A 72,089-nucleotide genomic window follows, 5' to 3' on the forward strand; every position below is an offset into this window, starting at 1 on the left:
CCTCACCGTAGTGCTCTAACCACCAGGCTACGGGAGAGATAGAGCACAGAAAGACACAGGACCCTACGTGTGCATGTCCCATAACTCAGTGGTCAGGGCATGCACCTGAGAGGTGGCAGACCCCAGTTCAAATTCCTTCTCCTTCTTAGACAGAGGGGGAGCTTGGACTCAAGGTCTCCCTTAGCCCAGGTGAGTACCCCACTGTGCTAAAAGTTATGAGGTAAGTCATCCTCCTGCTCCTTTCTTCCCTGCCCCCATCTTCTTGCAAAAACAGCCTAGACATCTAACACCAAGAGAGGGTTTGCAGTTGAGAATCCCCAAGCAGAGGGAAGCACCTCCCTGCCCTCTGGACTTAGGTGCCTATCTCTGAAGGAGGAGTGGGGCTTAGCACACCCCCATCCCCTTGGTATGGCATCCCCCCCTTGGCTAGCTTAGGTAAGGAGCCATGTAGCATGCTGGGTTTTGAGAATCCTCTCTCCTCCCATTCATTGTACAGGGAGCCTAGAAGCCCAATTAATGCTTTAAGAATTGGAGTGATTTTCTAGATGCCTAAAACTTAGGTGTGGTGACACTGAGCGTCACCATGCCTTAGTTTCTTTGTGACTCTAGCCCCCACTTAGCCTAGCTGTATGTGCAAGGGGTGAGCATGCATTTTTCTATATAAACTACTATCCTCACATTTGAAAGCTCACCCCTTTGTGTCCCTCAAATACCTTCTTTAAACATGTTTTTCTAAACTTAACCTATGACAGGTGCAGATAAGAATGATAAGTCCTCACATACAAATACAATCAAATGTAGTAACTTGCCGCTTGCCATTCTTCTGTGCTCGTTTTTAAGCAGGTTTCATTTTACTAGTCCAGACTGCTTCATTTTGCTTGAGGAGATATAGCTAATTATTTAGACCATAATCCATACCTGAAAGTAGGTTAACTGAGTGGTTCATCAATAAGATGGAAGTATTCCTTGATTTCATTTAGGTTTACATGTGACACATTTCATGCATATATTTTTAGGATGCACTGAAAGAATGTCCTTTAGTTTTTATTTTACAGAATAGGAAAACTTTTAGTTATTCTTAAAGTTCTATTTCCTGAGTTTCAATAATGTCATTCACATTTTAGATTAACCATCAGGAATCTATGTATGCCCAGAGCATGATAGCACAAACACTGATACTCCCATTCATAAAATCTGAATAGTCCGTACATTTCAATTGAATGAACACAGAATCATAAAAATGCAAGCCTGGAAGAGACCTTGATAGCTCATCCAGTCCACTCACCTGAACTGAAGCAGAACTAAGTATTATCTAAACCATCCCTGACAGGCGTTTGTCTAACCTGTTCTTAACACACACACCCCATGAGGTAGATTCCACAACCTCCCTAGGAAATTTGTTCCAATGTTTATCTACCCTTATAGTTAGGAAGTTTTTCCAAATGTCTAACCTAAATCTCCCTTGCCGCAACTTAAGCCCATTATTTCTTGTCCTGTCTTCAGTGGATAATGAGAACAATTTATCACTCCACCTTTTATGTACTTGAAGACTGTTATGTCCTTCCTATCAATCTTCTCTTCTCCAGACTAAACAAAACCCCCTTCCCCACCCCCACCCCCAATCTTTCCTTGCAGGTCATGTTTTCTAGACATTTAATCATTTGTGTTGCTCTCCTCTGGACTTTCTCCAATTTGTCCACATCTTTCCCCAAAGCATGGTGCATAGAACTGGCCACAGTCGAAGAATTACTTCTGTCTTGCCTAGTGATGCATACAGAAACCATGAAATAATTTTAATTCAATAAAAGAAACAGCATTATTTTTAGAGATTTTAAGAGAAGTCAGCATGTTTACAGACAGAAAGATCAGTTTACACTGATAATTTAATAATCCCGAAGTCCTTAACTATATAGGACTCCTTTGTGAGACCTTACTGGTGATTTAATAACCTAGTGTATGAATGCCTGTTTTCACATCCAGAAGTATCATGAATATTCATTTACTGCATGGAGAACACACTGGTCTAAATCTCAACTCTGAAAACATCTGTAAGTAGCACAATTTATAGTCTGCTTTTACTATTTTAAAAAAGGGTTCCTCTGCACCACTGCAGCCATGTTGATAATTTTATAGAGCATCTCTCAGGAGAGGACAAGAAATGAGTAATAAAGAGATGTAGATGGCATCCCACAATTGGATGGCTAAGGGACAAACACACATGGCAAAGGGCCCTGGAGCCATCCCAGTCAATGGTAGTTGTGAGCAAGGGAGTTCTTTTTCCCCCCACTTATAAAGCATTATTGCATAATGACTCCTGTTCCCCAACATCCTCCTGTATTGAAGGTGGACTTGGACCGTCACCAGGGATCTGAAGACACTCGCCAGATTTTTGGGTGTTCCAATTCCAGATTGGAATTTCACTGCCAAGGCTCATGTACGCCCTGGAAGAACTCAATTCCCACTTTTAACCAGTTGTACCTGCTCATAGTGATCTCCTTTCTAGTCATAACCAAAAGCCAAGGAGTCATTTCAGATATTTATTTCAAAAAAATGTATTTGCTAAAAAAGAAATACAATAAAACAATCCAATGCTATATTACAGTTTTGATAGATAAAGGGAATAAATAGTTTTCTTAATGAACAGCCAAATGGTGAAATGGAAACACCGTATAGATTTGTATGCAAATACCTCAACTACATTCTTATTGAACAGATTAAATAACATTCATTGGCATCATCAAATGACAAGAGATTCATCTCCCTTCATGGCAATAAATTCTCTCACTCATGGCTACTATGGCGATTTTAAAACTATGGCCCAAATTCAGTATTCAGAGACACCAGGGTTAATCCAGAGTAAATGGTTTATTACTGGTGTAAAGGAGATCCCAATATGACCTTCAAATTCCACAGGTCAAGGCCAAATCCATCGCTGGCATAGCTCCTTTTAAGTTGTGGGATCACTCTCAAAACCCCACTTTGGATTCCAACAGGGAAACAGACTTTTCCTCAGGATCCCCAATTTAAGATCCATTTCCCTTTTTTCCTGTAAACAAATGTTAACAAATAAGCTCCTGGTACTCAGTGAGCAATCTCTTCTAGGCTGCCACAACTAGAAACTCAAACAAGGAACTCCTTCTTGGGGCACTCTTAAAAAAAATGAATATAAGAGTCAATCTATACTTCCAAGCAGCCTTGGCATCATAGCACCAGGTTCTCCCCTCAGAGCTGAACGCTCCATTTTTAACTTGCTTTATGTTCCAGACATCAAGTTCAGTGCAGCTTGGCTCAAGGTCCCAACCATGGCTGCCACCTCACCATGGTCATTTACAGGCAGCCTTTACTTACACCGAGACACACAGAGTGCTTCTGAAATGATTGTACTACAGCAACATTTACATTTTGTAGGATACACTAAGCTCCTTTAAGGAACCCAATCCCACTCTTATGGGATAGGATCAGGTCCTGTGTTCATAAGGTGCTGCCCAGGCCATTAAAGGACCTGCTTTTGCAGTGCAGAAGACACCTACCACGTCTCCATATGGCCCTGAGTACCCGCAGCTCTCATTGACCTTTCTGAGAGCGGAGGGTGCTCAAGGGCTACAGCAAGAATATTGCACTGTCACATTGTCTAGTTCACTTCAGCAGTGATTGTCCTCCATGCATAGGAGTATGCCACCTCTAATTCCTGCAGCACAGGCCTGAAGTGCTGTTCCACAGAGGCAGTTCAGGCTCCATAACATAGTCCTGTTGCTACAGGACAAGATCAGATACTCCCAAGATTTGGCTGTTTGGGATGTCTTTGGTGTTATAAGGTTCTATTCTGACTCTGACTGGCTGTTACTTCTGATGCGTTTCAAATAAGACATAGTGCAAAATGCAAGCTTCAGAAAAAAGAAACGCATGACCTTCACTGAACAGTTCATTAAAAACATAAAGAATCCAGGAAATCAAATCTCAGTAGTGGGGCAGGGAGAATGAGAGACATTTGGCAAATTTTAAAGGATTCCATATGATTGTCTTAGTAAACCACATATGCTCCTTTTTAAGGATATTATTTGCAGATGTGATTCTAAACGAACAACTAATTGCAAACCAGTTGAAACTATAATCACAGTGCAGCAGAACTTGTTGTAAGAGTACAACTTGAACAACATACCCTGCAGTTACAAATTTTTGGTGCTTTTTGCATCCAAGTTTGACTCAATGTTTTTTGTTTGCACAGAACAATGTAAATGCATTCAGATGGGTATTGTTTGCCTCAAAAAGGACCAATTTCTACATCAGATACCCTTATTTGGCCATACTCTGCAGAACCAAAGGCCAATTTTTAAAAACATGACTCAATTTAGCTCCTGTTATGAGATAATTGTATCAAGCATTTAAAACACAATCATCATGTTAAGTTGCGGAGATGATTGAGTCTGAAAATGTGCAGTAACAAATTTGTCATATCCCCCTGTAAACAGAATTTGTATTGCAATAAACCATGCCACATTTTTACACTGTATTGCTTATTTAGGAGGAGGTGTGCCATGTACATTTTTCGGGCTTAGTCTTTCAAAGGACTTCTCCCAGCTCCTCCCTCCCACAGAATTCAGTGGGAGCAACGTTCAGCAACTCTCAGAAAGCATTCAGGGCCAGATATACAGAGGCAGTTAAGCATTTACAGACGCAGATGGGCAGCTAGTGGGATTTTCAGAAGGGCATAAGCAGGTTAAGCTCCATACTCCCATTAACATCAATGAGAATTAGGTGTTTAACCTGCTTAAGCACTTTTGAAAATCCCACTAGGCACCCGTCTCCATCAGGTGTCTAAATACCTTTGAAAAATCTCAGCCTTTGTGCCTCAGAGGATCAGCCCTGTGGGCCAAATTCTGCTCCCACTGACATCAATGGCAAAAAATACAGATTTCACTAATGCAGAATTGGGTCCTTTCTTTGACAAGAGACAGGGTTACATCCTTCTGTTTTTATTTATGTGACTAGTCCCATTGGGCTAAACTCTGCCACAAGGGACAGATTCTTCCCCCATCAATATCAACAGCATAGCTCCCATTGATTTCTACAGGAGCAGGCTCAGTGTCCCTATTATACCTATGTAAAGTCAGCCTAATTCTACTGGCTTGAACTGAAGCTCGCCCTATAACTGACAGCAGAGTTTTGCCCACTGATTTAATGGGACCACTTGAGAGCAGGAGTAGTTCACTTTTTGTTCTGCTACCAGTTTTTTAAAAGCCCTCTCAAGAAGGAACTCAATTTGGTCTAAGGGTAAAAAAAAGAAAATTCACATTTACAGACAAAGCCCTGCACCAATTAAAGAAGCCTTAACTCTGCCCACTGTGCAGAAATTTTGCCTGTAACACGGGACCTATATGATACTGTAGCGCACTGACAGCAACCACAAAGGGAGAGAGCTCAGGCTTTAACTGAGAATGTTCACACTCTTTTTCGGGGCGTGTAAATATTTTGACATAGGTTCCCCATTTACGTATTGTAACTCTGTGCAAGAGTAAAACAAAGAAAAACTCTCCACTTGCCTTTTCAATTATATTCGTGTAATGCTGCACACGCGATGAGACACATTTGGGATGAACATTCCCTTTTCTTTCTGCCTTTGTCTGCAAGTGCAAATATTATTTTCATTGAACTCTCCTTTCTATTTAATTTCCTAAAAGTCGGCATCTGAATTAAAAGGATGGGATTCTGCTACACTTCGTTACATTCACGTGACAGGACATCTGAGAGATGTTTGGAATGAATGCAGGCCGTTACTGAATATTGTCTAAAATCTGAATTAGGCTCGGAACCTCTTTCTGCAATTAGATCAGGTCGCTTGTTGCATTCGTATACACAGCATGGAAAAGAAAGTGCAAGTGTATTCAACATCTGTATAGATTCAATCAAAAAAGAGTGCTTTTGCCTTGCCTTGCATCTCGTACTAGATAGTTACTAAACCTTAAAGAGACAGTGGAAGCCATCATGCTCATATTATGTGGCCACTGACTAATTCTACTAACCTAAAAAGGTACAAAGTTAATCATGCAGTTTATAGCTCAGATCTTGCACGTTTGGTTCAGTGTTACTTAATGCTAAAAAAAGGATGGAATTAGAAAAAAAAATTCAAAAAAGAGGACTATTTTGCCCGGTCTTATAGTTTCAACTACAACTGCATCTACAGGTGCTTTGAATGCTTTGCTTCCAACAGATCATTAGTACTTGTGTGGCAAGTGCATCAAAGTCACCTAGGCACCTGGTGAAAAATGGCATAGGAAAAATAAAGTCAGTGGGTTCCATCCTGGAAATCCTTACTCAAAGCCTTACTTCTGTGAGTAAGGCACTCAGACGCTATGTGTAGAAACAGACCCAGTTCTTGGATGAGTCAATGCTGGCAGTACTGGGCCTCGTGATATCAGCTTTTAAATATGCAGGTAGAAAAGCTTTTGCATACTATAGTATATACACATCTGTGCCCCAGAATACATAGCATTGCTCTGATTCATAAGTGTATTTCAGCTTGGTGGTTGTTGTTTGTTACAGCTGGAGAGGGCTTGCTTTTCAGTCCCTCCGTCGCACCTTTCGACACATCGATGAACAGCAACCTCGGAGTCCACAGAGTCAGTAGTATTCTTTTGTACTCCTTTCGGAAATTCTGATTGAGAAGGCCGTATATCATAGCATTGAGACAGCTGTTAAAATACGCCATGAAATAACTCAGGACAAAGAGCCATTCTGGAATTTTTGGCACTACTTCTGAAGGATTAATGGAGACAGCAAGACCAATGAAGTTTAACGGCCCCCAGCACACTGCAAAGAGGACAAAAACCACAAACATGGTCAAAAAATTCCGAACATCAGCTGCTCTTAGCTTCTGCCTGGAGTCTTGTCTCACCCGGTGCTTGACTTGAATCACCAAAATCCAAATCCGTAGATAACAGAATGACACTATAGACAGGGGGACTATAAAATGAACAACTACCACTGTTATGGTGTATGATGTACTTACAGTCTGGGCAAAGGTGCAGGAATAAATCCGGGGATCATAACGCAGGGATCCAACAAAAAAGTTTGGCACAATTGCCACCACTGTCAGTATCCAAGTCAGGCAAATATAGCAGCAGGTGTTCTTCAGGTTGAAGAGTTTATCGTACCAGAGGCTGTGGCAGATGTAGCAGTATCTGTTAATTGCTATGACCGTGATGTTAAAAATGGACCCAATGACACTTAAGCCCATGAGGAACCCACTGATTTGGCAGTGAACATTTCCCAGTGTCCAGCCATTATGGAAAATGGCACTCAGAATGAGAGGATAAGGGTACACTGCTACTACCAGGTCTGCTACAGACAGACTGACCACAAAGATGTTACCTACAAAAAAGGAAGAGAGATTGCGACAGGTTAGTGTAGGTTTGTATATATCTATAGCAAAACTACAAATTTCAGTTTGTTTTGTGAAGGTCATTTTGATTGTAAAATGGTTCTGGGCCTTCACCTTGGCCCTGTACCCTTCCCATCTTGAGCTGAAAACCTCAGGTGGTGTCCGGAGAAGTTTCTCCAGTCAGCGGAGGGCTAACAAAGGAAAGAGATCAAGGGTCATTAACCTGGATGTTCTTCCATTCAAATAGAAGCCCCTTAAGCACACAAGTTAGCCACTTCACAAAAAAACTACTTTTCCCAGGTGGGCTTTTAACCAAGCAACAGATCACTTGATAAAACTCTTGATGCCAATAGGGGTGATCACCTGACAAAGGGGATTGCAACATTACAAAAAGGAGTCACTCCAGCATAGAGGGTGGGGAGCACACCAGGACCAGAGGCAGACAAGGAGGAATACTGGACCACTTAGAAAAGACATTGGCCAAAGGGCTCGTGGATTAGTGATGAAACAGATGGGGACTTGCGGGCAGGTTGTGTTGTTTTTTCTGGCTCTGTATAGCCCTTGTGCTGTCTAAGAGTAAAGTGTGCGTGTGTTTACCAATTCTTGAGTAGAGTCTGTGTGTCCCTTGCTTTCACTGCCACGGAGTCTGCAAAAGGGACAAACTACACAAGAGGGTCCACGGTTTCAGTGGAACTCCGGGAGAGTTCAATAGCTACTGGGGAGGCTTGGGAGAGCTGGTGTTTGTTTCACTCCCAGAGCTGGTGCTTGTACTGTGGGGTCCCCACTACCAAGAGGGCTATCAGATATGCGGTCTGCACCTGGAGTATGCCTGCTGGCCCAGAGCCAGAAGCTAAAATCTGCACAGCCCTAGCAAACCAAGAGTATATGGGACCCAAGGTTTGGGGCCAGTACACTAGCTTGGAGAAAGTTCACCAGGAAGAATTCTTTAGGATCATAACAGAGACAACGGAGTTAGCATTGCATGCACATAATGGGTGTCTTCAACAGAGCAGCTACGAATAAAAAATAGTAATAATCATAGATCACTAAACTCTTCCCTTTACAGTCAATAGTGAGAGAGATACGCTTCTGATCCTGAGAATTTTCCCATCAGTATTCTCATCAGAACGTTAACATTTTGTTTGCACAGAACCTAGCATAGTGGGGCCTCAGGGCCTCAGAGCTACTGTTCTACAAAGAATAATGAAAACAGACAGGCCAATCTCTCAGCTACTCTGGTGTAAATCCAGAGTAATTCCACCGAAGTTAATGGAGCTACACTGGATTTCCACTGAAAGGAGAACTAATTAGCCTTACAGTACATTGTTATTTGTCATTCATTCTGAATCCTCGGTATGATAATGGGTTCATCAAGAGAGCTCACTTTTCTGAGTTACAGGGAAATCTTCAAGCTCCCTCTATATTCCTCCCCAAAGAAAGGTTTCTAAACCCACACAAGGGCTCTCCAATTCTAACCTCAAAGATGTAACTTACAGCCCTGACAGCAAAGAACTTCGGAACATATTAAATGCTAAGGTTAATGCTGTCCCAATCCCCGTCTCCGGTTTTCTGTGAATCTCTCGCAGCTGTAATGGGAAATGTTGTGAAAACTCACAAGAATCTAATCTTAGAAATCTTAAAAAAAAATTGAATGCATGTTGGTTTGCCTGCATGTTGGTTTTAAGTGACAAGGTGAAACCTACACCTGCTTATGGATTGAATTTTCCTCTTAAGAAGGGATATTGCTTGGTTAAGAATCTTTCCCTTTTTTATGCTTACTCTGGGGTGGAATCCCACAATTGCTTAGATACAGTATTTTCTTATGATCCTGGATTGCCGTTACAATAACCTCTACTATGGGACATCAGCAGTGTTTGAAGCCAGGACCTTCAGAACAGATCTCTACTGCTTGAGACAGCAATCCACCAGCTCATGTGAACTAGAAACTATGGGGAGATGTGACCTACAATCTATAGGCCTGTTACATACGGTAAGGTGCAAGCGAATTGAGATGAACCTTTCGTGCCGTCTTCACATAGTTTGCTTGACAGCTCAGAGTTCTTGAGGTTCAACTGGACTATTTTACTAAAGCTTCTCTCTGCCACGGTCTGGGTTGTACCTTCCTCCTGACTGAAATGTTATCCCTCTTTCTTCTGAAAATACTATGGTTCCAATTAATTCTTTGTCTTGCCGACATTGCTATCTATGGATTCTATGAGAGGTGTAGAACCTATTCTGCAGAGCAGTCACTATAATGCAGCAGAGAGAGGAAGCTACTCTCAGCAACTGATAGCACCTGTCTGTGTGAAAGGTCTGCCTGCTGCCTTGACAATGGAAGCATTCACCACTAAGTAAATATTCTGGTTTCTGGAAAAGGTTTGAAAAGAAAAGGCAGCAGAGGTTGGAGAGGAGGTTGGAAGGCCTAAAGATAGAAACAAGAGCTCCAAAAAAAGGAGCTGCTTTTGGAGACTACCCCCTTTGGGTTTGATATGGGTTTGTCTACACATGGGATTCTTCTGGAATAGTTATTGCACTTTAAATCTGAATTACCTTTCAGGTGTAGACAATTCCTTAGACTCCAACACCAGTCATCTTCTTCCTTTCAAAACAGAAGCACCTCCAGTGCCAGACTGGGTAGAGCGCAAAGCAGTGCTTAGTCAAGAACATGACCAGGTACAGGCTGAGTTCAGCAAGGGGACAAGAGGATGAAATGTCACATTAGGATGAGGAGGAGGAAGAGCTGGGATTCACACTTTATCATGTGCTACAAGTTTAGGGGAAAATTGCGAGGTGTAGAAGCAACAAAGGAAATAAAAATTCTGTGAAGATAGAAAATGAGCAGAGAGTCAAAAATGCCAAACTTTTTGCAAGAAACTTTTCAAAATTATTTTTGACATTTCTCAAGAAATAAAGTTTCCCACTAAAATTGTTATAAAAACCCTCTGAGAAATTCTACCTTTGCTATTTAGTAAAAAAAATTAAATTCCAAGGAAACAAAATATTTGTAATAATTGAAAAGCCATTTTTCATTTTAAAAGTTGTGAGAATAGAAACAGTGAAAACACATTAAACCAAAAATAACTGGAAAATTACCAGAGTTCTTCTGTCTCCTCCATCCCCGCTCCCTTTTAAATTTCTCCTTAAAACCCACTTCTCCTACCAAGTCTCCCTGTATGGATCTCTCCTGGCTGACAAGGACCCCATGTTCTGAACAGATCTGAACAGTCTCCCATGTGGTGTATACGTTGGACTGTAAACTCTTGGGGCAAGCCCTCCTTTTTTGCTAAAGACGTAAAAGTACTGTGTACACTTGGCATGAGGAAGAGGAGGAAAATGAAAACAGAGAATAAGATCCCATCGTCGAGATCCCATTTCAGTCCACGCTGCGGCTCAGGCAGCAGCACATATTGTTCATTTTTCCAAATCTGGTACATTTTGAGATGGGGAAACCTCTGCTACCCAGCTTGTCACTCAAACTAGAGCAGAGTATTGCTACTTTGCATAACTCGCAGGAAACTGAGCTCGTGGCATCTGTGGATATTACATCTCAGACAAGCAAGTTTGCTGTATATTCCATACGGTAGGCTGGTGTTTGGCTTATTTCCCAAAATAGACTGGACTTGGTGTCTTGGACAGACCTGTAGGAAAACGTGGGGCAGAGGGGCTAGGAAACTCTGACTTTCCAAGTGAACATCCCTTTGGTTCAGAGGGGTGAGCTATCTAAGGTTGTAGCCTCCCAACCTGGCAGATTGTTGATTCCAAAGATGACTCCTCAGTGCTGGTTCTCCTGCCTTTGGCAGCAGTGATATGCTCATTCAGCAGCCAGTGTCACAGAGGAGCAACCACAGAGGTGCCCACGGGAAGAGCCATGCAGAGGAGTTGATAATGTAGTTTAATCCTAGCTACCAATCAAAGAGCTACTCATATAGCCAGACTGTGGAGTCAGCTAGGGACAGTGCACTTGGAAAAAGTTACCTCCATGTTTCTACCTCTAAAACACAGGGAAGAACGCCAGCAGAGGGCATGCTTAACTATTATGGCTGCTCTTGCTAAAGGCAGCATCTCAACCCATTGATCAGTTTCATAAATTCAAGTCCCACTGTCAATGTGACTACCAAGAGGTAGTCTCTCAAGAGGTTTCAAGATAATTGAGCAAACTCTATGAAGATCCCTCTGTGTAGTGATGTGACATCTATCACCAGGCTTCCAGAGATCTACATTCAGCTACAATCACTGGCTACGGTGTTACTGCAAACACTATAGGCTAATCCAAAATCATGCTATAGTTAGATGGTTGGCTTGGCTCATTTCTATTTTTAGTCCAAAGTCACCAAGACTGGCCAACAGTTCGTGTCACGATGAAAGGGCAGCTCGATCGCACCCCACACCCCCATCTGAAAACAAGAATCCAGACTCAAGAATGGCTCATGGCGACTCAGAGTCTGGAGCTTGGCTGACAATATGAGTAATTTTTAAAGAAAAGTTATTAAAGCCCATGTGAAGTGCTAACATCTTCGACCCATTATGCACAAGGCCTGCAAAGCCTCAACCTGTCCCTGCATCAAAATGAAAGTTCCTGATAAACATTTTCCAATTCCTACTAATAATCACTTCTTAACTTCAAGATGCTGTGGAGTTCCTTGTGATTTAAAGTGACAATATTATTTCTCTAACCCCAAAACACCGAAATCTGGTTGTTGCCCAGAATCCTTATCTTTAAGCTCTCTAATCACAGCATGTGAGTGCAGTGCCAAGTGCTTCAATGCTATCTACATTCCCTCTCGCTTGGTCAGTTTTTCTAGCATAACTTATGACACCCTTGTCCTTTTAAAACTATGTGCGTATTTTAGTTTCATCTAAGGATATTATTTACTTCTGCTTCTGTTGAGCTTCAGTGCAGTTTTTCTGCTGATTTCACGCTTCATTCAGAGGCTTCTAAAACGAAGTCACCGATCTTGGCCCTCTGGTAGAATTAATTCTGTCATGCACAGAAATGTTCATGCTCTGGCTAACTCTCCATTGCATGGAAGTGGATGGTAGCCCTTCCCAGGACAGCTCTGCTCAGTCTTGCTCTGCACCACAATATTGCCTCTTCTGTGCTTTCCTGCATTGAGGAATTCCTCTTATCAGTTTACCATGAAAATCAAGCTTTCATTTTCAATTGCTTTTCTGGCCTGGATGGCTGTAAATATTGCCTTCCAATTGTGCACTGAGGTAGTGGTGTTTTACTGAGTCTGCAGACAGATGGAAAACACCAGGCACCACCTGGAGCCACCAGAACTGCGGGGGTTCTTCTGCATTGTTCAGGATGGTGTTGGCGGAGAGGATGGCCCCAGCCAGGCCCAATCTTACCTCCGCCCCCCAGTACAGAAGTGCCTGCTTTGCCTGCCTCTGCATCTCTACACGAGGTATTGGAGTTGGTCATCAACTCCCTTCACATAGCACACCAAATCACCACCACCAATTAGTACCTTTTGCTCATTACCCAGACAGTGCATTGTACACAGAAAAATACAATAAAACTTAAGTTTATGAAATGTACAACATAAGAGACATGGCCCCTGCCCTGAAGAACTTAAAACATTTATATATAACGCACAAGAGGTAACTGACAAGAGGAGGGGAAAAGGAGATCATAATAAAATCATGTGATTGCTGTGCATTCCAAAAGCATCAGCTTCACTGCACAATAGGTATTTCACATCCTGTTTCATACCTTTAGCATCACTTAAGTAAACACAGAAGTAACACAGATATTAGAAGCCAGGGAGAGACAAGTCACACTACCAGTGATCCTGCCAAGAATTCGTGGCTGGGCTAGTACAGTCTGATCCAGACAAGGTGTCATGGCAGTTGGGATAACCCTCAGTCTAGATATCTCCTACCTGAGATGGCATGTCAGCAGGCTTAACCGCAAACCCATCAAAAGTCAAGAGACATTGACATCAGTGGGCTTTAAATCAGGCACCAAATCATTTTGCAGCCCCTGGAGAAGTGGTGGTACCAGGTTCTGAATTTTGCTTGTATCTGTTCACAAAATTGGGGTGGTTGAGTAAAAGGGGAATGAAATCAGAGAGAAAATTAGATGAAGATATGAAGTTCCTGGAAAGGGAGAAGGGTGAGTTATTTGATTGTGGTATATATTGGAATGTACAAGAATGTTTGTTATTCAAATAGTGTTTTCTTTGTGCGTCACTATGAGCACCTGGGTGGGGAGGAGAGATGGCTTTATTAGAAATAAGGTTTAAAATAATAAAGATATCCCATTTGTACTGAGCTAAAACCAGCCTCTCTCTTGCTTGCTCTTGCTCTCCAAAATCTCTGCTCTCATGCCTGCTGGAAAGCCCAGTGCCAAGAGGATGGATGTCAGAATCCTGAAAACAAGGTCAGGCATTTTAATATAAGCACCATTCCAGAAAAACTAACCCTGAATTTATTTTTGGTGGGAAGTTGACTAGCTTAAATAGTTCTCACTGACTTTACGGAGGGTGTGAACTGGAAGTCTGTTTCCAGTAGCAAAAAGGTCTTGAAATTTACTAATTATCAAAGGCAGAGTACTAGAAACTCCAGAAGCGTTACACAGACTTTAGAATCAGACTGATATTGTAGGATGGTTTTCTTAATAAATATAAGCAAAGGTTTTAAACCTGGGGTCTACGTTTATGCTTTTTATATAAAAGTGGCTTGATTTTCAGAAGTGGTGAGCAACCACAAATTGAAGTCAGTTAAAAATCAGGACAATTAGGCTTAAAACATGCATTTAAAAATCTAGCTTTAGGCTGCAGGCTTTGAACGTTTGGGTTATATTTTAAGTCATTAATATTTCTTCCATCAAGAGAAATGTATCCTGTACCTCCCAATGCACTGACAGCTTGGGGCTTTTCTACACACAAACTGGTACCAAAAACAACTAAACAGGTTGTTATTTTGGTGTAAGGCTGCATGTGGAACCTTATTTCAAGTTAAGGGTATCTTAGGATTCTTAAAAGCAGCAGAGAATCCTGTGGCACCTTATAGACTAACAGACGTTTTGGAGCGTGAGCTTTCGTGGGTGAATACCCACTTTGTCAGACGCAGGTAGTGGAAATTTCCAGGGGCAGGTATATATATGCTAGCAAGCAAGCTAGAGATAACGGGTATTAGTTCAGTCAGGGACGGGTGAGGCCCTGTTCTAGCAGTTAGAGGTGTGGAAACCAAGGGAGGAGAAACTGGTTCTGTAATTGGCAAGCCATTCAGTCTTTGTTGAGCCAGAGCTGATAGTGTCAAATTTGCAACTGAACTAGCTCAGCAGTTTCTCTTTGAAGTCTGGTCCGATGTTTTTGCTGCAGGATACCACCTTAAGTCTGCTTGTGTGCCGGGCGGTTGAATGCTTCCTACAGGTTTTTGTATATCCATCTGATATCTGACTTTTGTGTTCCATTTATCCTTTTCCGTAGTGGGACTGTCCAGTTTGCCGATGACATACGAAGGGGCTTGCTGGCATATGATGGCGTATTTCTTGGTGACTGCAGTGATGACCATGATGTATGGCTGATCTGGTTAGGTCCCTTGATGGGTGCTGGTGTGATATGTGGCAGATGGCATCGAGGTGTTGCATGTATTGTTGCATGGTGGTTCTGAACGTATTCCACCCGTTATTCTCCGGCAATGCACACGTACTAGTAACTCTGCTTTCAGAACAATCCATGCAACAAACCTCGATGCAACTCTGCCCCATATCTACACCACGACACCATCATAGGACCTAACAGATCAGCCATACCATCCATGGTCATTCACCTGCACGTCCACCAATGGTAATATACGCATCTTGCAGCAATGCCCCTCTGCTATGTACTCGGCCACTGACAGTCACTACGGAAAAGGTAAATGGACACAAATCGATATCAGGAATGCAATATACAAAACCGTAGAGGCACTTCACCTCCTGGCACATTAAGACCTTAATGTGGACCTGGCAGCCAAAAAAATTCAGGACCAGACTTCAAAGAAACTGTGAGCTTCAGTTCATTTGCAATTGACATATCATCTACTCAACAAAAGTGTGAATGGGCTTCAATTACCAAAACCAGTTCCTCCTTTGGTTTTCCACCTCTACTGCTGAACAGCCTCACCCTCCCTGACTGAACTAACCTCGTTATCTCTAGCTTGCTTGCTAGCATATATATACCTGCCCCTGGAAATTTCCACTACCTGCGTCTGACAAAGTGGGTATTCACCCACGAAAGCTCACGCTCCAAAACGTCTGTTAGTCTATAAGGTGCCACAGGATTCTCTGCTGCTTTTACAGATCCAGACTAACACGGCTACCCCTCTGATACTTAGGATTCTTAGGCACTCTATGGGAGTGAGATTTCTGAAGTGCACAAATGTGCTTCACATTAATTGGTCCATGCAAATCCTCTTGGTGCATTTTAACAGTACTATGTTAAAATTCACTATGAAACCTTAAGTGCGCACCAGCAGACCAATTAATGTGCTACACGTTAGCGATCTTGAGAAATCCCACTCCCCCCCAAGAGTGCATTACCTCACCATATAGACAAACTCTTATTTTTATTTAGTCTAAATATGATTCCTAATTGATTTATAGTCAAAGATGCTCTTAATCTGAACTAAGTGTTGACACAGATTTGCAGTAAAATAACAAAAGTGTGAATTAAACTTGGTGTAGTTATTTCAGTGCCTGTTTGATTATACTGAACAAGTAAGTCTGTACACACAGCACCCCCTCACTCCCACTCCCCATACATCCTTGATGATTAAATTCCCTATTTTCCAAAAGCCTTCTCACATCTGGATTTTGTTAAGGACCCAGTCCTGCAACCCTTACTCAACCAAGTAGCCCCGGTGAAGTTAAGCCTTCCACTCTAATTTCTAAAAGAGCACTAATGATGTGAGTGTAATTTTGCAGAAGCAAAAGGTAGAACCTCAGCTGATGGAAATGGCCGTTGCTCCATTTGCGTCAACACCGCTACACCAGTTTACACCAGCTGAGGATCTGGGCCTTAAAATGTTTGTCACAAAGAGCTTTACAACACTTATGCAAGCAGCCCTACCGAGTCCAACAGGATTGCTTGCATGAATAAGAACTTCTCATGCAAGAAGAAGAAGGGGCCTTAGCAGGATGGGGTCTTGTGTGGTCAGGCACTCACTGAATTCAGTGGGCAAGATGCTGATTTCTTCCTTTCCCTATAGTAAATGAGATCATCATCTAGCTCTATGAGGCTGCTCAAGAAAGTACAGGTGTGTAGGATGGGGCTGCCAGTCTGTACCGACTTCCGATTTATAAAGCTCCATTTAATATTAAAGGTAGCCTAGAGCTAACTATCACTCAGTTGTCAGTACAGAATCCTTTTACATTCCCCCCCACCCTCTTAAGCACTTTAGAATCCTGCCTGCAAATAATACATTTATACCTTCCTAGCAGGAACTTCTCGCAAATCACCATTACCCGCTGTTTCCCTCAAATTAGCCTCAGATGTATTTTGATCTTGTCTAAGAGAAAGCACATATATTCGTGTGCACAAGCAAACACAATGGGACTGGAAATGCAAGTTTTAGGGTATGGACGGCATACCAGTAATTCATAGTTATATATTGGTTTTGATTGTCATCTAATATAAACAGAAATTATTGCATTTCTTTATGCTAGAAATTCAAACAGCTATTAAAATTAGGGATAATACGAGGACAGTATAATACAAGCCTCACTTCAGTTCTTTTAAAGTTGCATGTTCTGCACATTGCACTTTGGATCCAGAGGCCCAATATGTGAAAGTCTTCTTCAGTAATCTGTCAGCATTCCTAAGGCTGCACCCGACTTCCAGACAAATGTGCATCATTTTCATCAGAGAATAAATGACCATCAAAATACAAATGAGCACTGTATTTTCACGATTCGCCTTGATGGATTAATAGAAAATACTCGATGTTTGAGTTCTAACTGAGGAGCTCTCTCTTTTCCCTGCAGTTACAGAGGCAGAAGTCATAGGCCACGAGTCCACATTTGGCCCTTTGGCTGCATTTTAGCAATCCCTGATTTAAATGCTGGATGGGAAAAAACCTCACACCTACCCACTTAGGAGGAACTGCCATTCTCTAAACTGGCACTGTTTGACACACCTGAGCAAGTCAGATGAAAGGCAAGTAATATCTTGTTCTTTTTTGTCCATACAAAGCTCTGCTTACACACACACACAGCCTCCACATTCCTTCATCAAGGAAACTGAAATATAAAATTATGTTAGACTGAGTATAAAAAAAAGAAAAGAAAAAAGATACAGATGTTGCAGAGATTCAAAAGGCAGAAGGGACCATTGTGATCAGTCTGACCTGACAGGCCAGAGAACTTTCCCAAAATAATTCCTAGAGCAGATCTTTTAGAAAAACATCCAATCCTGATTTTAAAATGCTACCTGATGGAGAATCCACCAAAACTCTTGGTAAATTGTTCCAATGATTAATAACTCTCACCGTTAAATTTGTGCCTTATTTCAAATCCAAAGCGATCTAGCTACAACTTCCAGCCATTAGATCGTGTTATACCTTTTCCTGCTAGATTGAAGGCCCATTATTAGATATTTGTTCCCTAATCAAGTCATCCTTTAACCTTCTCTTTGTCAAGCTAAATAGACTGAGCTCCTTGGGTCTATAGATACAAGGCATGTTTTCTAATCTAATTTTTTGTGGCTCTTCTTTAAACTCCCTCCAATTTATCAACACCTTTTTTGAATTCCGGGCACCAGAACTGGACACAGTATTCCCGGAGCAGCTGCACTGGTAATAACTACAGTGGTATAATAACCTCTCTAGTCCTTGTCCTGATTCCCATTCATGTGTCCCAGGATCACATTAGCTCTTTTGGCCAAAGCATCACACTGGGAGCTCATGTTTAGCTGATTATCCACCGCAACCCCCAAAACTTTTGCAGAGTCGCTGCTTCCCAAGATAGAGTCTCCATCCTGTAAGTGTGATCGACATTCTTTGTACTTAAATGTATACATTTAGCCATATTAAAATGCATATTATTTGCAGCTTGAAAGAAATGGTGGTGTTATCTACCAAGAATTATATTCTTTCCACACACAAACCTGGAAGCAAACCTTGAAGCGTCCTACCTGATAGCTCTTATCATGGAAGTAGAAAAAGAAAAACACTGATAAACTACTGGCAACTTGTTAGACTGAGATCAAATTCATTTGTTTATTTCATTTTTTATCATAACCAGAACAACTAAAGATATCCCCCAGCAGGCACAAAAGTCTGTGCTAGTAAAAACACACCAAGAGACACAATGACAAAGCTAAAAGGTTTATGGGGGTGATTGATTTGACAAATCTCCTACTAATGTCACATAATCAAAAGCATTTTGAACAATAAGCTTCCACTCTCAGATTTTACAGAAAAATAGAAACATGTTTGGAAGAAATATAAATTAGAGTTAAGGCTAAAAGAAAGAGGCAAATCTAAGGCTCGGCAAACAATTTCACTGGCCATCACTGTGAAGGAGGCTTATAATAACCTAATTCAAGGTTTTTAACCTACCAAAGCTTGTATAAGCTGCAAAAAGGAAACAAATTAAATATTTTCCCCAAGCAAAACTATAAGGTCATAAAAGTTTTGTTCAGCACATGACAACAATCTCTTCATTAGCTTTGATATTCCCCCTCCCTCAATGTTTTTAACTGCCATTTGATGCACGTTCACTTGTATGTCACTGACGTCCATTCTACTGACATAACAGATCAGTTCTCTAAAGTAAAGGAAAAATCATACAAATAGCTTCCAGAAAGCTACATTAGCTCTCCTCTTTCACGTTCTACAGACATCACGAAGCACTAATACTCGGTGGTAGTAACTGTCAGCTATGATGTGTTGGGCTACTAAATACTAGTAAATACTATAGTATTATTTGGGCCTCACCCTGCAAGCCCTTACTGTAATTAGGGTTGCCAGCTGGCCAGTTTTCATCTGGAACACGTGGTCAAAAAAACAGGGATCCTGGTAGCTCTGGTCGGCATCACCGACTGGGCAGCTAAAAAAGTCTGATTGGTGGCGCAGCGGGGGCCCGGGGCTAAGGCAGGCTCCCTGCCTGCCTTGGTTTGCCTGGCTCCTGGAAGCGGCTGCCAGGGCCTGGCGGCTCCTAGGCACATGGGCAGCCACAGCCGGCTCCGCAGGTCCCATTGGCCAGGAACCACAGCCAAAGGGAGCCATGGAGGCAGCATCTGTGGGTGCGAGGCAGCGCACAGAGCCTCCCTGGCCACCCATGCACCTAGGGATTGCACTACAGGCACCTGGTGGCTGCTTCCTGGGAGCCCTAATCCCTTCCCACACCCCAACCTCCTGACCCCACCACAGATCCTGAATCCTAGACAGAGTCCTCACCTCCTCCCCCATACCCCAACCCCTGCCCCAGTATGGAGCCCTCTCCTACACCCTGAACCCCTCATTTGTGGCCTGCACCTCTAGCCCAGAGACATATCCCCTGCACCCCAACCCCCTGCCCCAGCTCAGAGCCCTCTTCTGCACCCCAAACCCCTCATCCATAGCCCCACCCCAAGGCCTGCACCCCAAGATGGAGTCCTCACCTCCCCCCGAACCCTAGCCCCCTTCCCCAGTCTGGATAAAGTGAGTGAGGGTGGGGGACAGCGAGCGATGAAGGGAGGGGGGATGGAGTGAGCGGAGCAGGGCCTCGGAGAAGGGGTGGGGCAAGAGGCAGGGCAGGGGTGTTCAGTTTTGTGCCATTATAAAGTTGGCAACCCTAACTGTAGTATGTAGGGCTTGCATTATTGCCTCAGGCCTGGTCTACACTGAAAACTTCTACTGTCTACAGTTATGTGAAAAACAAACAAACAAACACACTCCCTCAGTGACAGAGCTCTAACCACAAAACCCCCAGAAGAGTGCTTCTATGGGCACAACGTCGTTCAGGGAGGTTGTGTTCCTACACTGGTAGAAAAACTATCAGTATACACTGCATCTACCATAGGAAGCTCCAGGGCCGGCTTTAGGCAGATTTCCCCGAATCGGGCCCTGCGTCTAAGAGGGCCTCGCGCTCCAAAGAAGAGCACCTAACTTTTTAATTTTTACTCACCCGGCAGCAGTCCAGGTCTTTGGCAACGTGTCCTTCAGCGCCGCGGAAGACCCGCAGAGCAAGTGAAGGACCCACCGCCGAAGCGCTGCCGAAGACCTGGACTGCCGCCGGGTATTCGAATTAGGCCTCACACTTCCTAAAGCTGGCCCTGGGGAGCTCTGCCACATAGCTATGTCAACATGGGCTCCACAGTGTAGCTATTGCCTCTGTGGTGCTAACGATTCATTTGAAAAACGATCATATGCTTGAATAAGGGGGTTTTAGGAACAGTCCTTCCATAAAGGGACTAGGCTCAATTCCATTATCACATAAAACATTCTATTTGTAAGGACACTGCTATAATATACGTGTGCAACACCGAGCAAATTAAATAGAAGCAAGTGAAAAGCCTATGTAAGGCAGGTTAATTCCACATTCTACAAAAGCTCGTTCAGTACTCTAGCTGCGCATTTAAGAACTCAATTAAAAAAAACCAATTCTCTGAGGTTATTTTTACATCAGGATTTAGGTTAGGATAAAGTGTAGTTTCACGTAGGCAATGTAAATGACCTGCCAAATGTTCCAGAATTCTGACTGTGCAGCGTAAAATGATATAGAGGTAATGAATGGACAGTAAAGAGGAGATCTCATAACAGTCTATGCATCTGTGGGAGGTAAGGTTAAAGGAAATGGAACTATTTGAATTCAAGGATACAGTGAAGGTCCTTCCAAATATGAAAGCTTAATGCTGATACTCCAGATTAATTCAACTTTTTCCTTTCCTGCAGTGAAGGGCCTTTGAGATATGTTGGAATAATTCAAAAGTCATTGAATGGCTGGGGTCAATAGGTGTTCTTCTATGGGTATGGTTTGAGATACCTACTGCTTCAGAGCTTTTCCCTCACTTTAATGACTATTCCTTAAAGACAGAACTATCAATGCTGCTTCCTGCACCAAATGAATGCAGGTTTGGTCCCTGTCTAACTGAGCATGCCACTTCTGGAATGAAGTCGTACCATCAGAAAGCCTGCCGTGCTAAGTCTGAATTTCTACCTGGGCTTTTGGGATGGCCATACATGATGTCGCTTTTTCATGGTGACTGTTGTCATCATTAACTGTTCTCTCCAATATGTCAGACACGGACTAGTTACCAGACTGTTATTTAATACTAAATGTAATGATAAGGATTCAAGTACTGAGAACAGTCTGGGTTTCTTATTTTCATGTTAAGACCAGAAGGACCATTAGATCATGCAGGTTGACCTCCTACACGTACACAGAATTACTCCTGTGTTGAGCCCAATGACTCGTGCTAAAGTAAAGTGTATCTTGCAGAAAGGCATCCAGTCTGGATCTGAACTCTCAAAAGATGAAAAATCCACCACTTTTGGTCAGAACAGTGTTTCTCAAACTGGGGTTCCCACTGGCCACGGTTCACCGTTGCAGGCCAATGGGGGCTGCTGGAAGTGGCGGATAGTAAGTCTCTCAGCCCACGCCACTTCCAGCAGCTCCCATTGGTCTGGACCAGCAAACCGCGGCAAGTAGGAGTCGCGATTGGCTTGACCTGCGGACAGGGCAAGTAAACAAACCGGCCTGGCCCACCAGGGGCTTTCCCTACACAACTGGAGACACCAATTTGAGAAACACTGGGTTAGAAGTTCACATTTTTATATTCATCCATCACTGATAATTATCCTTTTTGCATTTAAGGTTTAGATTTTTTTTAATTTAAAATTTGCTAGTTTTCCTTTCAGTTGGCCAATTTTGATTTACCCTCCATTCTCAGACAAGACTCTGACCAGTGCATTTTCCTTTCACGTGTTTTAGAATTTCTGGGCTTTAGCGTCTTCCATTCTCTGTACCGGGAAGTTCCTAATATTGCTATTTCTCTGGATTTCTGAGCTTATCCCTTGTTGCTGTGAAGTTTTTCCCTGATGCATTTATTGAAGTTGGATCTGCTAATGACTGAGGAAGAAGAAGAGGAGATTCTAAGCATATTGTCCTGATCTGGCTATAAGCATATTGTCCTGATCTGGCTGTTTTCTATACGTAAAGAAGTGCGAAGAGGCAGCTCTAGCCACATACCCTAGACATCTTGATTTAATTTCAAAATACATCAAGGACAACAGTACAGTTTAAGATAAGCCATTACTACTAAGCCAGTCAATTTAACTCCATTCCCCGTACATTGCCATTTTCCCAATACCTGCGGGAAAAAGATGAGCTTAGCAACATATCCTGAATCTGATGGGCATTTCAGAACAAGGATGGGAAAGAGCAAATTTCTAAGCCAAGAAGCCCTCATGGCAGCCCTCTAATTTATACCTCGGGAGCTCCAGCCTGAGCACCTTTGTTGATCCCAACTGCAGCAGTAGGACTGAATTAGTAGTGTTCGAAAGCTGAAAAGATTCAACAGAGATACCGTGCCTGAGATTGCTAGCTATGTTCTACGGGAATTTATCATGGGAGATCTTCATAGAAGCAGGGAAGTTAACCTAGGTGCCCTGGCCAACTCAGATAGTTACGTGACCCACCTCTACTTCCCTCTGGTTTCAGCTGAATAGAGATCTGAAAACCATTGTAGAGTGTTGCTGAGCACTTTTTAAACAGATGCCACGTTCCACCTTGGACCTTTTAGGGATGGGAGAGTGAAGCAATCGTGCTTATATAGCTATAGACACACACACAAATCCTACTTTCATGCACTCCCATGCAACTCCAGGCACACTGATTACAGTTTGGTTTGTAAAATGCTTTGAAAGCCTTCCCAATGAAAAAGTGTGTATATACATACTTACACTGATATTTGTCTGCATTCATTGTGCCCGCCTGCTGCCACTATTTGCCACCTGTTAGTATTCCGAAGTAATGTCTGAACTCAGATTAAGAGATGTAATAATGCTCTTCTGCTATTGCTGCTGGTTAAAGTGCGTTTCTAGTCTGAAAAGTGACCATGGTGGGGTATCAGCTTCCTACTGAACAGGTCTTTAACCAGTGGGAATTCAGAAACAGAGCTGAATTTGTAGGCAACTTTAGGGACAAAGATAATGCTCAACTGTTTCCGTTAGCTCTGCAGAGCAAACAACTAAAAAAAGGAAGCTCTTCCTTCTTGTGCATCTTTAAGAAACTTTGTATCATAAAATTCCAATGACAAGCCCAATCAACTACAGTCATAGAAATCCTCTGTAGGCAATGACTGTTGCAGCTATAACCAAAGGCTTGATTTAACCTGCAGGGCCTATAATATTAGTGATGATTCTCTCCAGTCCAAGCTGTTCGCAGGGCTGGCAGTCGGAGATGGTGGGGTATCATGGAGTTTACAAACCCCACACAGAACCTAGGTAGAAGAGCGCAAGAGGGAAGGAGAGCACCTTCCCCGCCCACAGGAAGCCAGGCTGATCACATTGCAGCATAGCTGCCAGAACTCCCAGCCACGGACACAAGCCCCTACAGCTGGGACCGATAAGGAAAACAAGCCCAGCTACAAAGGACAGAGAGCAGGAGAGAAGGGGAGGCAGAAGGGTCTGGGACAGCAGAGGCCCTATCCCAGGCTGTTTTCAAGTAACCAAATGAGAGACAAGAAAGACTGTAAGCCCAGAGCTTACGGGTGGAATAATTATTTTACACTACATTGATGGACTGGACTACTCAGTGTTAAACAGAGGAGAGCCAGTTTGGCAAAAGTAGGCCACCCAAAAGGGACTGTGCACGGAACCCTCAACAAGGGGAAACATCTTTTTGCTTGTAAACCGAGCAGGTTTTATATGGAAATCCTAGATACAAAAAACAGAACCTCAGATATCTTTATTACAGAGCTCCTTTGAAGAGCGCAGCCATGCTGTTATTGATTCTGCAGACCCTTATTGGTCCAAGAGAGACCACTGCAGAAAATAAATTTTTTGAGCAGAGCAACTAGTAATTTTGATTTTGAGGCACTGTTCTGACTCTGATCTTAGAGACAGCTGACTGGTAGGAGGAGCATTCAAAGTCCATAGTTGGTGATCCATCATGGTTCCCAGACTGAATGATAGACAATGGAAGGTTCAGCTGGATGTGAGAACAGGCAACTCTCTCAGGAAGTTAGTATACATTTATCAGAATACTTTATGAAGCATGCACTTCAAGCACTCATTCGAGCCTGCTTCTTTGCCATCATGTAATGTATTAGTTGCTTTTGTCTTCCCATTGATACTATACTAATCAGATTCAACTTTCCTATTAACATACTTCACAAGACACGAGTTTATTACTCTCACTCTTGAAGATACAAAGTAGTATCAGATAAGAGCAAACCTCGGGGAGGGTTGTGCTTTGGTCATAAGATATAGAGGTCCCAGTTTAGGACAATACTGAAGAACACATATTTAAGGGCTGTTCTGAATTGGGGCTTCAGTTATTAATGTGGCCTCAGGAAAGACCTTTGCATTTGTCTCCTTATAATGTCTGCATAAAATATGCCATGGTTGTATCTGTCACTATGTCCAACAAGCACAAAGGGTTTTGTACCAGAACAAGACAGCCACCACATTTAAGCAGAATTTCTCTTTTAGATTAAAAGAAGTTAACATGTGAAATAAATTATCATCAAGAACTACAATGGGGGGAGAGGGAGAGGAACAACAATTTCAGTGGAATTAGTTGAAAGAGAAAAAAAGAGAGTTTTGTAAGATACTACTCCTGAGTCCAAGTGTAGATGGTCCTGGACATCCCTGTCTGGCCTCTCTCCATTCTAAGAAGTTCCCATGTTCCTATTATTCATGGCCCTTATAAATAGAGCACACTGGACTTCTAGAACTCTGCTCACTGGTACTGGGAACTTCAGGAATTTCAGTTCTTCTAAAGCTAGTCTTAGAAATTGTTGGCTGAGGCGTGGGCATACATGTGCATTTTAGAGAGGATAACGAAACAGTAGCAGTGGTACAGACTGCTAACTATCTAGTAGGAAAAGGTTTTAGATAGAAGTCTTCCTTTATACATTTTGAATATTGCAAATAAAGTCTATTCCTTGAGAGTTAGATTCTAATCTCAAGTATACTACTGTAAATCAATAATAAACTCACTTCAGGATTTACTCTTCATTGACACTAGAAAAATCAAGGTCTGCCCCATAAAACTGCCAGGAAAATAGTGTTCAAGGGCTTGACCCTGCAAACCCCCCATTCATGAGAGTATTCCTTACTCATGCTTTTAAGCACAATTTACATGAGTGACAGTGTCATGATCAGGCCCTGCAGAGAAGAATGTTGGCACAATATACATTGGAAATGAAGAAAGCCATCATGAAGTATGCTACCACACCTATTCACACTGTAACTCCTCTGGAATTGGACTCAATTCACATTCCACAAGCACATGAACATTTACCATTGCATTATATCTGAGTCACACTGCATTTGTCTTGAATGTTAATCTAATTCAGAAATGTTAACATAAAAAAATCCTTCTTCATTTTAGCCACTTTAACACAACAGCATAATATGAGCTCAAACACTGCATTGGATAAGTGCTGTATAAAATAACTGGAAAGGAGGGGCCAGCAAGGGATCCTTGTCCTTCCTAGTCATATACCTCACCCCATCCCTCAGATTTTCTTCAGGGCCACTACTCTGGAGATGTGCACTCAGGCTTCACGTTTGGCAGAGGAAGTGTGTACCACAGTCTCACGAGGTCTCTGCTCATTCAGATCCTACTCCTGCGCCACCATGTCAAGGGTGTTATTCAGAGGTCACCCAAACAGTCTGGGTTTTGACTGATCTATTTGGTGGCCATGTGAAGGCAACATTCTTCAGGGCTTGGGGGCAGTTAGCCAGGCTGAGGCCAATACATACCACATCCCAGTAGGCAGATGCCTGAAGGAGGACTGCATAATAATTCCTTGGTGGAAATATCAGAAGTCCTTGTGCCCCACCATTCTGGCTCCATTTTGGCATCTCACTTCTCTATAGACTGTAAAATACTCTAAAGTCTGGAAGCTCATGCTTCTCTCCAGGCAAGGCAGAAACTGAGATACAGCTTCATGACCCTTAGCACTTCAAAAATGTTGAAATACACCTCTACCCCGATATAACGCGACCCGATATAAGGCAGGTCCACATACAAGGTGGTAAAGCTTAGAGCAGCGTGTTAAGGGTGCCAGGCCAGGCTGGGGTGCCAAGGGGCAGAGGGTCTTGGGGGCAGTCAGGGGTTCACCCCCCCAGGGTCTGGGGGGCAGGAGCCGCGAGAGGGCACTTTTGGGGGCCCCACAGTCCCAGAGTGGGCTGGGGGATTAACATAACGTGGTCTCACCTACAATGCGGTGAGATTTTTTGTCTCCCAAGGACTGTGTTATATCGGGGTAGAGATATAGTTTTGAAGTTACTGGTTTTTGGACCTCAATTAAGGTCTCTCTCCCCCATAAATGTGCACACAGCTCCCCATTGACGTAACCGGGGAATAGGTTTATAACAAACAGATCAGTGTGTGTCACAATATTTATTTACTATGTTCTCTGTATCTATATTCCACATAATGGACATCATGTCTGGCCAAAAGTGTACAACCTTGTGTGAGAAACAATTCTGGCCCCAGTCACTAAGCAATGGAAGAGAAGGGTATGGAAGGCAGCATTAAAGAGAGAGAAAAGAAACCAAGTATTCATAAGGAAGTGGGGGTGGAGAAAGGACACTAAGGCCCCATTTGACCACAAAGCCATCCTGAGCATGGAAAGGAGGGTCTGATTCTATGCAGAGCTCAGAAGAGTGGGTCTAAAATCACCCCAGCAACACTGGAGAACCTGAGGTGCTCAAGAGAATAATATTGCAACATAGAAAAAAGACCCAGGGAGAGAGAAGAGAAAATAACAATTGAAAAGAAGAAGAGAGGAACAGTTAGACCATAGCCTATACAGGAACAATTATGTTATTATTTCACATACATTATGGATAAAGCAGAGGTGGGTTTGCTCAAAACAGGCTTTTCTAAATTTTCTAATTTAAAAGGTGTACTGGGCCAAATTCATCCTGATGTAACTCCCCTGATTCCCAAACCTGATTTTCCACTACCTGGCAACTAAGTCTGGTTAACATTTCCCTTCCCCTCCCAGCCCAAAAAGGAAAGATGGCCTCTTCCCTTCTACCCCACCCCCACTCCCAATGAAAAAGTCTAAAATTTTCCACAAAAACCTTTTAGAAGTTTTATTTTTTGACAAAACTGGAAAATAACCCCCAAAACCCCTACATTTTTCATCATTTTTCCTTTACTCCTGCTCCACATACATATGCTCTCTCCTCCTTCCCTTCCCTCTTCAGAGGCAAAGTGGAACAAAATTCCAAAAGTTTGTGAAAAATTTTGCATTGTTTATTTATGAAATCTGGGGGGGAGGGGAGAGGACTTCAATATTTTTCATTAAAGCATGTTTTCCATTTTGGGGCCAGCACAACTTTTAACCTTGCTTAGTCACCGACAGCTGGGAAAACTGGATACAAAACTACCATTCTAACAAACTTTTCCACCAATGCAGAGTGATCATCAGGTGCCAGGCAACAGAGAATCAGGTCCATTAAGTTGAGAGCCACAAATCATGAATTCAGTTGTTACACTAGCTATTAATTTTGTCCATTTGTATTGACACTACCACATAAAACAAAAAATAACATACAGCTGGCGGAAATCAAGCATACAACATCTTGAAATTATTATGTGCACTTAAAGACGTTAAATTATTTCACCATTAGTCGGCCAGAACAGAAACTTAAGAATTAAGATGTTGTATAGACGATGGTTGAATTTATCATGTCAAATCCTTTCAGGAAAAAGGGTGACACAAATTAATAGGGGATATATTTAAATCCATGGAACAAAATTTTCTAAGTCTTTCACAACACTGAGCAATATTTTATTAAAATTAATTAATAAGTGCATCCTGGGTACTTAATATGCTTTATGTAGGATTTCAATGCCTTATGCATCCATTGCAAGATCTTCTGTATGCATCAACAGGCTGCTAAGGAAATGTAAATCAGAAGGAAAATGAAATGCCAAATATATTATGTATGTTAAGAGTCATCCTCCTCGGGCTTTAATTTGAGAGACATTCAAACTAAGATTGAAAATAGCACTGTAGAGAAAAATTTAGGCTTTGAAATAGCTGAAAACTAGAAATGGACCAGTACCACAACCTTGCATCCCAACCCCCACCCCCAAAGTTTGAAGGTGCTTCAAATCCAGATCGATATTCTACCATTGGAGTCCTTCTCTACTTGAGTATGCAAATCTTGATCAGAAAAGTTAAAACCAGGAGTACGGACAAGATATGCAATACTTAGTTTATAGGTTCATATGGCTTATGATTCTTGTAAAACTGATTCTGATCTGTTTTACTGACTTATACCCAGGCTGGGATTCTCAATGGTGAGTTAGGCAATCAATTCACACCGGGTACCCAATTAAAACTAAGAGGAAATTTTTTAGACAAAAACTTTTTTTTTTTTTTTGGTGAAAAATGCTAAATTGGCAAGAAAATGTTTTGCAAATTAGTGTTGATTTCACTGTATTGTTCATTTCAAACAAAACAATTCCCCCCCAAAATTAAGTTTCATTTCAACCTTTTCTAAACATATTTTGATTTTTCAGTTTGAAAAAAAAAACTTGTTTCAAAATTTCCTTTAGGTTTATTTAAAAATGGCCCAAATCAAAAACTACAAATGTGTAGATTTTGTCAAAAGGAAGTGTTTTCTTCACCCCCAAAACAAGGTTTTTTTCCCAAAATTGCCAGCTAACTGAAAAAAATCCATTTGCACAGCTCTGCATCTCACTCCCTTTCTTTGAAAACTGCAGACTTAGTCTATTTAGATCAGCTCCTTAGAACAAGAACCGTCTCTTAAGAGTATGCACACCATCTGGCACAAAAGGCTCAATTTCAGGGGTTCCCAAACTTTTTGCAGGCAAGACCCCATTTTAATGAATTATTTCCTCTCGGGACCCCAGACAGCATGGAGGATGGCTTTTCTAGGAGCAGAATGGTGTCCTCTGCATAGCATGACCTTGGATATACAGTACATGTGATGTCATGCTGTACGGCAGATTCCTTTTGTAGAGTAAAATGGCATCCTCTTTGCATCATGACCTTGCACGCACCATACATGTGAGGTCACACTGTGTGACGCCAAATGGCACCCTCTGCACACTAGAGATGACCATAACCCCATCTGCTGATGGTGCAACCCCATTTGGGGTGGCAATTCAGAGCTTGAGAACCATTGCTCTATCGCAGTGTTTTTCAACCTTTTCTCATTTGCTGATCCCTAGAAAATTTCAAAATCAGGTGCAGACCTCTTTGGAAATCTTAGACATAGTCCAGGTCCGCGGACCACAGATTGAAAACAAATGCTCTATTGTCATAGTAATAGAAAAAAAAACCCCACACATTCCATCTTAAACAAAACCAAAAACGGACAAAATCTGGAAAGAAAGCCCATTGATGCAGACCAAAGAAATGCAAATAACTTTGGTTTGGCAGCCTATATTTGGAAAGCTTACCGAACTCTCACTTCTGGGGTTTTTAAGGTTGGGACAGGAGTATTTTTTTTTTTTAAAGTTTTATAATTACCACCAGGCGATGGCACTTTCAAGTGTTTTCTCAAACTTTTTCCACTATTTCCCTTTGTACTGTCATTAAACTTCCATCATCCAGGGAAAAAAAATCAGAGATTTTCTCCTCTTTTACACTTAAGCTACTTAACTTCTATACTTAAATACTTCAAAGTGTAATGTGCAGCTTTAGCGATGTGCCTCATCACAGACCAAGTCTTCGAATACTAACCATTTGTTGATTTTAAGACCCAAATCCAGTTGGTGCTGGGTATGGAAGACTTTGCTTCCTCCTTCAGTGCATCTCAGATAGCACCATTTAGAGCTGGACCAGGAATAAAAGGGAATATTTCTAGATCATGAATTCTTGTTACTTACAGCCCTAAAAAACCTAACAACCCTTCTGTCCCACACCCCCAAAAAAAGTTTTACAAAGCCATATTAATCCTAAACACGTTGATAGACCAGCTGAGTGAACTAGAAGTGAAGGTATGAATCCTCGTGTTATTTGTGTGTGAATTCTCCCCAGCCAGACAGAATGATGGGAGGGATATAAAATGAAATGAGTACTGCATTTTTATATTGTAGTGATTTTAGTGCTGTAAACTTTAGTGGATGTGCCTTCGTTTCCACTTCTCTCCAACAATAAGAGACAAGTAATGCTTTGTAAGGTTTTGATAAAAACCTCATTCTGCATGAATGCTGAACGGCTACCTTCTTTTCCATCCTGCGTGCCTCTCCTCTACTCCCCATTTATGGAAAAGATAAAACAGTCACACAAATAGTATTTAGAAAGCCTTAAAAAGTTTATGAAAAAACTCTGGAATTTGTGTGAAGTTTTCAAATACCTCTGGGCTGTCCATCTCCAATCCGGTGATTATTGGGGAGGAAGGGAGAGAATCGGTCTGGAATTTCTGATGCTGCTCCCTCTGTTTTTTGGGGTCCAAATCATAATTTGCATCTGTAGTTATCTGCACCCACAAAAAGAGGTTTCATTTAGGCCATGCTGAAAATTTAGCCCTTTCTGAACTAAATTTAGTTTCTTTAGTTCGGCAATTTCCTGTTTTTAAAAGAGAGATTACTCAAGAGGCCTCATAAAAATATTTAGTTCCTTATTTCAGCCTCTCCTCAATTTATTCCTCCCTCCAACCCCCGGGTTCCCCCTTCAATTCCTTCTCTCATTAAAATTCACTGCAAGAGTGGTTGTTGGTTTATCAAAACTCCACATTTTAGTTTGTCAATAAGTATTTCTGTTTCAGGGGACTAAAGTAACATGAGTTTAATAATCTATCTTCCGTCAAGATGTTGTGGTGCCCAAGAAAACTGCAAAAACAAACACAAAATGCTATATAGCAACTTCACCCTGAATCCTTAAGGATACTTTACAAATCACATACCATTGAAAAGAGGTGACAAAAGATGGGTTTGTTACTATAGGTTTAGAAAGAAATTGGATTTCCAGCCTCAGCAAAGATCAAATCTGCATGCTATCAGTGCAGATAAAAAAAGCTCACACTTTGTAAAAGGCTCCATGAGCAACCCACAAAGTGAGCAGCTAGGATCAGAGTGACAAGACATCTAAGACACAGGCTCAGCCTGCATTAAAGAGCTTTGCAGAAATAATGTCAGAAAAATCAACTTAGTGCAGTATCAGAAGCCAGTGAGAATGCTGATAAAAGCAGAACAGAGTCCAGTAAACACGCTTGGTGGGACCCTAAAGAAGGGCAATTAAACTAAGGGGTGTCGCCCTGAGCGGCAAGGCAGGCACTGCTTTCCTGCAGAACACAGACATGTCAACAATTGCGACTGTTCATTCTGCCCAAAAAAACAGCCCTGGTGAGCTGGAGTACAGCAGGAAGGAACAGCATCTGAGTCAGATAGCGTCACCTACACAAAACCACATGATGTTCTCCAATGACAACAGAGCGTAACCGACCTAAGAACCTGGAAAAAAGTCATTGACAGGTGACAAAGGTCAACTGGCTGCAGAACAGCTCTCACCCTGCCTCTGAGAGCTCCCCAGAGATAAGACAATGTGAAACTCAGCAGGCATGGCTACACGATGGGCACTACAGCAGCACAGGTGCCGCACTGCCAGGTGCCCCGATGCTCTGGTAGCACCCATAGCACTGACGCTTCCTACATCGACGGAAGGGTTTTTTCCCTCCCATCAGTTAGGCAATCCCCCTCCCTGAGAGGTGGTAGCTAGGTCGGTGAAAGAATCCTTCCGTCGACTTAGCTACATCTGCACCAGGAATTAGGCTGGCTTAACTACAGCCCTCGGGAGTGTGAATTTTTCACCACCGTGAGGAATGTCACTCAGTCAATTTAAATTTTAAGCATAGACCAGGGTGCAATCAGTGTGGCACCCAGGAGAAGCATGTTTGGTTGAGTGCATTATTTACTCCACCTTTGACTCTAGCTGATGTCAAAGCCGGGGTTCTGAGTTTAACAAGAACAGGGCACGTAACTTAATTGCTAATTAAGACTGCACCACAGAAGCACCTGAAGTAGGGTTGTTGTCCGAACCAAGAAATTCCAAGTCCTTCCTGAATCCAGCAACAAAATATTCTTCCCAATAAGAGCAATTACTTCTTCAGTGCTAGTGATAAAGTGGAAACTCATGCCAAGTGCTGCCTTTTGATACTTAAGGTCCTTATTATGTATTTGGTAACAAACTGTGATGAGGCAGATTTATACTAATGACAAAGATCAGCTGTGAAAAAAAATGTTGCACTTCATTAAAGCTCCATATGACTGTGACAAATTAAACAGGCCACTAAGACAGCAACTCTAGCCAAAAAACCAAGATGTGAAACCAGAGGGAACCCATTAAAATGATGGGCCCGTTTTTCCTCCTTTCATATTTAGTTTCAAAATATCATGCAATTAAATTGTGAAAAGAATCCAATTTCTTGTAAAAACAGACAAAGCTTTTAGTGCTGCAGTAATAAGAGCAACTCAAGAACCTTGTAAAGATTTAGATATAAAAAGGTAACCAGAAATACCCCGGAGTGTTTCCTAAAACTCTACAGATGTTCATCTGGTATTAACTAGAGCACTCCATTATCAAAGTTGTAAATCTTATCAGATTGGGTTTCCCCTTCATTTGGGGGGGAGAGGTAACGATGTGTTTAGAATTTGCACAGTAAGTATTGTCACTCTTGACTCCTCTATAGAGAAGACGAATATGACTGTTATATATTAATGGAGGGTGAATCACATTTTATCAACATTGGAATTCCTGAAAGAACAAAGAACCATGTTCTTCCATGCTGGTGAAAAATGGCCATTTCCATGGGGGGGGGGGGTTAAGTGTAGTGCAAAGTAAGAGTATAAGTTACTGGCTATTGTGTCTTCCAGAAGTGCGCAGGATCACACAGTATGTCATTTTGAATTCTGTATCCCTTTGGAACTAACGCACCACAAGTAACCTTCACACTCAGCTGATCGGAGGTGGGTTCCACCCCTTCTCTGAGCACAGAGTATAAAGACGCACACTCAACCTATCTGTTGTGTGTGGGAGGAAGTACAGATGGTCATTAGCGTAAGAGACCAGAGAGAACAGGAGTTCTGGTTTCCAGTGAGGACTTTCACACTGGCTTGCTGCATGGCCTGGACCAAGTCACTTCCTCTCTGTACCATTTCCTCTCTGGACAGTGTAGATAACACTTCCCTGCAGTTACTGACTTTTGAAATCACTGGTATTAGATGAAAGGTGGCACAGAAATACAATACAGCAGGAAATAGTCATTGCAGTCCCAAACCTGTCAATACTTATGCATGTGCTCATCTTTAGGCACACAAGTTGTTCCACTGAACTGACCCCTTGACACTGGAGAGTCAGTGCCAATGTGGAAGAGTTACTATCAACCTTAGGACACCATATAATTTGAGTAAGGGAAGCAATTTAACATAAATTTGCTTAACCATACTGTCCTGTGCTGGGATCCTTTCTAATCCCCTGAATTAAGCAGGGTTTCGATGGAAGCCCTCCAAGGAGAGCAGAGATGTTGGTGTTGCAGGACCTAGTGCTGGAGAGTCAGTAGGCAGCGCTCTTCCCTTTTAGGATTGAGCCAATATCCCATCCAGGTGTCAGAGGCTATTTGTGCTGTGTTTTAAATGAGATGTAAAACGGAGCTCCTGACCACTTGGGGTCATTAGATACCCTAAGGGCTGGTCTACACTATGGGGGAAAATCGATCTCAGATACGCAACTTCAGCTACATGAATAACGTAGCTGAATTAGAAGTATCTAAGATCAAATTACTCACCGTTCTCATGGCGCGGGATCGATGTCCGCAACTCCGTTCGGGTTGGTGGAGTTCCAGAATCGATATAAGCGCATTCGGGAATCGATATATTGCGTCTAGATGAGACGCGATATATCGATCCCCAAGCAATCGATTGCTACCTGCCGATACGGCGGGGAGTGAAGACGTAGCCTTAGAGTGCTGCGGAGTGTGTCTACACTGCCACCAGGAGGTGTGCTGCAGCATATCTAGGTATACCTCAGGTAGCTTTGGTCTAACTCACTCACATGCCAATAGCAGTCAAATTGCAGTAGCACAGGCTAGGCACCCAAGTAATTTTCTCAGGGTCCCAAACAGTCTTGTACAGCCCATGCTGCCGCAACTTGACTGCTCTTGGTACTCCTGCTAGCTAGCTCAGGTATGTCTACACATGCTGCAGTTACACACCCTGACTGCAGTACAGACACACCTCAAGAGTAGAGTTCTTAACCTTGGCACCATGGCTAAGTCCGAACTTCCATAATTACAGTCAGTATGCTTCTGTAGTTTTAATTGGATACAGAATTCTTCACTTCCTGTCCTTAACTCTTGTTTAGCTGTATGCTGTTGAGTAGTGCCACATTTCACCCCAGAGATGTCTGCATTTCTGCACTAGAAGAAAGGGATTCCTGTCTTCAGTTTGCAAAGTGCTTAGAGATCTTGCCATAAGAAACCATGCTATATGCATTTAAAAGTCAATTATCAGTCAAGCTACACAAGTGCATACTATTGCCCTCGGCGAAGCGGTAGCAGATATCCAAGGCTTTGTAGGTCAGCTTCTCAGAGGAGGAGGAATCAGTGATGTGGAGTTGGGGTATAGTCTAAGTGTTACTTGTTTAATTTATGCCAATCGTGGAACAGAGACAATCACAAGCAGCATGCCGGGGATCCCCTCTTTACGAATCTAAAATAAATGCCTGGTTCCCAGGGAGCAACTCTGCCTCAAGACTTTGCTATGTCTTGGATTCCTGTTAAATTCTCCTGTTGCTCACACAACTCTAAGTGGATCTCACATAAGACCACGCACACACAGCTTGTCTTACAATCATAGAACTGGAAGGGACCTCAAGAGGTCATTATGTCCAGTCCCCTGCACTCATGGCAGGACTGAGTACTTTCCAGACCATCCCTGACGGGTGTTTGTCTAATCTGCTCTTAAAAATCTCCAACAATGAAGATTCCACAAACTCCCTAAGCAATTTATTCCAGTACTTAATCACCATGACAGTTAGGAAGTTTTTCCTAATATCCAACCTAAACCACCTTTCTTGCAATTTAAGCCCATTGCTTCTTGTCCTATCCTCAGAGGTTAATGAGGAGAAATTTACCTCCTTTCTTGTACCAACCTTTTATGTACTTGAAAACTGTTACGTCCCCCCTCTCTCAGTCTTCTCTTCTCTAGACTAAACAAATCCAATTTTTTCAATCTTCCCTCATAGCTCATGTTTTCCAGAACTTTAATAATTTCTGTTGCTCTTTTCTGGACTTTCTCCAGTTCATCCACATCTTTCCTGAAACGTGGTGCCCAGAACTGGACACTATAATCCAATTGAGGCCTAATCAGTGTGGAGTAGAGCAGAAGAATATACTCCTGCTAATACATCCCAGAATGATGTTTGCTTTTTTTGTAACAATGCCACACTGTTGACTCACATTTAGCTTGTGATCCACTATGACTCCCAGATCCCTTTCTGCAGTACTCCTTCCTACGCAGTCATTTTCCATTTTGTATGTGTGCAACTGATTGTTCCTTCTGAAGTGGAGTACTTTGCATTTGTCCTTATTGAATTTCATCCTATTTACTTCAAATTGATCTAGACAAACTGGAGAACTGGTCTGAATTTTAATCTTATCTTCAAAAGCACTTGGAACCGTTCCCATCTTGGAATCATCTGCAAACTTTATAAGTGTGCTCTTTATGCCATTATCTGCAGTTTCTGGGAATAACCCTTTATGCTCTATGGCTGGAGCAACACCAAGGACCTTGAAGTGTTCTCTGACACAAATATACTGATTCTGCTTGTTCCACTTATTGGGCCTTTTATCAGTACTTTCCAGGCAATTCCCAGATTGTTTGGTCAACACAAGAGATAAGGTTTGCATGTTGTTACAGTAAATCTTACTTGTTTCACAGCCTCGCAGCCTGAAAGGCAACAACGTGGTGTGTATTGGCTGCTTCTGGATATTGGCATCACTTCAAACCACGCTGGTCTCCAAGAGGCCAATTCCAACAGTGTAGCTTCATGAACCAGACCTCACTTTTGTTCGATGCTGCAGCTTTGAAGAGGGATGGCAGTGCCTCCAGTTTCAGCATTGGAGTGTCGCTGGGCTAAATTTTCAGTGACTCTGCACCACTAAAACTGGCCGCTTGAGATTCCAAGACTGAGCCCTGGGGCTCAGATGAGATGGCACTTGCCAAAAAACGATGCACTGAGGACATGGCCTAGAAAACTTGCCCGCCAAAGCGTTTCCAAAGCAGCACACCTGGATGCAAGCGGGAATTACTGCACCACAAACTTGCAGCAGAAACTGTGCCCAGCAGTGTCTTTACCAGGAGACCAGCCCACACTAGCTACTCTGCACTGACTCAGACCAGCCACATCACACACAGCACACCCATAGACAGACAGGAATTTGTGTTTGCTTGGAATTGTGGTTACCTCATGTGCCCAGTTTACACTGGAGAATGCTGAAGCTCTCAGAGAAGATGGAGTAAGGGGAGGAGGCGCAGACCCACATGGCTTGGGGACCCCAAAGCCCAACCAGATGCCCGCATTTGGCTTCCTGGACAGGATTGATTCCTACTCCAGTTGCCAGAGGAGCAAGTCTGGTAATGTTAAAGATGAAATACGGATGTACCCTGAACCCCCACAAGGAGCTGTGAGGTCTCTGGAGAGGTATATCCCCGGGGGGATGCAGACTTTAGGTTATAGCTATTCCCAGCAGATATCGATCTAGGTGAATTTTGAGGTAAAAGGGCATTTCAGAATGAATCCCAGCCCAACAAATCACTGGTACTCATCTGCTGTGTGTCTCCTGTTATAACGTTATTGAGATGGCATTAGAGAACAGGAAAACCAGTGGTAATATATGGCATTGCTGAGAGGTTCCTGTTGGCATCAAAATCAGAGGTATTTTTCTTCACTAGCTCAGCCCCATGGTGGGGAAGCTAATCCCTTGCCCTGGCGTAGATCCTGGAAACACTTATCTATCCAACATAGTGCCTATTCCCCTCAGCAGTCCTGTTGAAGACAATGGGAGTACTGAGGGTAGCAAGTACTATCCTTGGGAGTGTTTGCAGGATCCAGCCCTAACTAAGTACCATTAACATAAAATGAGACTGAAAAAAGCAAGAAAGCGAACTGCAAGCCAGCCTGCCATGCAAACTGTAGAATCAGAATTCCTCCTGAATGAGAATTCAAGCTGATGCCAAGAAACAGGGTTCTCTCAATTACAAACACAGTAACAGCAGCATTTGGTTACAGGCATGAGATGTGGTAATTGACAATTATGACTGTATTCCCAGAAACACAGTCCCATGTGTTTTCACAGAGGAGACTGTTGCCAAAACAATAATTAAAACATGGATTTTAAGAGCGTTTGAGGACAATATATCTAGTTTTAAAAGGAACAACCATTATACAGTTTTCATTTTGAGCAAAGGTGCCATAGAAAGCTGGCTGGATTACGTAAATCACTACCTTTGGGGGGAAAAGAGGCCAACAGCACTTGCTGGCATTCAAGATGAACAAGGCTTTGGCTGATTTGAATGACTGTGCTCGACTTAGTTTTATGAGTTGGCAGTGCCCTGACAAACCCATTCTAACTCCCTCTCTCTAACAGAAATGAAATTCACCGATTCCAGAAGATGAACAGTGGCATGCCGTGACATTTTTAGTCAGGCATGCAATTCTACGCATTCAAAATGGTGCCCTACTTGAGGCATGACTATGCACACACAGTGCCTGTGAAGTCATAATGTATGAAGGGTGCCATTTTGTTCTACAAAATAACATCTTACATGAGGATGTGTGGATCGGATGGAATTGTCCTGTGGGCACAGCCAATCCTGGGGCACACAATGCATGTCTTGTCTATGCAGACCGCACAACACTAACACTGAAGGCAAACTGCTCTCTGGAGTTGCATTTTTATTAGCTCATCTAGCAAACAAGCAAGACATGAAAAACCAGTGATTTTAAAACTTAAATTGGGATGAATGGCAGAGTCTAGCATCTTGAGTCTTACCACCATCTTTCCATAGCCTCTTTTTAAAAGAGGTTGTTTGGTGCATTCCAGAGGCCAGTGTCAAATACGTACCAAGAAACCAGTTGACGTGGACAAGGTCATTTGACCTGCCACAGCAACATATGCAATTCTTCTAGTCGTGGTCTAACATGTGGCCCAAGAGCCTACCAGAATAAGAAGCCATGTTCCCCTGCAGAGCGGGGTCCTCAGTCAGCAGCTGCCACTCTCCAGCCACCCAGCTCTGAAGGCAGCAGCACAGAAGTAAGGGTGGCATGGTATGGTATTGCTGCCCTTACTTCTGCACTGCTGCTGGAAGGACGCCGCCTTCAGAGCTGGGCACCTGGCCACCAGCTGCTGCTCTCCAGCCACCCAGCTCTGAAGGCAGCACAGAAGTAAGGGTGGCAATACCGCGACCCCCCTAAATTAACCTTGTGCCCCCCTGCAACTCCTTTTTGGGTCAGGACCCCCAATTTGAGAAACAGTGGTCTCCCCCATGAAATCTGTATAGTATAGGGCAAAAGCACCCAAAAGACCAGATTTCACTGAGGGGATTTTCCAGTCCGTGATGCTTTTTTCACGGCCGTAAATTTGGTAGGGCCCTATTCATAATACTGCCCTTTAAGAGAGAGCCTATCAATTGTAATCTTTCAAAAAAATCTCTCTAAAACTTCAGATGGCCAAAGATACCAACACCCTTTCCCTGATTGTGAGGAAAACGGCCCCAGATTAAAACTACCCACCTCCAGCTCCACCCATGCAAGCCAGAGATGGTGCTAGTGAGCAGAAGGAAGCGTTCTGAAGGTAGAGCTCACGCTATGGCCTTAGTCTCCATTAGTCAAGATGGTGGGTAATTTTATTATTAGACTCAGCAGATATGCCTTTCCTCCCCTCCCCCCCCCACCCTTCCCCCAACCTGCACCCTCGGCTGAAAGGAGACTCTTACCACCTCTCATGTGTGGACCCAAGTGTAGCAGCTCCCTACTTTTCTCCCCTCCAGATTAGATTTTTGCAGCCCACTCAGCCTCGGACTGACCATCAAGCCCATCCAGAGACTTCAGTATGTCCAGTATTTACAGTGACCTGAGGCCAGGTAAGACTCACTGGCAACAGCACGTCACACCAGTGCTGTGTGCACTGGCTGCTGATCCAGCTCTGAACCCATTTGATGGACCCAGGCCTTATCTTTAAAGCCCTCAGAGGGTTAGGGCCTAGTTATCTCAGGCACAGTCACTGTACCCATGGTAGCTGGGCTGCATGGGAATGCTCTAGTGGTGGGACACGGGTTTGAATGGGCAGGGAGACAGGGTACTCACTGGAAGGCCCTTGGATGTACAATTCACTACCATGCGAGGCCCAGCCTTGCCACCTTCAAGACCATGCAAGACTCGTGACCCCATCAGACCGAGGCCCGATCCTGCTGTCACTGAAATGTGTGTCAAGAGTCCTACTGACTTCAATGGGAGCAGGACTGGGCCCTCTGTAGTTCAGATTACTGATCTGAGCCAGACTTAATGGATATTAGCTACTCAGGTGCGAACTGCTCCCTCATAGGAGGCCCAAAGCTGTTCCCATTTTAGTCAATGTGCTCTCTTCAAGGTGCAGTACATTCAGTTCCACAATGGGCAGCTTTGGGAGTCGGCACACATTGTAGTGTGCTGCCATGAACCCAAAGAGCAGGAATTTTGGAATAGGCCTTCCAGAATTAACACAGAGGCTGCAGGCTCTTGAAAACATCAGGTTTTGAGCCTTTGGGTACATGATGCACAACATTTACCCCACAATAACTAGTTGTAGAAGACCCCGCCAAGCTGCATCCCTTCACATCACCTTTCCTAGCCCTCGATGCCAGCAGCAATGCCACTGCAAACCGCAGAATCCTCACCCCTTATACCTGGTTCAGCTGGCTTGCAGAATGAACCATCTACCTCTTCAACCAGGATCAGCATGCTAGGCCCAGAGCTGACTCGGTGCCAGGTCAATTTCAGTTTTCCCACAGCAGAAATGACAAGCCTGGAACCATTTTAGTACTGGATGTGATCACATCAGTTAATTCAAATTCCCTTTAGAATGGGCTCCCGCTGCAGCATGTCGGTGAGGAAGTCAGCTCAACTCCTGACTGACTGGAGCCTACTCAGATGGTTTAAATAATGCTTATCATCAGGGAGCCTTGTCTTGGGTGAACAATCTTCCTATAAAGAATATCCAACTTTGACTGTCTATTCTCACTTGTGTTGTGGCATAATAAAATCCACGGAGCCTGTAATTTATCACGCTCAGGCACTACTGCCAGCAGCTCTATAAATGGCATTACTCACTATAATTATAGGACTGTCTCTTCAGCTAAAAGGTTATTAAATTATCATTGTTATTGTCAGGATGAACAGGACCCCGCTTCAGTTGAAGAGCATAGTATTCCCAATCTCACAGTTTAAGCGTCGTGTTGAGGTTTCCTTATGAACTCAGTAGTTTTAAATTGCAGCAGCCTCAGAAATTGGTACGTTTTCATTTCTAGAGATTTATCCTAATTCAGTTGCATTATTTCTTCCAATAGGTAAGTGATAAAGAGGAATCACATTGGAATGGTGAAAGATCTTGCTATGAATGCTTTGAAGGCATCTCCTCTTCATTCTGAACTGAAGCCTCCATTTTAAATGGAAAAATTATTTGGAAAACACTGGTTCTGTTGCCATTATTTCAGGTCCAATGAAACATAGCTGTGATTCAGTATCAATGGAAGATATTTTTTGTTTTATTTAAATTTTTTTCACTGGATGTGGCTCTTTTGCTTACATCAACATTGTAACAGCTCCAGTATCCACGTAAACAATGCTAGAATATCAAGTCAAAGCTTTGTTTTTGAACAAAGTTATTCTTACATAGTTATGATTTATATTGGTCATGAAAACATCCAACCCATTTGTCAACCCCTGGTCCAGAACTAAGACCTCAACAGCTCTCTGGGGGATACAAAGTAGTGTGACACAACACAAACCACACTCCAGCATCACCCAGACGACATTTAACCTAAAACAAAATATCAAAACAAATCTACTGAACACCAGTTGGCCACAGGCCATGAGCCTTGTAGATTCTGCAGTTCACTGGACATGCCATTGCTCACATACTCACTAGTATGTATATTATGCTATTGACACTTGATAACCCCCATTTGGATAACTACGCATGCCCATACCTCAGAGAGGTACGCTATCACCTTGGTCTTGATGGGGGTGATACATCCTGCTTAGGGAAAACAAACATCTTCTATAACAGAGTTTTACTGTGACACAGAAGAGCAGGAAATACGGAACTAGCATCCATGCTTATCGTGTAAACCATCATCCCCTCAAAAAGAGAGAAGCTAGACCAATTCTCTCCATTCTGGGGGATGCTGCAAAACATTCATAATGTAAGAGACCCTTCAAGAGTACATTTTACTGTAGGTCCACATCCCACAATCTAAAAACTCTTCACTGATATCCTCCCTCCCTCTCTTCTTCTTTCCTTCTTGTCCCTTGGTCTCTTCTTCTCCCTTTACCTCTTATGCTTCCACCTTCTGCTCAGTTTTTTGTCTCATGCAAATCAATAAGATCTCATTCAGCCAATCATTGCCTGATGCTCCAGTGAGCGGATGCTCACATTATTCTACAGTTTACCTAACTACTGCACATTTTGGTCCCCAATGAAACTCATTTGTTCCTTTCTGGCTCCCATCCATTGTTGCGTGCACACATACTGAGTGAATCCTCCTTCAGTGGACATTGTCCAAGTGTATCTGTAAGATTATACATTGTTATAGACTTTCCAAGTACCACTATGTATAACAAAACATTGAAATCTGAGAGCAGCCAAGTTTCATTGCCATAAATATTTACCAAACGACTCCATATAGTTGGGACACCTATTCTGTCCTTAGCTTACCTTATTATTAATTAATTTATTATTATTATTATAAGTGTTGTAGCATACATTATAGTCACTCTCCTTTTTCTAGAGTCAACACCAGGAGGAAAAGGTTGGGTGGCAGTTTTAGACCCAAATTTCTTTGGTAAATGCTCTGAGTTTTGCAGATTCTAAACTCCCTCTCCCCATTTTTATTTTGCAAGGTCATTTTATTTCTGTAGCTGACCATAGGACAAGCTGTTGGCAAACAAATTCACATGAGGCCTGATCTGTACCACTGAGGTCAATATGAGTTTTGTCATTGACTCAGCAGGTAGACGATCAGGCTCATTACTTTGATGTCTGAAAACCAGCTTCAAAGTATATATTTAATGCACTTCAGTAGTAGAATGTTCTTATGCAAAAAAAGTTTTATAATGAAAAGGAATAAAGAGCCCTAAATGTTAGACGATACTAAGAAACTGGAATCAGGTTACTTGTAGGGTTGCCAAGCATCCAGTTTTCGACCAAAATGCTGAAGTCCACTAAAAGTCCAGCTGCTGGCACAGTAGAGCTAAGGCAGGCTCCCTGCCTGCCCCGCCTCCGCATGGCTCCCAGAAGTGACCAACATGTTCAGGTCCTAAGTGCATGGGTGGCACCCTACCCCTGCTCCACGCGCCGGCTCTGCAGCACCCATTAGCCAGGAACTGCAGCCAATGGGAGCTGCAGGGGCAATGCCTGTGGGCATGCACAGAGACCCCTGGCCCCTCCGCCTAGGAGCCAGACATGCTGACTGCTTCTGGGAGTTGCCTGGAGCCAGGGCAGGCAGGGAGCCTGCCTTCGCCCTGCGGAACTGGGAGCTGCCTGAAGTAAGCGCTGCCTGAAGTAAGCACTGCCCAGAGTCCACACCCTGCACGTCTCCTGCACCCCAACCCCCAGCCCCAGCCCAGAGTCCCCTCCCACACCCTGAACCCCTCATATGTGACCCCACTCAGGACCCGGACCCCGAACTGGAGCCCTACCCCCTCCCACACCCCAACCACCTGCCCCATCCTGGTGAAAGTGAGGGTACGGGAAAGCGATCGATGGAGGAAGGCAAGATGGAGTGAGTGGGGGACAGGGCCTTGGAGAAGGGGAGGGCAAGAGGCAGGACAAGGATGTTCAGTTTTGTGCAATTAGAAAGCTGGCAACCCTAGTCACTTGTGATGTAACTTTCAGAAGTTTCCACTAGCTCTTAGATAAGTATTCACTTGTATAACTTCCGCAATTTGTGAATTCAAACTGACATTTCTTTGAAAGATGCTACAGTAGGTCACAGCAAAGATCCAGAACCCTAAAGCAAAATTCCTGCAACCTGTAATGTCTTGGACTAACTGTAGCAGTTGTACTAACTGCTGTAGTTGTGGGATTTTTTTGTTGGCAACCGATGGTACATTTCAGGTTCCAGCAGGCATGGCAAAGGTCTTTGGAAAAGCAGGTAAACAGCATCAGCATTTGCTACATTTAGAAATAGTTTAAGAGGCTTGTTATATGCAATACTTTAAAGAGACTAGAAAGTGAATATAAATTGGGTCAGCCTGGGAGTAGCCATACCAGATGAGACCACTGCTCATCTAGATCCTTATCTCATCTCTAACTGTAGTCAGTACCACTTGCTTCGAAGGAAGACACAAGAGAACCAATAAAGTGCAACAGTGGAATAATCTGCCATACTGGACCATTTCTTCCAAACATTAGTGGTTGGTTTATGCCCTGAACAAAGGTATATATATAAAATACTATACTTATAGTGTACCGATACTATACTATACTTACAGTATATCCCTTATATTAAAATAAACACATTTAAAATAGCATCCAAAGGTGCATGAAAGCATATTGCTGATAAACCAGACATATGTAACATGAATAAAGTACAGATAATATGTAGATTAGTTACTCTAGTAAGTGAAGTCATTTCTGAGCACCATTATATAGTGAACATCTATAACCAGATAATCTTATTAGAGGACTGACACAGGAAGCGCACCCTTAACAGATGCTTTGTATCTAACTGGAAAGACAGCTATGTCAAGAAAACAAATTATGGGAGCGCACAGTGGGCAAAATTTGATAAAGAGGAGATACTGCAGCTATTCTGAGCCTATGTTCTAAGAACCTAGTTTCCAGAGACAACAAGAAAAGAGTCATTAACTCATAAACCCTAAAGTGCTGGTGAAAAATGCAACATTGGAGTACACAGGAATTATAAGCAGGGGCCTATCCCTCTCCAGAGGGAAGTGTGCAACAGTAATGCACTATTAACTCAAAGTTCCCCACGACAGAGTCCAGAATTATGCTTCACAGACAAGCTCCGCATGGGCTACAAGGCTCACTGGCCAAGAGCAGTAAAAGAGGGTGGGAGAAGCCAACTCATATTTGGAGGACAACCGTGTTAACCAGCCCAGATGCAGCTTTAGTCCTAATTCCATGAAATAATCATTTCTAGGCCATTCAAAATGTCTCTACTAGAAAGACTTTCTGTATCTTTTACAGACAGACATGCTACTTGTTCAGTGTTGCCTACTTAATCCCAGTCCTGTAGTCATCTCACATGTAGGACTTCCAGCAATTTGACACACAACCACCTATGGGTTGGAGAAACCAAGATGCCAAGTAGCTGGAGACCTAGCTTCCTTCCAACCAGCCCTACATAATACAGAATAGATTTTGATGGAACAGTTTTCTGCAGAAAAAGGTAGCTTAGTTGAACTAGCAACATTTCACAGGAACATGTTGATTTCAACAACATTTTTGAAGGGTCTAAATGAATGGTTTTGACAAGGTAAAAATTTTGGATTTTTTTTTCAACTTTGTATTATACTATTAATTTTCACATTTAATAATTAACCTACAGTCATTCAACATTAACAAAACGATTTGACAGAACCTTTTGATCATTACAAATCACACACTTTTTTAAATTTTCATTTTGTGAGAAATGTCAGCATTTTGTTCAGATTCAGAATAAAAACTAATTCTGAAACATTAGAATTTCCTATGGAATGGTTCCCACCCACCTTTACTCCTGACACCTAGGGCAAACTGTTTAATGTTTCTTTGCCTAAGGCTATGTCTAGGCTGTGATAAAAAGCTCCAAGCACTGAGTGTCAGAGCCCAGGGCAGCTGTGGGATGGTCTAAAATATAGATGTTTGGGCTTGGGCTGGAGCCGGACTCCGAGACCTCCCCCTGCCCTTTGCAGGATGTCAGAGCCCAGGGTCCAGCCCAAGCCCAAGCATCTACACTGCAATCTTATAGCCTCTGAGTCTGCGTCAGCTGATGCGGGCCAGCCATGGCCATCCCACGAGTCCTTTACTGCAGTGTAGATAGTTTCCCCCTTTTACAGATGGAGAAGTACTAGAGTGATCTGACCTGTGTGACCTGTTTGGTCACTATGAAGAGATGAGGGGCCAAATGCCGCTTTCATTAGCAGGGGTCTGAATCCTGAGTGACTATGGATTTACACCTTTGTAAATGGAAGCAGCATTTGCCTCCTGGTGAATAACAGAGTAATTACTATTATTAGTTCTGAAACAGACTGAATTATACGGCCTTAACAAAAAGAACACGATCGTGGCTGCAGGCTGATTTGAACTGATGGATTTCTTCATGGCTTGACACTTCCTTGCTTGTTTGGTATGCCCGTCTCATTCATTGTATTGTATTGCTAGCTGATAGCTAAAACACTCAGTTTCTTTGCAGACTGAAGCTTTTTGAAACATTTTTATGCAGAATGTACACATGAATTATGCTAACTATCAATCAGTGCTTATTGATTTCTTTCTAAACTCTTAAGATAGATATTTGTGTATTATGGTGTTTGAACAGTGTCTTTTTTTTACACAAGGGGCTGATTAGACTCAGTAAGCGTGCCAAGCATTAGTAGCATGACTTTAGATGAACTTGTCAATAAAGTATCCAGCCACATTATTTTAAACTGTGGTATATTTATTGGCCCAAATCCTACTGTCCTCTCAGTTTTTACTCAGCCAAAAACTCCCATTAGGCCCAATTCAGATCTCACTTGTATCACTGTAAAACTTCACTAAAGCTAATGCAATTATTCCAGTGTAAGACCCTTGCAAGGGGGATCGGATCAGAATCAGAACCAGGGCCATTGCCCCTTCCCCTTCTCCACCCCAATAGTGGCACCTGAAAAAGGACCTCCACATTGCCCCACTGTCTTTTGCCTATTTCATGACAACACTGTCTTTGTTTTCTTGGCCTACGAAAAGCGAAATTCTCTCACTTTATTAGGTTTACTGAGGACTGAGTCTTAAAGAACCATGCAAGGTGGGGGGAGGAGGGGTCTTGAAAAATTTCCTGGGTACATCTCTGTCTAGAAGTGACTGCACCCAGTTTAATTACTGGCAATTCCAATAGTTTTCACCATGGGACTCCCCATTGAAGCCAATGAAAGTTTTGCTTACAGATGGGCAGAAGGATTGGGATGTGAGAAATGCACTACAATATTTATGTTCTGTATGTAGCTATGAAACAGACTGCTTTTGATTTACTGGAGCTGCACATTTCTAAGACTTGCCGCAACACAGACACGCAGAGAACGCAGTTCTCAGCATTTGCTGCAGTCCTGTATACGTAGGCTTGGCCGAATTAAGTTGATGAGATCAACATATATTTTTAAGCATTTTTTTCAATTTTTATATCACTTTAAATGTTCACACAGTTGCCAGAAAAAAGGACAATTATTTCATGACAGTAGATGTTGAGATTCAAAAAAATTTAAGCTGTATAACTAGTGCTCTACCAATTTCACTGCTGCGAAAAACATGTCACAGATCATGAAATAAGCCCTTCCCCGTGAAATCTGACCTCTCCAAAATCAGCTGGGATAGGCCCCTTCCCCTGCACAGCTGTTATGGGGAGATATCAGACTGTCCTCCACAGGCAGCGCAGAAGGGAGGGTGGTACTCTGGGCTGCTCCCCCTCCACACCCCACAGCTCTTGCCGGGGCTCAGGGTGCCCAAGCTTGGGGCTGCCACTCCCTGCAGCTCCTGCCCAAAGCTCGGGGTGCCCTAGTGACAGAGCTTCCACCTGCTGCTGCCACTGCACCCCCATGTGCAGCTTCTGCTTGGGCTCTGGGAGCCGAGGCTAGGGCTGCTATCCCACCCCCCATGGCTCCTGCCAGGGCTGGAGGCACCCAGGCTCCAGGGCTTTCCACATCCCCCACAGCTTCTGCCTGAGCCCCACCCCCACCCCCCAGGGCTCCAGCCGAGGCTCAGGGCTGCTGCCCCCAACGGCTCCTGGCCAGGCTCTGGGCTGCCTGGGCTCGGGGCTTCAGCACCCAAATTGGAGCACCCATTTTTCAAATTGTCCAGGGCCCCGGGGCATGGGCCCTATGGGCCCATGAGTTAATCCACCACTGGCCCTGACTAGCAGCTAAGAGCCCCCAGCTGGGGCGCTCCCAGCAGCACTGGGGAGATTGGTTCTATTTCCACTTCTGGGAGCCTTCTCCAGCTGCAGGAAGCTCCGCAGCTGCTGCTGCCTGGGCTCTGAAGGCAGCATATGAGTGAATACGGAAATCCTGCAACCCCCCTACAACAGCTTTGGGACACACACACACACCCCGATCCCCTTCTGGAATAGGACCCTCATGGTTACAACACCATGAAATTTCAAATGTAAACATCTGAAATTGTGAAACTGACCTATTTTGAGATCCTGTGGCCATGAAATTGATCAAAGTGAACCATGAATTTGGTAGGGCCCTTTTTATAACCATTAAAAACACAAATTCTCAACATCACATATCTGAAATATACAACGTAAATATCCTTAAATCAAACTCTAAGACATTCTCAAGCAGCATTTTTCTTACTTCTCTTATCTGTACATTTCAGTTATCAGCTGATGGAAATATTTTTTCAATGGGTTTGTGTGCTTATGGTGAAATCGACTTTTCCTATATTTACTAATAGAAATGTAATCCTTCTGAGCCTATTTACTATGCTCTTTCTGGGAGATTTATGTTTTTACAATGATGTTGGTTTTCTTAATGTATTTTACAGTGACAGTCTGTATTTGGCTTTTTGTATAGAGACATTTCTAAAAGAAAGGTCATATTGATAACGTTTACATTACTTCCCTCACCGCATCCCTGTTACCACACGCCACTGAAACCAAATGATTAACATGCATCTAAGTGAGAGCAGATGTTCTCTCAAATAGGGTCCTATTCTGCACACAAGTCTGCACGGCAACAGAGTTGCTTCTGAGCCAACGGCATGCAAAATACTGATCTCTTAGCTTTTTACTTTGTACAGGAGGAAGCAACAGCACAAGACAATAGAGAATCAGGCCACTAGAGTTCAAATAGAGATTTATGGTTTTTCATTATTTTTCCTGCCCAAGGAAACTTTCTAAATTATAACCTGGTTCAATAAATTACATAACTACATAAGAAATCATGGTGTGGATATACTCCTACAGAGAGCAACAAAGGGTAACCCCCTAATTGTCAACATTACATGACTGATTAGCATCTAGGTATTAAACAGTGTGCAAGAGACACTGAAATCAGGTATCCTAGCAGACAGACACCATCCTTATGATCCAGGTCACTGGCACATTTCCACTCCCTCAGAATAGCTGCATTCTGAGTGATACCTTTAACTTTTATGGAAACAGTCGGTACAACTCACTGGGCATCCAGACACTGTCCACCTGATTTTTAGTGAAGTTGCAGCTTTTGGAAGGATTTTAAAGATTCTGACTCACTTTTTTTTTTTCAATCTATCATGTTTATTACGATAGCGCTTGGAGGCCAGCCAAGAATGGTGCCACCTCGCGCTAGGTGCTGTACAAACATATGAGACAGTCCCTGCCTTGAAGAATTTAGAATCTAAATAGACAAGACAGAGACAGGACAGGGATACGTTCTGCTTGTATCCCACTGTACATCCCTATTCTGTTCACCGATGCTTTCCAGCTCAAGTTTTGTAGAACACAATGCTAAGCCCTTAGCTGGACACCATGGGCATGTGTACACTTCTCACTAAGCCCAGACCCTGCTTCCATCCATACACAAATAAGTCTGACTTGGATCAGCAAACCCTCGGGACCTGGATCCTAGGACTCTGCTGGGGTAAGGGAGGATCAGAGCCCAAGTCCTGTGGCAACTCATGTCCAAGCCCTGTTATTTTGCAGTGTAGGGGCAGGTCAAGCCACTGTCCTAAATCAGAAGTTCTGCATAGTGCAGTATGGACTCGTTAGCACAGGCGTGAGACCCAGGTCCAGCAACTGTAACCCTAGGTTTACAATGCAGTGTAGACATTCAAGCACACACTTGGAAATACCAAGCCCATGAGCCCAGGTCCCACAGATCCGAGCTTAGAGAATAGCATAGGCATGCTCCCAGGTTAGATTTGGTTTTCATGTCTCTTCTCAAAGCTAAGTGAAGTGCAGTTCCAGAGAACATTATGAAACATTGAGGTCAATTTTTAGCATTTGCTTGAAGGATTTAAAGAAAAAAAAAAAAGTAGTTTCAATTTTTTTTGAAACCCTTTAAAGGAATTCTTGAGTGCAGCCACTGCTAACATACCTGACGGATGAAGAAGATCATGTAAATTAACCAGTAACAGATACGAACGTAACAGAGAAAGCCATTACATATCCACCAGTTATTGCAATTATGATGTGGGTTACTTAAATGGATACCTAAAGTTTACAGAAAAGAAATAGAAAGGAGAAGATCAGAAGAGGAACAAACGAAAAAAAAAGAAAAGTGGATTTTACATGCTGTTTAACCCTGACCATTGGCTTCACATTGCTCTGCAGACTGGAGTCACCTTGGTCCACACGCCCCAGAGCGTGTCAGAAGAACCGGCGGTGGATTGGAAGGGTGACAATGGAGGCCATTGACAAGAGAATAATTATGTGCAAGAGCTCCTCGCTTAGGAGATGCCAGTCTTACAGCCAAGAGCAGGACATCTGCATGAGATGTATTAAAAAACAGCCAAGCTTTTTAGGTAGAGATTTAATTAACCAATCTTTCCCTTAAATTATGACTGGAAGATTTATCAGTGAACAGATGTGAAAGCCAAAATCCACTCCCCACATGCTTAGAGAACACTGAAAATAGTGTACAGTCTTGTTAAAGAGATGGATCCTTATTCCATTACCCAGCCTTTCTGAAGAGCCACAGGTCACCCCAAAACACCCACAAGTCCCCCACGCAATCCAGTCCACCAGGTACCTGTAAAGGATGAGCTGGGTTGTTAGATTGCCATTTTCTGGGATATTTTATAATGGCCACTTAACGTTGGGGAGGGAATCAGATTTAGCTTCAGCTGGTGCAAGTCCAATGATTTAAGTTGCACCACCTCACACCAGCACTGAATATGCGTTAGAGCCACTAGTGAAACTGGTCACCAGCACAGTTTCATTGTACTTTATCCGGGTGCAATCCTGACCCTGTTGAAATCGACAGAGGGATCCTAAAGGCATAATAAAATTTCACTCTCTGCTCATACTCTTCACACTTTAAATCAAGTAGCTGGCATCAGTGCATTGCAACGTTTGGTTAGTACATGTGGTCATATACTCACTTCTGGCAATACAGGTTGTAAGATGACCTCCTTGAAGAAGATGCCCAATGAATATGTTGGATTAATCAGCAAAGCCCATATAGAAATAACTACATGCCAAGAGCTGTCTACCTTTTAAAAATATTACTCTTCTCAAAGTGACATTAATAATCAGTTTTCCTACATAATTACTCCAACAGAACCTGGATTTTCACTCGTAATGCCAAAAGTTATTTTAAAATTCATTTTAGCTGGGTACATTTTTGTTTTCTATTTCTATAACTTTTTGATATTTAACATAGATACATTTTAATGAAGGGCTCAGCTGCTTTAAAGTAGATCATTTACTATTCAAGGACAGAACAGATGATAGAAGAGCTTTTGAAACCAACAACTTTTATGTCTTTGTTAAGGACATTTTACAACACCTTTAAGTTCTTTGCCAGGGATGCTTCACAGGTACTTTGAGCTTCAGGTTGTTTCTTACTTCTCAAGCCACCACCAACAGAGCCTTGTAGATATATTATCAAATCAATGACGTAGTTAAAGCATCACAGGCATTAGGAAGACACAGAATAAATGCAGAGTCTAAAAGACTTGACCTAAAGAATTGAAATAGGCTCTTCCTCGGAGGGTGCCCATTACTGAAATCAGAGAGTTAACATTTAGGCTGCCCTACCATATTTAAGTGACCCTTCGGTATTTCAGAAGTGGGAAGTTACTGGAATGATGCCTGATGAATTGTAAAATACTTGGCGTTACAGACAACGTAGGGAGACTTAAGAAAGCCTGTGCTGAACTAAGAGGAGTTCTGCAATTCAGCCAGACCTCCAAAGCTTGGGGAATCATTTAATAAACAATTCTAACAGAGAGGACAACTGTAAAGAAACCGGAATCGGTTAGAAGAGCTGAGAGGCGGTGGGTTGCTCCATGCCGCCACCCAAGCTTTCTGAAGGCTATCATCTGCTTCCTGCTCAGTCTGGAACTGTTCCCTTGAGGCTGGGGACACCAGTTCTTCCTTAGACTGTGGACTTGGGCTTGGTCCCTCTGGAAGTGATGTAGGCGTGATGGGTTGTTTTCCATTGCCGGGTAAACCGCTCATCCCTGTGACCTGGGGGTATTTCAGTCTGGCTGAGCCTCTTCGGTATTGGTTGTTCGTTGCTTCTGCCAGTTCAGGCTCGCTGGCCCCTCTGGCGTGAGGGTTGAAGATTGTGTGCACGTCGGCTGGGTGCTTGGTGGCTGGTGTGCTGTTCAGTTCGTCTGGGACTGAGGTGCTGTGGCTGGTTCAGTCTTTGGCATGGGATCCGGCGTCCATCCTTCAGTCTGGTCTTGGGTAAACACAGACGGGTTCCCTTGGACGGCTTAGGAACGGGAATGGGTCTGGAAGCTTGCCTGGCTGTGCTGCGTGTAACCATTCCCACTTCTTGGCCCGCTGACACCTGGTTTGCCAAATCTTCCCCCAGTAGCATGGGGGATGGAATAATGTCATGGACTGCAAAAGTCCACCTTCCTGCCAGCCTTTATGTGCTGGACAAGCACTTCAGCTGTAGGCAAGTCCACAGCTTGTGACATGAAGGGTGAATGGTCACTTTGGCTTTGGGTTAATGAAGTTGGGGATCCACGAAGGATTGGTGGATAGCTGACACTTGTGCCCCTGTGTCTCTCCATGCGGTAACCTTCTTTCGGCGCCCACTCCTCAAATGTTCTTCGCCCAAGGATTTGAGAGCATCTGGGCCTGGGTTTTGGTGTGATGGTGGTGTATGACTGTGCACCCAGTGGTGGTTCTTTGGGCAGTGGCTTTTATATGTCGCCAGTTTATTACACTTATAGCATTTCCAGCTGACGGGGTCAGTGGTGAGGTGAGGTTACTGGAGACTGGTAGGTGAAGAATAGGGGTGTTGGTGGCTGTCCTTGGGTTGTAGGTGGTAGCTACCTTTGACATGCAGATTAACATGTCAAACCAGTTTATTACCTGGTGTGTGTTTGCTGGGGTACTTAATTCCCAATTGGAATCTCATATGCTACAATAGACCTTCCCGCCTTAATGTCACTTAATGGCTCCTTGCTTAACAATGCAAGCTTACCAAGCAGCAGAAAAAAAAAAATTATCTCTCTGCTACTTTTAAAACCAAACCCTTTCTCTCTGCTAAAAAGCCGCTTAGCAGAGAAAAAGAAAAATAAATTATTCCTACTGGCTTCTGGACTTTCATTTCCCAGCATCGCTGGCACTCATATTCATAAGCCGTTTCCCCAAATCTGGACCTTTAGAGTCCAAAAATGTGGGTGCCTAGCATGAACCTCCAAAGCTTAATTACGACGTTGGATCTTATCTCGCTGCACCAGACAGGAATTTTACAGCGCCTGGCCTTCTGCTCTGGTCCCCCCAAACTTCTCTGGAGAGAACCTCCAAGACCCAGAACTCTGGGGTCCTTACGCAAGGGAAATACTCCCACTTCCCTTACCCTCCCTCTACCCACCCAGACTTTTACCTCTCTGGGCTACCTGAGACGTATTGATGCCAATTTCTTTACATCACAAACCAAGAGAGCATATCCGCCTCTATCACAAAGAGACAGACCCCAAATACAAGGAACAGAAATTATTTCTATCTCTCTTTCCCCCTCCCACGCACATTTCGCCTGGTGCTGCAGAGCTTATCCTTGTAGATCCTACACAAAGAGAAATTCCCCCCTTTGTTCTTAGCCTACCCAGAGAGAAAACTCAAAAAAGTCTTAAACAAGAAAACTTTATATAAAAAAAAAGAAAGAAAAAAGACATCAAATTTCTCTGTATCAAGATGACAATTATACAAGGATAATTGCTTAACGAAAAAATGGTTTGTGCATAAGTGAAAAAATACGAGTCTAATTCAAAAAGATATCCTAAATTTGAAACTTCAGCAAGCTATTACAATTTTTCTGTAGATAAGACAAACACAAAAATATAAACATAAAAAAAAGCCTATATTGTTTTCTACCTGTCGCCGTACTTAAAATTTGGAAAGCAGAAGATTAGACGATGCCAGAACTTCTCATAGCTGAGAGACAGACAAAAGACACAGACCCAAGACAAAGAAGACCCACAAATTCCCTTCCTTAAGCTTTTAAAACATCCGGTTTCCTGATTGGTCCTCTTATTAGGTGTTCGGTTCCCTTTGTTAACCCTTTACAGGTAAAAGAAACATTAACCCTTAGCTATCTATTTATGACATCTGCTTCTCACCATCCCCTGGCAGAGACAAATCAGTGGGGTTGCTGGGGACCATACTGAAGAGGTGAAAACCTCCGTCCTCTGGTTATTCTCTTACCCCAGCCAAAAGTCACTTGCACCACCAGAGGGGAGAACATTACCCAGAATTTGGCCTTTGGTCTTCAGGAATCACTGTAGCAAAACAAGTTGTTCTACCGGAGCATAAGTAACATGGTGCTGTAGAATCTGTACTTCTTCTTTCTGTTTGATGGGTATTCCTCCCTTCCAACTACCCATATCAGAACCATAATGAAGATTATAAATTAACCATTACAGAACACAGCCACCCTGTAAGAGCTGTATCAGAAAAATTAGTCACCTTCACAACAAGCCTTCTACAAATCATAAAGGTGAGGTATTGAATTTCTAATATAGGTGTGTTCTGGTTGGAAGATGTATTCCTGGCCTGTATTTCAGGATTATCCAGGCTCCCACATCATTGGCGCTGAAGATACAGACATCACATAACTAGACAGAGCAACTTGGCTCTCCTTCCAAGATACCCAGCACAGAATTTCAGAACAGTCATTTTGTTGATTTATTATCACAAGTATGACTACCTAGACAACTAAAGACATCAGCAATTTAAGAATCACTTTTGTCCAACGAAGTTTCACCTACTATTGTTACTTGCAAGACCATAATTTAGAGAGAAAAATATACATGTTTGTTTGGTGCATAGTTTGTGTTACACTTTTTTCTCCCGAAGAGCAAGTTTCTAAATTCTTTCCATGCAGCAACAGAGCAATGAAGAACATTATGGCACACAGATGTACACATTCAAAAGCACAAAATTGTTTGGGGCTTCAAGGGCTAGGTTTCGGGCCTGAAACTACTATAAACGTGTATAATTTACCTAGATTTCAACTTCCTGGCATCGACTTGCACTGAATTTTCACTCCGATCATTAACCTGTTGTTCTTCTTTTGCCATCTTAAATACCTCTCAGTAGACAGCTAGATGGCTGTGAAGTGGGTCATATACCACCTCGAGGAAGGACAAAAAGCTTTGAATCAGACGTGTTTTGTGCTGCCTCTTTTCAAGACAAGCATGAGGCACCTATGATTCCATTAGAGCAGAGGCTCTCAAGTACTTTGAGCTCATGGGGATATCTATGAGAGACAGTCATGCTGGCTCATTCCATTACATTTTCTTCCCTATTCCTTTCAGTTTTCATCATTCTCCAAGGGCCCATGTACAGCTTCTCTCATGTGAGACATACAAACCCATACGTACGCTAGACACCTAGCATTCACATGTTACACGGCCTTTTATTTCATATGGGTATCTGCCAATCAGTGTGGCAGCTCGGTACTTCCATTGCACATTAAAATACGAAACTACGAGATAATCCAGTTCTGAGCAGAATAAGGGAGCTGCGCACCGTGCCTGAGTAGTCACTAGACCCTGCATATGTCAGGCTGCTATAGAAAATAATTTCCAAAGATGGGGATCATAGAATCATAGGATTGGAAGAGACCTGAGGAGGTCATCTAGTCCAAATCACCTGCTCAAAGCAGGACCAACACCAACTAAATCATCCCAGGCAGGGCTTTGTCAAGAGGGGCCTTAACAACCTCTAAGGATGGAGATTCCACTACCTCTCTAGGTAACCCATTCCAGTGCTTCATCACCCTCCGAGTGAGCTAGTGTTTCCTAATATCCAACCTAGACCTCCCCCACTGCAACTTGAGAACATTGCTTCTTTCTCTGTCATCTGCCACCATTAAAAACAGCCCAGCTCCATCCTCTTTGGAACCCCTCTTCAGGTAGTTGAAGGCTGCTATTAAATCCCTCCTTGCTCTTCTCTCCTGCAGACTAAATAACCCCAGTTCCCTCAGCCTCTCTCGTAAGTCATGCTCCCTCGTAAAGGATGCTCATCCAAGACCCTGGTATAAGTTCTGGAATGTTAAAATTGGGAGGTTCTTGAATCCTGAAATTTAAGTGTCATGACAGAATATCAGGCAAGTGACAGTGTCACAGAACATTCAGGGATTAAAGATCACCTCTGGCTGGAACTACACCCAGAAGTGAACAGTTGTGTATCCACCACACTGGCCCAGGAGGTGCACAGGTCCACTCTGAACTGGTTGAAGCTTTCAGGTGGACTTCAGGCTAACCCTAAGCAGAATACATGAAGTCTGGAGATGGCAAGGGTGAGGATGATAGCTTCCAGGATCACATTAGATAGGAGCACCCTGACCAGCAGTAGATGGTGAAGGTGTCCTGGGCCACAGAAACTTATTTGAGAAGCCAGGAGCAGCAATGGATGCAATAGAACATTCAAGGTTGCAAATCATTTTGATGAAAGGTAGGTTGAGTCAATTTATGTATACTAACTTCACCCGCTCCTTTAGTGAATCCCACTGCCTTAACCAGGTGGTGTCACAGCCCCTTTATTTTCATCCAGATCTTTACCTAAACCAGGTACAGGGGCAACAAAGAGACCCAAGTACCTGGATTAAAGATACAGCACTAGGTATGCAGAGCATATTGACAACACTGCAACCCAACACATTCCTCAGTTTCCCTTGGGGCATCACAGCTCCAATGAATGAGATGAATGACAAAGCAGGACACCTGAAGGATGCCACATACAAGAACCTGCAGGGAAGATGAGCAGTGACCTAGCACTGCCTTGCAGCCCTAATAGACGGGAAGGCACAAATCAGCCAACGAACCAACTCGCTACCTCACTGGCATCCATGCTGTGCACGGAGAGGGAGTCAAACACTGAGGCTGAGCTCTGCATTGCACAGCCGAGGAGAGAATCTTGCTTTGCGCATTTGGTCTCAGGCAGAGAACACAGCAAGATTTAAGGAGGAGCTTGGCTGTGGAGGGAAATTGCCCAGGAGAACTAGAATGTAGGCTGGTATAGCTATTACTCCACGTGAAAGCTATTTGAGATAAAAGTGACCATTTCAATGGGGTTACTCTGGAGTAAAGTTACTTGTATTCTTAACTGAAGTGCCCAAATGGGGAGTTAGAGCTATGCCGGCACAGCTATGGTAGTATAAATTATACTGCTGTCGTTCTGCTGCTCACTTTCCCCACGTAGATAAGCCTTGATTTAGAAGTTGCTGCAGACGTGCCTCTATTTACTGATCTAACAGAACAAGCCATTCCTACAATCCTTCCCTTACACAAGTTGCACCTACTGTAAACCACAGAGGCAGAGGAGATTGGTGCATGAGTAAGTACTATTAAGATGAGGGAGGTTTCACGAGATCAGACAGTAAACATGTTAAATGACACAGCATGCTGGTTGGAAGAGCTAAGAACCAAAGGGAGACCATCCACCCTTGTGATAGAAACATCATTCAGAGCTCAGTGCTGGCTTTTGGACCGTTTTCAGGTGTCGATTCCAGAACGTACTGATTAGGGCACTATGACCTACAGGAAACCTTCTTTTCCTATGCTGTAAATGGGAGCAGATTAACTTTCTTGCTGCAGGGTTGTATTCAGACTGCCAGAACAAGAGCAGCTCTGCCACTGAATTACTTGACATTTAGCATCCTGCCAATTCAGATCACACCCAATTACTTTAAAAGGAGTCAGCACATGATTAAAACCTTCCTTTGGGAAGCAAAGAGGCCAGGAGTTGGAACAAGCTGATCAGAAACCCATAAAACAAAAAAGACAGCTCAGGGCTTCCAAATATAGAACTGCAAGATACTGCCAACTGTCTCCCCACACTGGCACCTTTTCTTGGATCTGCTGAATCAACTGCTGTCCAGCTACATTTAGCAGCTCTGGAAATGGCACTTTTCCACTATCCTATCCTGCCTCGTTTCACTAGCCTGGTATCCTGTCTTCCGACAGTGGCCAGTGCCAGGTGCCCCAGAGGGAATGAACAGAACAGGCAATCATCAAGTGATCCAACCCCTGTTGCTCATTCCTAGCTTCTGGCAAATTATGACATTCGAATCATCACAATCCAGGTACCATCAAAGTACAGCAATATTTGGAAATATTTGCTGGATGGTCTCTGAAATGGGATGGAACTCTTCACCGCAGAGTTAACTCGAGTGTTTCCCCTAACCACTCTTCCCTTGCAATCCATACAGAAAACCATCTCACCCAATTTTTGTGGCGCATGCAAGCCGGCTACCTGGGTGAGTGAGTTAGAGCCCAGGTTATACTTCAGTGGCAAAGTGGGCTGGTTACTATCTTTAGTGAAGATACAGACTAAGTCACCTGAGTGCTGCAAATCACTTCATCTCTGTGCCTCAGTTTCCTCATATGTAAAATTGAGACAATGATACTGACCTCCTTTGTAAAGTGCTTGGAGAACTACTGATGGAAAGTGCTATTTAAAGAACTAGATATTATTATTATTATTATGAATGTTATCAAAATAGCCTAGGGAGAGGTGTCAAACCATCACCGAAGTCAGCTCTATTTGCTGCCCAGTTTTGTTGGTTCCTGGGACTCCAAACTCTTCATAAAAAGAAAAATCTGCAATTGCCCTTGGTTATGTTAACAGATTGAGCCTTCAAAGGGAGGAAACACTCCCAGTTTCAAGAGACAGGTAAGGCTGAAGAGACAGAAATGGCTACACACAAACAATTCATAAGATCAATGGTCTACCCTAGGAATTCCATGTGCTTTGGGAGAAATGTGTCTCTTGGTATATCAAGGAACGCAGATATGTACAAGGGACAAGAGACTGCTAGGGAGGTGGGGATCTGTACAAGGGAGGGTGGAGAGGACCGGTACTTTGTAAAGGGCTTGTTCGTTGCTTGCCTATTCCGGTTGGTTTTACGTATCAGTTTCAAACTTTTTAGAGACTATGTCCTCCAGGATCGCCTCTGCTTCACTCCCTTTACTTACAACCCCCACACTACTCTCAAAGGCCTTGTCCAGCCTAGGATTCAGGCTGATCTAGGTAGCCCCATATAACATCATCTGTGTTCCCTCTAAACTGTGTGGTCGGGCGGCCGCCCAGGAGTGATTCAAGTGCCGCACACTGGATTAGCGGAGTCACACACATCTGGCAGCATGTGTTCAGGTGCCCCTCCCCGCTGCTGTTTTGCAGCCATGTTGCTCCTCCAACTGTTTCCGGAAGCCTCGTGCTGGCTATGCAGAGCAAAGGGTGGGAGGAAGTGCTGATGTCATGGTGTCCCCTTTCCCCCACCCCTGTATCTGGACCCTATTTTCACAGAGCAGGGGAGAGGGGACAGGGCTCAGGACTCAGACCAAGAGAGAACCACTGAGGTCTGAACCAGCCTCCAGGAGGTGAGTGAGTGCTTTAAGGTGACAGCACATGGTTTCTCAGAAACTTCCCCAGCAGCCAGCACCCACACATAGTCTCTGTGCATCACACACACACAGTCTTTCACATTCACCTCTCAACACATACTTGTGCAATTTTTGTTACTTCTTGGTACCTCCTGTAATGCATATTTATTCTCTGTAATTTCATTCTTTCAAAGTGTGTTATTTTAGTTTGTTGACTGGTCTGTGCATTTCATCATTTTTATTTCTCACTTACACTTAAATTTAATTCTTTGAGTAGCGAGTTCTAAAATGCCCAACCTGTCCTGGCTGGAGTAATTATCCTTATGGGAACTTTTAAAAACTATATATTCTATCTAGATTTTTTGTTTCTACTGGTGGCACACAGCCACACATTACCTTGGTGCACGTAACAAAATTTATTCTGTACATGGATGGAAAAAATTGGAGGGAACACTGAACATCACATCTCTAATTAAGGCCCATATATCCTCCACTAGGAAAAATAAGATATTTTACAACATGTGAACTCCCAGTGTAGACAAGGCAAACTGTAGTTTGACCACTATATAGCTGGCCAAGATGCATCTAGGCTCTTAACCCGGTTTAGAAAAATTGCTTTGTTTTGACTAGACTGTGAATGTGTTACCACATAAATCCTAGTTTAGACAAGACCAGAGGGCATTGTTCCCAGCAACCCTCCATCTGAGGTCACAACTCTCTCAGCAGCCCATCTGAGCTGCTTCAGACACTGCCTTCAGGATCTCAGTGAAGAAAAGCGGATGGTGTTCTACCCCCTCCTGCACCAGGGGTTACGTGCATACTCTTTTCTCTTGGGGACTTCCCCTGCCAGCCAATGGAGTGAGAGAGGAGCTAAGAAATCAGGCTCAGATCCCTTCATGGCAGAGGGATGCGCAGACATTAAGGGACAGTGTATCAGTTCTCCCCCAAACTCAGCAGGCCATGCCTCACTTTCCTTAATCCCCCCACCTCACCAGAGTGGGCGTCCATCCACTCGTGACAGTATTTCCTTCCCTTTTCCAACAGATACATTCATTGTTCAGACACAATATGCAGCTTAGCCAGATCCTGGACAGCCAGAATGCCCTGGCAGGTCTTTCATCTAGTTGGTGCAGCAAGCCCCACTTCTGTCAAGTCCTTTTCCCAACCCAACATCTACTGCAGGAGCCTCCCTACAGCTCTGACTTTTAAGTGAGCTGTTTGTTGGCCTTGTACGTCAAAAGCCATGAGACATCCCAGTAGTCACGGGTGGGACTAAAACCAATTTCTTTCAAGGATATCCCAGCCTATGAAGCACATGTTCCTGTAATCACTGTAACAGGCACATGGGCAAGTGACCACTTACCAATGGCCAGTAACAAGACATCTATGTGTAACAGCAGCAAAGTGCACAAGTCACAGTAACTGCATCCCCAATTTGCAAGCATTCAAGTTGGCTAACATGGGATTTTAGAAATCTGGTTCCGTACCTCCACGCATGGATCAAGTTGTGAGAAACGTCACTGCCTCCTGCTTTAAAGCAGGCGACAAAAGCTCAAGACAACCATCATTACTTTATTTTCAGACAGAGATCACTGTTACTACCATCTCTCCAAAATGAAGAGAGTCCTTCCGCCTCGGCTCACTTGTCTATGCATTCTCCTTTACAGCTATTCAATTCCCTTATAATCTACTTCCACCCTCACAATGTAAACTTCATTAATCGAAACTGAGAAGGGCACAGCTTGGAATTAGTCATTTTAACAGTACTCAAAAAAGGATTCCGGTTTCATTCATTTCAATAACCATCAGCTACAGCTATTTTATTGTTTTATATATTATATATTAAAAAAAAAATTCCCCTCTCACCCCTATGGGTGGTATGTGTCTTCCTCAACCTCAGGTCCTCTACCAAAGGCCTGGGAGTTTGAGGGCTCTGCGCAGTATCTTAGCTGTTCCTAGCACTGCACTCTTCTGGACAGAGAGCTCTGATGTTGTTCCTGGGATCTGTTGGAGCCACTCACCCAACTTAGGAGTCACAGCCCCAAGTGCTCCTACTGCCACTGGGACCACTTTAGCCTTCACTTTCCACATCCTCTCTAGTTCCTCTTTCAGGCCCTGGTACTTCTCCAGCTTCTCATATTCCTTCTTCCTGATGTTGCTGTCACTTGGCACTGCTATATCTATCACCACCGCTGTCTTCTGGTCCTTGTCTATTACCACGATGTCTGGTTGATTGGCCAGTACCTGCCTGTCCGTCTGGATCTGGAAGTCCCACAGAATCTTAGCCCTGCTATTCTCCACAACCTTCTGTGGAATCTCCCATCTGGTCTTGGGAGGGTCTAGCCCATACGCTGTGCAGATGTTCCTGTACACAATGCCAGCCACTTGGTTGTGCCGTTCAGTGTATGCTGTTCCTGCCTGCATCTTACATCCTGCCACTATGTGTTGGACTGTCTCTGAGGCCTCTCTGCACAGTCTGCACCTTGGGTCCTCTCTAGTGTGGTAGACCCCTGCTTCAATGGATCTGGTGCTCAGTGCCTGTTCCTGTGCTGCTATGATCAGTGCCTCAGTGCTGTCTTTTAGTCCAGCCCTTTCCAGCCACTGGTAGGATTTCCCAATGTCAGCCACCTCAGCTATCTGTCGATGGTACATCCCATGCAGGGTCTTGTCTTGCCATGGCACTTCTTCTGCTTGGTCTTCCTCCCATGTCTGCTGCTGCCTCAGGCATTCTCTCAGCAGCTCATCTTTGGGGGCCATCTTACTGATGTACTCCTGGATGTTCCGGGTTTCATCCAGGACAGTGGCTTTGACGCTCACCAAGCCCCGCCCGCCTTCTTTCCGGCTGGTATACAGTCTCTGGGTGTTGGACTTGGGGTGGAAACCTCCGTGCATTGTGAGGAGCTTCCGGGTTTTCACATCGGCAGCCTCCATGTCCTCCTTTGGCCAGCTCACTATACCGGCAGGGTATCTGATGACCGGCAGGGCGTATCTGTTGATGGCGTGGATCTTGTTCTTCCCACTGAGCTGGCTCTTCAGGACCTGTCTTATCCTTTGGTGATACTTGGATGTTGCTGTCTTCCTTGCCTCCTCATCGTGGTTTCCATGTGACTGTGGGACGCCAAGGTACTTGTAGCTGGTCTGTATGTCTGCTATGTGGCCCGCTGGTAGTTCCACCCCATCAGTCTTGACTACCTTCCCTCTCTTCACTACCATCCGGCCACACTTCTCCAGTCCGAATGACATCCCGATATCCTCACTGTAGATCCGCGTCAGGTGGATTAGCGAGTCGATGTCTCGTTCATTCTTAGCATACAGCTTGATGTCATCCATGTAGAGGAGGTGGCTGATGGTAGTTCCACTCCTGAACCTGTACCCGTATCCAGTCCTTGTGATTATCTGGCTGAGGGGGTTTAAGCCTATGCAGAACAGCAGCGGGGACAGTGCATCACCTTGGTATATGCCGCACTTGATGGCCACTTGTGCAAGCTGCCTTGAGTTGACTTCTAGTGTTGTCTTCCATAGTCCCATTGAGTTCTTGAGGAAGGTCCTTAGTGTCCTGTTGACTTTGTATAGCGCCAGACATTCACAGATCCACGTGTGCGGCATTGAGTCATAGGCTTTCCTATAGTCAATCCAGGCTGTGCTCAGATTGGTCTGTCTAGACCTTGAGTCTTGGGTGACTGCTCTATCTATGAGCAACTGGTGTTTTGAGCCTCTGGTGTTGTTCCCAATGCCCTTCTGAGCTGTGCTCATGTACTGGCCCATGTGGTCCTGTAGCTTGGCAGCTATGATGCCTGATAGGACTTTCCATGTTGTGGGGAGGCAGGTTATTGGCCGGTAGTTGGCCGGTTCTGTCCCCTTGCAGGGGTCTTTCATGATCAGCACTGTCCTTCCTTGTGTTAGCCAGTTTGGGTGGGAGCCTGCTGCTAGCAGCTGGTTCATCTGTGCTGCTAGGCGTTCATGCACTGCTGTTAGTTTCTTTAGCCAGTAGGTGTGGATCATGTCTGGTCCAGGTGCTGTCCAGCTCTTCATGTTCTTGACCCGCTGCTGGATGTCTTCTACTGTGATGGTGACTGGTTTCTGTTCTGGGAGATTGCTGTGCTCTGTTCTCAGGTCCTGCAGCCACTTTGCACTGGTGTTATGAGTCTTCTCTTTCTCCCATATGTTCTTCCAGTACTGTTCAGTTTCTGCTGCTGGTGGCTCTGCTGTTATTGTGTTGTTGCACTGCAGTTGGGAGTACACCTTGGATGGTTCCTTGGAGAACAGGGCATTTACTTTTTTGGCCTCTGCTTCTCTAGTGTATCTCCTTAGCCTGGTAGCCGGTGCTGTGAGCCTTTGTTTAGCACTATATATATATATATATAAAAGAGCTTGGATAGTAATGTCTTTAGCCCAGATGATTCAACCTTGATTAGCCAAGACACTTAATTATTGAGAAGATATAAACGTGTCTACCTAGGGATATATTTGCTAGACTTGCAGCTGGTCTATTCTCACATTAGAAGTTAGAGGGGAAGGTTTTTCATCATTCAATCTCTCTCTTGCTAGGCCAGATCATAATCCCTGGTTACAAGATGTAGCTATAGTCACATATATGAATGGAGTACACTTTATATTAGTTTATATGCTCATTGTACAACAGAGCACTGAACCATGAATGAATGAACCAAGAACTGTTAGCTTCCCCCCCCATCTACCCTCTTGAGTTTTCCTGATGATGTTCACCCCGAGATCACCCTGCTCATTTATTTAAGATGTATTCATTCTCAAAGGCTTGTGTTCATTTGTGTTTAGCTCAACAATAATGGATTCTGTTAGCATGAGAATCATCTGCCCTCTAGCAAAAGGCAGAGCAGGAGATGTGGAAGGGGAGGGAATATAACGAGGGAGACAGAGCCCAGACTTTCCAGCCACGCCTGCCTAGGCTAAACACTACTGAATGCATTTTGTTTTCATGTTTCCCTTAAGCCACTGTAGCAGACACCAGGAACTGGGCTCTGAAAAAGGAAACTGACTTAATTTGAAGTAAAACAATTAAATTTAGATATTAGCCATTTACACATTCAATTGGAAAACTGAAGATTGGCTGATGGGTCTCAAAGTCCTGCCGACCCTCAACTTGTAACGCAGGCAGTGGAAGTAGAGGGCTCTGTGCAGCTTGGAGGCTGAGCCCTGACCACTGCATGTTGGCTTCAGGGTACGTGCTTGGAAATACCAGCAGATAAATAGCTGGTATTTTCATGAAACATTGGTGGGTTCTGAAAAAAATTGTATTTACATTATTTCAACAACATTATTCAAATCCAAGAGTGAATATTTTGAACGTTGTCTAATCTATTTTCCTTTAGACCAGCCAAGATCAACACCAGACTTTACTTGGAAAGTATTTCACCAGTCAGGGTGAAGTGCCACTGCTCCACAATCCCAGCCTATTTCAACCCATGGGACCAGGAACGGCGCGAGGTTTTTTGGTGCCCTGGGCTCGCCAGTCCCGTGGCTCTGGTGGACCTCCCGCAGGCGTGCCTGTGGACAGTCAGCTGGTCCCACAGCTCCGGTGGACCTGCCGCAGCCACCGGAGCAGTCTGACGCCCTCCCAAATCCTGGTGCCCTAGGCGACCGCCTAGGTCGCCTAAATGGAAGTGCCGGCCCTGCATGGGACCCTGAGAGGGAGCCTTCCTGCTCTCTGCATTCTGCAGTGCCCCTTCCCCCTCACAAAGCCCTGCCATCTGGAGCCCCCCCACCCCTACCTCTTCCATCATTTTTCCTCCAGAGACTCACTGGCCACTCTGGCAGTTCCTCCTTACCAGTGCATAGTGGGCAGAGAGTCTCATACTCCGTGGCCTTGTCCTTCTGCCATTGCCTGGCCTTGCTTATGGAACCACCCCCATCTTAAGGCCAGTAACCCTCCATCCCAGGCCTCTGGTGCTAACTGATGCTACCAGCTTCACTGCTGCTTCTCGGCCTGAGAGAGATCAGAAGTGAAAGGTTGAGGGCCAGGTTGGGAGGGTAAATTCCTGGCAGAAAAGAAGTGAGGCCAGAACTGGTTCCGCGACTTGGGGGAAAGCTCAGATCCTCAAGGTGGGGACTGAAAGCTTTCAATAGCTCCCTAGCAGAGCTGCTGGAAGAATATGATGGAATGGTTTTCCCATCAGAAAATGCTACTTAGTCAAACCTGAAGTGTTTTGCTGGAACATGTCAATTTTGATGAAATGTAATGGAAAAGTTCCAAAACAATTTGAGATGGAGAATTTCATTTTCCTTACTCATTTTGTTCTGACATATTCCGTCTAGATATTTAATATTTTAGAGCATCATGAAAACAAAATGGTTCAATAAGGCCATTTCAACATTTTCCAAAATAGAAACATTGGGTTTTCCAATTCGGACCCCGCATCCTGAGTGTAAAGGTTACGTTCTACAGAACTAGGAAGAGATGTTTAAAGGATAGGAATTACCATACTAGCTCACACCTGAAGCCTAACAGTGTCCAGAAGATGCTTCTGAAAAACGTGCAAGAATGGCACAGTAAGTAGACGTGTGATGATCTGATTTCCCCCCTACACCTTCCCACAACTCTATTATCTCCAATAGTTAGAGATGGGCTTAAACCCCGAAACAGAAGCTTTAGAGTAATGCAATTTTCCTTTCTCTTCCCCTTTCTGCACAGTTCCCTATGCTTTTCCCCAGAGTGCATCTCCCTCAGGCAGCAACAAAAACTCTTCAAAATGCCATTTGTGCAATAGACTCAAGCAACATGCCCAAGCAGGGTGAATAATGTCAACATCCAGGTGACCCTGCAACAGATGCCCCTTATATTCAGAAGTAGAGTTGCTTTCATTCCTGGAAGTTGTTCTGTAACCTCTCTTGGATCTACACTTAAGTAATATTTCCCACAGCAGATGTTACTCCCACCATTTTTCCCGCCACTCTGTGAAATACATTGAAAAAAAACCTCAAGTAACAAAGAACTGAAAGTCAATATAGCAGGAGAAATAGCTTCACTTTATGGTTTGTTTCCTCCTAATTACCTTACCCAAGGATTACTCGGCTTGGATCCGCTAGAGTTAATTGGACTGAATGCACTACAAACCAAATACTAGATAACTCTGAGGTCAGAATTACTTAATCTGACTAATTCAGAGAAGCACATCTGCATGACAGATCTGAACGTATGTCATTCAGTTAAGCCTCTGAAACTGAGCAGGCACTAGCCAATGCATCCTTGTTATACACGCTTCTGGCCTTTTTCAGAGCCATTTAACACAGCTTGTTGGAAACTAGATTTGTCTGATTATGTTGTATCCAAGAGCAGGTATTGGCCCTGTTTTAGTAAACAAATCAAGAACTCAAATAAAGAATTAAAGTGACAACTGTCTCAGTCTTCCTTCCTATGGCCCTTTTTGTGTCTGTGCACTGTCTCGGGCAAGGGGCAAATCGGCAAGGAACTCAGTACATCCTCTCAATGACTTCATTGGGAGCGGAGGGCAGCCAGCCACCACCTATTGTGAGGTATCTTTGTAGGATCAGGGACATAGACTGCAAGGTCTTGGGAGCAGAGGCTGTTCCTTCTTAGGTATCCATCAAGTACCCTGTCCATTGTGTAAATACATACCTGTACTCCAATTGTTAATGCATTTAATGTAACTCTAGCTCAGATTTTAAACTTACCCCATTAAGATTAAATTTGTCATTCTTTGCATGACAATATCTTCAGAAATAAAATCCTCAACGAAGCATTCAGGGACAAATACAGAGGCAGTGAGCAAGGTGATATAAATTAGACTCCAAGAGTCTCCTACACAGTCTCCTGTTAAGATTGGACAGCACCTAACACAAAGGTCTGGAACTCAGAGTTGCCAACTTTCAGCATTGGATTGTGCGTCTTGCAATATTTGGCATTTTTCTTAAAGCTCCAGCTGGTGGAATCATGCGATTCACAAGACTCCCAGCTCCCATAATAAGAGTTCCTAGTCATTATGGTTACAAAGAAAAAATTGAAAACCTGAACCCTACAGGCTCAGAAACCAAAAGGCAACCTAAAAAAACCTCAATATTTCATGATTTTTAGACAGTCTCTTGATATTTGAGCATTTGGGGTCAGCGATACTACTTATCAAGTGATTCAATGAGCTGGAAAAGAAGGAGCCCCATTCTACTTTGATATATCCCTTCTTCCAGGTCCCACTCTGTGTGGTAGTTATACCCTCTGAGGCTCCTTTATAATTGATAGCAGGGCTGTAAGCAGGTCTCAAGGAGAATAAGTTAAACTAAACTAACCCAAGTTCAGGATCTATTTGAACTGTATCCTCCCCGTACCATTATATGGCTGCAAAACATGGACACTACACCTCTCAGAGTGGGCAAAGCTGGAGGCTTTCCACCCAAAATGCCAACATCATATATTGGGCAGAGAGTAGAATGACTTCATCTATAATGCAGATGTTTATGGTCACTCCAGTCTACAGACCGCTGGGGCCATTGTCCACAGACAGCGCCTTATGCTTTTCGGACATGTCGTGAGAATGCCACAAGAAGTTCTGGCGAACGCTGTTCTCCGGGTGGCTTGTAACATCTGGGATAAAATTCCACCAAGGGGTGGAGGTGGCCCAGAGGCAGACCCCCTATTACGTGGGTTTCTCAAGTCTGTTCCGATGTTGGACTCTCAGGCCGTCAAGCCCTTGCAGCCACACAGGAATGAATCAAATGGTGAATGACTGCTACAGCTGACTGTTCGGCTAAGCTTTGAAGAAGAGAAACTAATCCTTACACATCACCCCTAAGCCCAAGCTCTCCTTTCACATATGGAACTTCATAATAAAACCCCAGCAGGCTAAGAGGAGAGATCATTTGCCAAAAAGGCTCTGCCTTCCTTAGGGGGACAATAAATGAAGTTGACACAGCAGAGGCGTGGATCTGGGATTCAGCACAAAGTTCATTCATGCGACAAACAGGATTTCAATTTGAAATGTTCAGTCCAAGCCCCTCAGAAGACAGCGCCTCAGTCATTCAAAACCAGACCACCAGCTTTAAGGAGCTTTACTCCTGTATTTGTACAAGACGAATTTACATTCAGCCCATTGGACTCATTTTGCACCCTCCACAGTGAAACATGTGCATCACTAACAGGCCAGTTAATGGAATGGAACAGTTCACGGCTTTGCCCAGGCAGCCACCAAGTACTCATTCCCTCTCCAACAAGCCTAAAGCGTGGCCCAGCCCTCATTAGTAGCCCTTCATTGCCACAGCCCTGGGAAGGGACTAGCCATCACTGCTAGAATACAGAGAGACCAACGTTGTTAAGAGAGGGTTTGCAGAGTAAGGGCTCTTGAGTGGGAAGGCCATCAGAATCCCTGGGGAGGAATCCAGAGAACAAAACTTTCCCAAGAGGTGTGAGTGGCCGGGTCATGCAAACAACAGCAGCTCCTGGATTATGTTAGGGTGAAAAGAGCATGAAGTAATGACAAGTGGGAAGGAAAGGTCCATCAGTGGCCGTTAGCCAACATGCTCAGGGATGCAACCCTATGCTCCGGGCATCCCTAAGCCTCTGAGTGCTGGAAACTGGGACTGGACGACAGGGGATGGATCACTCAGTTATTGCCTTGTTCTGTTCATTCCCTCTGACACACGTGGCAGTGGCCATTGTCGGAGGACAGGACACTGGGCTAGATGGACCACTGGTCTGACTCAGCATGGGCAGTCTTGGGGAGAACAGTTCAGACAACAGGCACTTTTATAAATCAGGGATCCACTAACACAGCACCCCATTTTATTGGCCCAACCCCACAATTAGGAGAGAACACATTTCGAAAGACCCAAAACAAAAATGCCTTCAATTAGGTGTCACTGCAAGTCTGCATGCTCAGGGGCCCTGTTTCAACACATGGAACGTTCCCAGGAAGAACTCTGGGATTTAATATATTAAAGGAAACTCTCTAGACACTGGAAGTAAATATCCAGACTGAGCAGCACCTGATGTCTGTTCAGAGGCCAACACTGAGACTATCAAAACCCTTTTGTGGCTCGGAGGATTGGAGCAGTAATGCTCTACATAGGTTAGGTGGAAAGATGGGAAGCCCTGTTGCATTGTTGCAGGAAGGAAGGAAGAGGGAAACAAGATACTCTGGAAATTTATGAAGTGTGACAAAGGTGAACAAGTCACGTGGAGGAAGAGGAGGAGTCAAATCCAGAGTGAGAGAGAGGCAAGCTCCTTTATTCCACAAGGATCTGAACCCAGCACAACACTGGAAATCATTTCAGTTTGGGAACAGACAGAGGACTAGGCTGGTTTGCTATCCCTAGGGCATGATGTTTCACTCCTAAGCACAGTTCAGTAGCTGGCAAAGGGCAGCATCGTGGAGACTGGCAACCCTCTCAGACACACGTTTTGTGTTGCTTTACTTGTTTAAAGAAACTTCCATTGTGATTTGCATTATGAATATTAGCCTCAGAAATTGAGAAGAATGCTTTGCAGAAACGCATGTTCAAGCACCAAAGATAGCTAGGCAATGTTGAGTGCCTGGAATGAATAGTTGGCATCTAACAGGAAACCAGAGCTCTCAGAAGGTGGGCTCAACATACTAGGCCCTGTCTGCACACAAGTTGCACCACTTTATGCTGGCATAGTTATGCTCAGCTATATTGGAAAAAAAGCACCCTAGACCAGTATATATGAGGGGGAACAAGCTACATCAGTATAAAGCTGCTTTATACCAGTATTACTGCATACACAGCAAGGTTTGCTCCAGTGTAACTATCTAAAAATAGAACTCACACAATCCCATCCAAAATAATTATACTGATACAAAAGTTGAGTGTAGGCCAGGCCTTGGTAGGGCTGGGCTCAAGCCACAAAGCTCAACAGGAACGGCCTCAGAGCTCCTGTTCAGACCTCACTCTAGCAAAGGAAAGAGGACAAAGCAAAACAAGAATGATGGTGACCAACTTCTGGAGAGGATACAGAATCCAATTCTGCATCTGCCCGTGGTAACCCAGGAAAGTATTGGTTCACGGATCTCAAACAAAGTCATGGAAAGGCTGATATGGGATGCAGTTTTTAAAGAAGTAAAAGGTTTTATGGAAAATGGGTCTTGTCAAACAAATTTTTTTTTAAATGAGGTTACAAGTTTGGTTGATTAAAAGGCAACTGTACTGACAAATATTTTTAGATTTCAGTAAAGCATTTGACTTAATCTTGCATGACATTCTGATAATGAAAAACTAGCACTACACAAAAGTCACCGTGGCCCATATTAAATGGATTCAAAACTGGTTGAACTAGTTCACTTAACACCAATGATAATTTGACCCAATGAGGTTTCATTGACATTAAGACAGGCAGCCTCTTTTCATTCGGATGATGGTATGTGAGCCAGAAAGAACAGCTTCGCTCTCAGAGCACAGTGAGTTAGAAAAAATAAACCCTTAAACACCTTTTTACCAGGAAGCTAAGAGAATGCGATCTAGCATCACTGAGACACAGTAAAATGAAATCTCATTGCCGTTATTATGGTCAATTTTCAGAGCAGAACCAGATTTTTCACACTTGCGCCATTCCTTTTTCCGGTAGGGCAGAGAGGAATTATTGTGCCCAAATTAGAAAGTGAAAGTTCAAATACACATTTAGCCAAACATCATTCAGATGTCAGTGGGAGGGCATGTACTTTTAAGGAGGATGGGTTTTTTTGTGCCAGATACTGCATAACTAAGGCATTCAGCTTCCCACCACACAAGGGGAAGATAACTAAGTGCAGAGAGAATGAAAGCCAGGGTGAAATGGACCAGTGCACTGCAGTGCTTGACATTTCTTCTCATATCTTCATTTCAAACAAACATTCTGTAGTAAAGCATGAGAGATACATGTGAGGGGGGGGGGGAAAATCACATTTGCAATGGCCTGTAGCATTAGTGAGAGCTGCAAACATAAATTATGGGGCGACGGCAGACAGTAATAGCACTAGACACAGAGTCCAACAAAGTTTCCCAAGAGTCTTCAGCTCCCTTCTAAAAATTTGCCTGCTGCCTCAGCAGATGCAAAGGGCAAGTGAGAAATTACACAGTAACCATGAAATTAAGCAAATTAAGATGCTGAATTAAAAAGAAACCCACCTACCAAAAAAAACAAAACACAGATTAATTGCTGTGTATAATAGTGATTTTTGTAACTATAAATACAGAAGAAGGGAGGGAGAATAAAACATGAATTTGCTCGAAAAGAGTCATAGGATAAACTATATTGATCAGCTCTTTGATGAGGTCACTAGTGTGTCAGGGGCCATGGCGAGCAGGTACAATGCTTACAGTCAGCTCCTTTTGTTGTCAGACGTATCTTTCAAACACCACTGGAAGAGGGCTCGATTGTCAGACTTCACTCCCCTGCATAGCAAAGCAGGTCCCTCTTTACTGCACAGACTGGGCAACCGCTGTTGGTACAAAAGCGGGAACTTCTCATCCACTGCACCTCACTGTGAGTGAGAACATAAGAATGGCCATACTGGGCAAGACCAGAAGTCCATCTAGCCCAGCATCCTGTCTTCCAACAGTGGCCAATGCCAGGTGCCCTAGAGGGAATGAA

General features: G+C 43.6%; 1 protein-coding gene across 1 annotated transcript; it reads right to left on the minus strand.

The window, feature by feature from the left end:
• Nucleotides 1-4,523: 4,523 nt before the first annotated feature.
• Nucleotides 4,524-7,363, minus strand: GPR50 (G protein-coupled receptor 50). The gene has a single exon (XM_032769458.2). It carries the CDS (start codon nucleotides 7,232-7,234, stop codon nucleotides 6,500-6,502), a length of 735 nt encoding a protein of 244 aa, XP_032625349.2. The 5' UTR covers nucleotides 7,235-7,363; the 3' UTR covers nucleotides 4,524-6,499.
• Between the last annotated feature and the right edge of the window lie 64,726 nt (nucleotides 7,364-72,089).

This window comes from Chelonoidis abingdonii, chromosome 8 (genome assembly GCF_003597395.2).
Source record: "Chelonoidis abingdonii isolate Lonesome George chromosome 8, CheloAbing_2.0, whole genome shotgun sequence".
NCBI lineage: Eukaryota > Metazoa > Chordata > Testudines > Testudinidae > Chelonoidis > Chelonoidis abingdonii.

What these genes read in the sequence shown, in the direction of transcription:
- GPR50 (XM_032769458.2), bottom strand. Translation starts at nt 7,234, where the DNA reads ATGGGCTTAAGTGTCATTGGGTCCATTTTTAACATCACGGTCATAGCA.